Source organism: Musca autumnalis, unplaced genomic scaffold, assembly GCF_047663935.1.
Source record: "Musca autumnalis isolate F117 unplaced genomic scaffold, ASM4766393v1 scaffold_5, whole genome shotgun sequence".
In the NCBI taxonomy this organism is placed as follows: Eukaryota; Metazoa; Arthropoda; class Insecta; order Diptera; family Muscidae; genus Musca; species Musca autumnalis.
Genome location: NW_027412088.1, coordinates 28,960,496 through 29,030,446, shown reverse-complemented (window position 1 = coordinate 29,030,446; position 69,951 = coordinate 28,960,496). Strand labels below are relative to the sequence as shown.

Genomic DNA, 69,951 nt, shown 5'->3' with positions numbered 1-69,951 from the left:
ATCCTTAAGAAAATTGTGCTAGATATGATTAGCTATTGCAATTTATTCCCGAATTTTTGACGAAAATAGCAGTCCTTCTGTAACAATATTCGAGGTCTAATATGAAAATAAATGTTGTAAGCGTTTGGAAATGCAAAGGAACGTAATGCGGGTTTAGGTAAAGTAAACACATTTTTGGTTTTTACTTGGTATATATCGCAAGTTTCGTTTTATATTTGACATAAAACGTATTGAAGTTTTAGAATACGGTTTCGAAAATCATTTTATGCCGAAAACTGTGAGAAATTATGAAGAAAAATTAAACTGTACAAGTTTTCATACTGTCTGCGTATGACTGAAATTCTACGTTTACAATGAACGAGGGTTATGGCTGCCGAATTGCGTAAATAATGGTTTTTACTTCTTGAGAATTACAGTCAACCAAAAAAGTCTACATACACCCTATAAATCTCGGGTTTTAAGGGTAAGGAAGCATTTTTATGAAAATCCAAGTACATAGTTCAATCTCATATCCCTAATAAACAATATTACATACAACAAAAATATATTCCATAATACGAATAACGGTAAATTCTATAAAAATTAAAAAATTAATAGGGAAAAAGTGTACATACACCTAACGAAATATTAAGATTACCCTAAAATTTATGGAATAAGCACTACAAATTTTACATTTTATTGCTTTATCGAATGTCTCTGGTTGTCTATGATATATTTTAGACAAAATAGGAACATATTTGTGGATTAATTGCCGTTATATAATGTCAGACTTCGCGTATAGCTCGTTAAGGCGGACCCTTGCAGATTTCTTTGAGTTTTTCTGTCTGGTAGTTTATGAAACCCCAGGAAATACAGTGGGACTAATTATTTTGAGATCCTAGAGCGCTTTGAAGTTGTTCTTATGGATAATATATGCTCCTGAGCTTCGCTAAATATTTGAATTCCTGAATTTTTCATAAATTTTATAGTTTTCACAACATTCCAAGGGGCAAATTACAAGCAAGAACCTTGGAATTACCTTGTAATACATTTTTGGACCTTAACTCAATCAGAAATGTACAACATTATTCTAAAAACCCGCTCCTAAAGTTTCCAAAGAATCAAAATAAAAGCACCACCAAAGAATGCATGAAATTTGTATGAAATTTACACTGTTAACTAGTATGCCCTCGTATTATGATCGTTAGGGTCACTTGAAGCGCTATAAATGTAGAATACTTTTACATTGCTGATTCAAGGGATGCTCTAGGATTGTACCAGACCTTATTACAAGGTAATTCGAAGGCTTCTGCATGTAATTTGCCCCTTGGAATGTTGTGAAAACTATAAAATTTATGAAAAACTCAGGAATTCACATATTTAGCGAAGCTCAGGAGCATATATTATCCATTAGAACAACTTCAATGCGCTCTAGGATCTCAAAATAATTAGTCCCACTGTATTTCCTGGGGTTTCATAAACTACCCGACTGAAAAACTCAAGAACTCTGCAAGGGTCCGCCTTAACGAGCTATACGCGAAGTCTGACCTTAAATAACGTCAATTAAAGCACAAATATGTTCCTATTTTGTCTAAAATATATCATAGACAACCAGAGACATTCGATAAAGCAATAAAATGTAAAATTTGTATTACTCATTCCATAAATTTTACGGTAATCTTAATATTTCATTGGGTGTATGTACACTTTTTCCCTATTAATTTTTTAATTTTTATAGAATTTACCGTTATTCGTATTATGGAATATATTTTTGTTGTATGTAATATTGTTTATTAGGGATATGAAATAGATCTATGTACTTGGATTTTCATAAAAATTCTTCCTTACCCTTAAAACTCGAGATTTATAGGGTGTATGTAGACTTTTTTGGTTGACTGTATATTTTTTAACAAAGGATCCATAATATTAGACCTCGAATATTATTACAGAAGGACTGCTATTAGCTATTTTCGTCAAAAATTCCGGAATAAATTGCAATAGCTAATCATATCTAGCACAATTTTCTTAAGGATTTTAAATATTCCTCCGACTTTTTATTCATGCAACATTTGTAATAAAATTACCGTTATTTTTAAATATTTCTATAGCAGAGGGATTCAAAAAGAGGACTAAAACAAAAATGTGCGGTATTTTGTTTTGAAAATCCTTAAAAACTCCAAATACAGTTAGGCAAGAAAAGTATTGCAAAAACCAAAATTGTAGAAAATTTCATATCAATTGTTCGTTTATGGTAACAAATTATGTAAAAACTATACTGTTTTTTGTGCAAATCTCTTGCTATAGGTCCTTACAACAATATTCCGTCAAAATATGCAAAGGTTATTTGCGATTTATAACAAATACGATCAAAAATAAGAATTAACTACTACTTGGGGGTGACAATAAAAGTATTGCAACGGGAAAATCAGTACTATAAAACTATAAATTTTTTGCAATTTTTGCGGTCATTATGCATTTTTATGACTTTTGCGGCTAATAATAGACTAACAGTATTGAATGTAATAAAGTTCAGTGATAAAAAATGCGGTCATGGAGGGTCTCCAGACAGGTAAAAAACGCATGGGACCATATTAACAATAAACAATGACGAGTCGGCCACATGCAAGTATGCCAAGAATGAATATTTGACTCAATATGTATTGTAGGATAATGGAACAATGCAAAACAGTCCGATTTTGGCTTTGAGAACATCGAAATACCTCTGGAAAGTTTATGGAAAAAATTGACACCAGTGTAGTATTTTGAAACGACCTACGACAGAGCACTATTTCGTCTCTCAATGGTATTGATATGATTTAATTTTTACTAAGTGGATAGATATTATCCTCTGCTATCATAATAAATCCAATAAAACCCATCAAATATGGAAATTAAACCGCTACTGATGAAGCTGGAATACCGAAAATTTGGGTACTATATTCTTTACCATGGAAAATAGTATGCCAAATTGGTTTCACGGATATAATAATGATTGGGAAGACATCCCCACTGACATCATTAAGAAATATTTAATAGTCATTAGTCTGAAAGTCAGAAAAATCGATCCCGAAAGCTCAAACAAAGTCAACTACCACCATTCCAAAGACCAGATCATGACATGTTAATCTTATTTGTGTAAATTGCTGATGTAATATAACAACACAAAACTCTTAAATACATCGGGCCAACATCCTGATATCAACCCTCATAAAATGTTTAGGTCCAATTTAACAAAAAACTCCAAAAACATTCTCCAACGAAGGATCAAGATATACTAAAAATTGGGGAACCAGTATCCTTAGAGTGGAACATACCGAGCCTTAATTTTTGGTTTAACTAAGCTCATTAATGCTCCAATGAATGAATAAAGTGGATAGACAACTCATTAAAGAACACACCTTTGGTAATTCTCGAAGAAACCATCGATTTGGCAATTTTTGCAATACTTTTATTGTCACCCCCAAATAGTAGTTAATTCTTATTTTTGACCGTATTTTTTATAATTCGCAAATAACCTTTGCATATTTTGACTGAATATTGTTGTAAGGACCTATAGCAAGAGATTTGCACAAAAAACCGTTTAGTTTTTACATAATTTGTTGCCATAAACGAACAATTAATATGAAATTTTCTACAATTTTGGTTTTTGCAATACATTTCTTGCCTAACTGTATATAGTGTTTATAGGTGTACGAATACGAATTTTGTCACCACACAGGCGCCATCTACACCTAAATGACGGAATAAATTAAAAATTTGTTTTGTTATTCTTAAATCTTTCTTCGTTATGGTAATTCATATCAATTATATCATATTTGCACATAAAATATGGAATTAATAACGGTTTTATACATTTTTTAGGGGTGTACAAATATGAACTTTGCATACTGTAAGTGCATATTTTCTGTCTTCTGAAAGTCATTTAGGACTCAGTGACCAAATTCAAGAAAATTATGGGCAGTTTAGCCGAAAATTTTCAGGATATTCCTCTACTTTCCCTTCCAATTCTTGGTTTTGGCTGGCTTATGTGTTTCACGAAATCGATTATTTCTATATTTTCGTGACTTTATCACATTATTTCGGCTACATTCGACTAAATATTCAAAAATAAGCAAAAAAAGTTTTCTCTTTTCTGGGATAACGTTTTTCCTTAGCTCTAAATTTAATTAATTTGCTATAAAATATAATATGTTTGCACAAAGGAACAAAGATTCTGTTTGCAATTATTAAAATATTATAATATTGCAGAAAAAGTTCGATAATGACCTGTTTTTTTGGCAAAATATTTAACAAAGGTTACAAAAACCGAATATTTTTGATGCATAGAAAAAAAGGTTAACAACGTTTTCTTTATTATTCTCGCTTATAGGGTTGTCATGGATCCATGTTACATACACTTTTTAATTGCCACAGGACCAACGTTTTTTTAAGTATTTGGTTTTTTGGATATTGGGCATGGGCTTCTAAAATACTGAGGTGTTATTATTGGTGAAATTTAAAACCTAATATTTTTGACACTCACTGTATGTATTTATATTTGGTTTATTTTTCCGCGGTTTTAAATACATTGAAATATGCCTTACAATCATAGATGGGCAAAATGAAATTGAGAGTATGAGTGAGAGAGAGAATGAAAATGCACTGAAAGATATTAAGTGCAAGCATTTTGTGGTCGCTGCCTTAATGATCTGTAAACATGTACATGATATTGTTTGCTTTGTGCATTTCAAAAATTAAATAAGAAAATAAAATTATTGGTTGAAACACATGCTTATATTGTTTAGAGAAAAATTAAAAAAATATTTAAACTTTTGTATTTTTTTCATCAAAATATCATTTTTCCAAACCATTATGCCTATTTAATTTATGATAATATGCGCAAAAATGTTTTCTTAAAACGTGTAACACAACAAAAAATGTATTATGTTGTTATAATTCTGTTATAATTATAATTCTCTGAAAAATAATTGTAGATTTCGTTGTGTGTACACAAGTAAATCACGCGCGCACCCCATACGTGTGTTCATTCTTCGGCTTCTCAGCAGCAACTGATTCGAAGAGCGTAAGAATGCGTGAGGGTTGACAATCAACGCTGGCGTGTATGAAAGCCCACCATTGCTTACAATATACAGCATGCAAAGTTCATATTCGTACACCCCTAAAAAATTAATAAAATCGTTATTAATTCCATATTTTATGTGCAAATATGAAATAATTGATAGGAATTACCATAACGAAGAAAGATTTAAGAATAACAAAACAAATGTTTAATTTATTCCGTCATTTAGGTATAGATGTCGCCTGTGTGGGTGGCAAAGTTCGTATTCGTACACCTTTAAGCACTACATATTTGGAGTTTTTAAGGATTTTCAAAGCAAAATACCGCAAATTTTTGTTCTCTTTTTCTTTTGGAATGCCTCTGCTATAGAAATATGTAAAAATAACGGTACTTTTATTAAAAAATTTTGCATGAATAAAAAGTCGGACGAATCTTTGATATACTTAAGAAAAAAGTTCTAGATATGATTAACTATTGCAATTTATTCCCGAATTTTGGACGAAAATAGCTAATAGCAGTCCTTCTATAACAATATTCGAGGTCTAATATGAAAATAAATGTTGTCAGCGTTTGGAAATGCAAAGAAACGTAATCAGGGCTAAGGTAAATTCAACACATTTTTGGTTTCTACTTGGTATAAATCGCAAGTTTCGTTTTTTATTTGACACAAAATGTATTGACGTTTCATTCGAAAATCATTTTATTTCAGGACACATCGGAAATTACGAGGAATAATAAATTTTTAAGGAAGAAAATTTGCCCGAAAATAATGCATTCCTTCAAAAGGTTACCCCACGTTCTTTCCTGGACAATTTACTTCATTCTTTTGACATTTTTGTACCCATTTTGGATCCTTTGGTAAAGAAATATAATTTTCAGGAAGTAAAAACCATTATTTTAGCAATTTTGGCAGCCATAACCATCGTTCATAGTAAGCGTAGAATTTCAGTCGTACGCAGACAGCTTGAAAACTTGTACAGTTTCAGTTTTCTTTATAATTTCTCACAGTTTTCGACATAAAATGATTTTCGAAACCGTATTCTAAAACTTCAATGCATTTAATGTCAAATATAAAAGTAAACTTGCGATTTTCACCAAGTAAAAACCAAAAATTTGTTTACTTTACCTAAGCCCGGATTACGTTTCTTTGCATTTCCAAACGCTGACAACATTTATTTTCATATTAGACCTCGAATATTGTTATAGAAGGACTACTATTAGCTATTTTCGTCCAAAATTTGGGAATAAATTGCAATAGTTAATCATATCTAGCACATTTTTCTGAAGTGTTTCAAATATTCGTCCGACTCTTTATTCATGCAAAATTTTTAATAAAATTACCGTTATTTTTACATATTTCTATAGCAGAGGCATACCAAAAGAAAAAGAGAACAAAAATTTGCGGTATTTTGCTTTGAAAATCCTTAAAAACTCCAAATATACAGTGCTTATAGGTGTACGAATACGAACTTTGCCACCCACACAGGCGCCATCTATACCTAAATAACGGAATAAATTAAACATTTGTTTTGTTATTCTCAAATCTTTCTTCGTTATGGTAATTCCTATCAATTATTTCATATTTGCACATAAAATATGGAAATAATAACGATTTTATTCATTTTTTAGGTGTGTACGAATATGAACTTTGCATACTGTATACACAGTCTTACATAAGTATACGTACGCCCCATAAATATCGGGTTTTAGAAAAAGTAATGATATTTATGAAATTCCAAGTACACAGGTTTATTTCGTCTCACTAATAAACAATATTTAATACAACAAAAGTATATTCCATAATATAAATAACGGTAAATTTTACGAAAACCAAAAAATGATACTTACAAAAGTATACATACGCCCCAAGGAAATATGAGTATTATCGTACAATTTATGGAATTAGCAGCAAAATTTATACATTTTATTGTTTCGGCGAATGTGTCTGGGTGTCCGAGATATATTTTAGAGAAAAAAAAAATATTTTTTGGGTGTTAAGTGCCGTTATTTAATGCCAAACTTCTTGTATAGCTCGTCAAAGCGGACCCTTGCTGATTTCTTTCCGTTTTAGGTATTTGAGTATACAAAAGCCACAATATTAGTGTCAGATTATAGATTTTGAAATCCTAGAAAGCTTTTTAGTTGAACTTGTGCATAACACACCTTCCTGGGTGTCGATAAATTCACATTTTTCCTAGGATATCTCAGGAAGTTAATAGATTCCTCGGAATTCTTGGCTCAAATTACATACAGAAGACCTTGAATTGTGTTCTAATATGGTGTTATATAATCCTTGGACACCAATTGAATCAGAAATGTGAAATATTCTGTTAAAAACCTGCTCCCAAAGCATCAAAATATAATCACTACCAAAAAGCATGAAATTTACACTGTGAACAACGTAGTTTTCGTATTATAAACATTACCGTCAATATAGGGTCGGAAAGTATCGGATAATTGTACATTTCTGATTCAATTGGTGTCCAAGGATTATATAACGCCATATTAGAACACAATTCAAGGTCTTCTGTATGTAATTTGAGCCAAGAATTCCGAGGAATCTATTAACTTCCTGAGATATCCCAGGAAAAATGTGAATTTATCGAAACCCAGGAAGGTGTGTTATGCACAAGTTCAACTAAAAAGCTTTCTAGGATTTCAAAATCTATAATCTGACACTAATATTGTGGCTTTTGTATACTCAAATACCTAAAATGGAAAGAAATCAGCAAGGGTCCGCTTTAACGAGCTATACAAGAAGTTTGGCATTAAATAACGGCACTTAACGCCCAAAAATTACTTTTTTTCTCTAAAATATATCTCGGACACCCAGACACATTCGCCAAAACAATAAAATGTATAAATTTTGCTGCTAATTCCATAAATTGTACGATAATACTCATATTTCCTTGGGGCGTATGTATACTTTTGTAAGTATCATTTTTTGGTTTTTGTAAAATTTACCGTTATTTATATTATGGAATATACTTTTGTTGTATTAAATATTGTTTATTAGTGAGACGAAATAAACCTGTGTACTTGGAATTTCATAAATATCATTACTTTTTCTAAAACCCGAAGTTTATGGGGCGTACGTATACTTATGTAAGACTGTGTATTTTTTTAGTTCTTCTTCGAAACTCTCACTTTGACTGCAATTTAAACCGCGATAATGACACTATTTTGAAAAATATCATTCATATTAATAAATTTGACATGTTCTTTTTTCAATGCCAACTGACAAATTGTTATTATTAAAGGTTGCAAAATCGACTTTTTGCCTCAAAAACTGGGCAAATTACCTATAGTGCAATGGTGAACTTTCAGGCAAATGCGTTGCAATATTTCCTAATCAGTATTATTATGAAGGCGAGTCTTCGGAAAATATCACATGGTTAATCGGGATACGGGCAATCAGGAAGTAGTGTGTGCTTTCAATTGCACAAATTCAAAGTTAACCGCCTGTTCATGTATGACGCACGGAAACCTCTACGAAAGGAAAGCAGTCACTCGCTTCCGTCTAAAAATGCGTTCATGTATTTCGCAAACTATCGTGCGACTGCCGTTACGTATCCTATGCGAAATACTACTAATTTGAATGTACATTTGTACAACTATGTTCCATAAATGGGATCCAAATGAGAAATGAAAACAAAATCCACATACAGTTAGTCAACTATATTATTGCAAACGATGAATCGTTAAACATTTAGATTTTTAATTAGGAATTACTACAAGAAATTCCTTCAATAATGTTGGGTTTTTTGTACGTATCTGTTGATTTACCTGTTAATGACAACATCCAGCCAAAAAATGCAGAAATCGGTAGTAAATTACAAAAACAGCGGACAAAAAGTGTAGGTACCTGGTTTTTGTGGTGTCAACTAAATAATTGCAAAATGAATGAATATGCAATAAAATCGTGGGATTTTCACAGCGATTTTTTTCAATTAAGGATTTTTATGATTTTATGGTATGTGGACATGTAAACCCATATTTTTTTATCATAAATTAATTGTTCTGTGTGTAACATAGGCGGTATATTCAGAAAAAGAGAAACTCAGGTAAACGGATTTCGGAAAATATGCTATATTTGGTCTTTTCCAATATAATAATGGTAAATCCGCCAGAGAAATCGCTAAAATCACCTCTCATAAGCTGATAACTATATGCAACATCATAACTGCACGGAGAGAGAAGGCAGGTTCAAACTAAAGACGTCACATTGTAGGCCAAAAGTAGTAAATCCACGAATTGGCAGGAGACTGATTAAAGAAATTGACGAAAGACCCCAAATCAGCACCAGATAATTGCTTTTTCTAATCAAAATAGAATTTGGAGTAAGTGTTTCACATGGAGAAGTCAGAAAAGTGCTACATAACAACAAGCCTTGATCATGAGTGACTAGGTAAAAAATATTGCCCTCCTAGCACAACATATAGAAACTATTCAGACTTGTTACAGACAACTTTTCATGCCATCTTAAGTATTGGGATGACGTTATATTTTCTTATAAGACTAAAATTATGTTGTACTATCACGATGGGCCTGAAAAAGTACTGCGAAACCCCTTTATAGCCATGGAAAACAAGAATTTAATACATACCGCAAAGTTCGGAAAACTGTCTATTATGGTATTGGGTTGTATACCAAGCAGTGACGTTGGTGACATCCAGATTTTGAAGGAAACTATGACAGAGTACGTTTATTTACGTCTTTTAAACATTATTTATCCAAAAAAACGTCAAGAAATTTGGACCTGTTGACCCTGAAAATGCAAAAAAAATGCAATATGAATACTACCAAGACAAAGACCCTACGCATAAATCGTATTTATGTAGGACTTGGTTGTTATACAACTGCACCAAAGTCATTGACACCATAGTCCAAAGCCTAAATATTAACCCAACATCGACAATTCATGGGTACACCTGAAGAAAAAAGTCGGGAATAGGTCGCCCACTAACCTGGGGGACTAAATAATATGCAATAAAGAAGAATAGTTAAAAAATACCATTGGAATATGACATTCCGAAACTTATTTATTAAATTCAGATACGTTTACAAGCTGTTTTTGATGCCAAATGTGGGCACAGGAAATATTAAAATCAACTTTTCGAAAAATACCGTGAAAAACTGAAAAGTTGTGAATTTTGCAATTCTTTAGTTGACAGTGCAAATAATGAGTTGTACTCCTTTTTGTTAAGTTTAAGAAAATGTTTAGTGAAATTTAGCTACTTTTTATTTTATTATATTAATAAACATGTGTAAGAATTGTATTGTTAACAAAAATATTAACAATGATATTTATTTATACCAATAACATGATGTTTTATTTAAAATTTTGTAATAATTTTGGTTTTGCAATAATATAGTTGACTAACTGTATATGTACATACAAATATTGGAATATGTGTGATTTGTTTTGTTTGAAAAATAAAATGTGTCGGTATTTTGAATTATTTTATTTAATTGATTTCTTCAAAATAATGAATGAAAGCGCCATTGAAACGTATCTGTAAAATTTTTATTTTGTTTCAAGAATGTGTTGCATAAATTTGTTTTAAGATTTTCGGTGTTATTAGCGAGTTTACGTTCTACTCGGCAGCTTCAAAGCAAGTGAGTGCTTTTCACATTCTCTTTCTATAAGAGACAGTCCTTTCGAAATACATAAAACCAAATTTAATGGAAAAGTGTACATTTACGTGTTATTTCGTAGGGCTTGTCGGTCGCATAGATTTTCGTTTCGAAGGTGTTTACATGAACAGAAAATGATTTTTTCCACTTCCGAAGCGCAAGAAACCTTTCTGTCGACATATGTACATGAACAGGCTGTACTACACAATTCCTTATTATTTAAAATTTTCGATTCTTTATTCGATTCCATTCTTTCAGAAAGGTTCTTTGGAAGCACCCTTTCATTCATAAAGGGTCTTTGGAAGCACCCTTTCATTCAGAAAGGGTCTTTGGAAGCACCCTTCCATTCACCCCCTTTTTCATAAAAGATGTATGGATGGTGGATGTTTTTATTATTTATTTAATATATAAAGTGAATCACAGTCAAAAGTATTCACTTCACTTTCTTTCATTAAAACTGCGATTTGTAATATTTCTATATTTTTACATTTGTGTCTTAACTTAAATATTATAAAATAAAATTAACAAAATTCAGGTAAGTTTATAGTACGGTTACACTAGAGTTTTTTGTTAACCCACTTCGAGAGGATTTATTTGACGTTTGCGCTATGGAATTGACACTTTAAATCCAAACCCACTGGGTTAATCCGGTGAAGTGTAACCGCGGTATTAGATAAAAAAATAAAAATCGATTTCTACCTCACAGTGAAAAGTATCCACTCTAAAAGTTTTATGAAACCAAAATGATTTCTTAGGAGTTTAGCACTTGGTATGACATCCTTTGTTATCCTTTACAGCTTTTAGCCTTTTTGGCAAAGATTTAGGTAAGTTTTCGGGGCAAGATATCGGAATTTTGTCCCATTCTTTTGCAAGGCATATTTCAGGGTTCCTATACTTTAGATGTTACGATTTTTTATATTTGTCTCCAAAATACTCCATAAATTATCTATTGGATTCAAATTCGGGGATCGGGAGGTATTTAAATCACTTTGAATCACATTCTACTTTCTACACGAATACGTTTAGAATTCGAAAAATTTTCTGATAACACTCTGAACAAATATTCGAAAATCTGAAGAAAAAATAATTTTTTTCGGAGATTTGTTTCCAGATTCTGAAAATCTTCTAGATATTAGGTGTGTACGATAACTTTCCCAGCAAAAATTACTCAGTCAATTCCAGCAACCTCTCTCAGTGAATTTTACTCTCTCAAGCTAGAAAAATTGCAGAAAGTTATCGAACAACAATTTGTAAAAACTTGCAAGAAATGAACTGTTTTGAAAAAGAAAAGAAAAGTTTTGCATCAATTTGATGTTCTTGTTTTCCATGATTTTTTATATTTTTCAGCTTTTGATGTTTAATTTTTTGATATTTCAATGTTTAATTTTGTTTTCGCCAAACAAGAATAAACAAGTAAGAAAAGCGTTAAGTTCGGTCGGGCCGAACTTTTTATACCCTCCACCACAAATTTCAGCCGTTTTGGTGGATTAATGTGGCCACCACCTTCAAAATACCGAAATTCGGAAGGTACCGTTCCATGGGGGCTATATGATGGCGTGGACCTATACCTACAAATTTCTGGGAGAAAGTTTTATACGCCTAAAGAAGACTAAATACCAAATTTCAGCCATATCGGTGTGATAATGAGGCTAAAACGTTCAAAATATCGAAAATCGGGATATATTGTATTATGGGGGCTATATCAACACGTGGACCTATATAAACATTTTATGTTAGAAATGTTTCTTAGCCTCTGGAAACACAAAATACAAAGTTACAACCGATTCTTTGGTCAAATGGGTCTAATACATTCAAAATATATTAAAATGACGCGTACTTTATATGGGGCCTTATATGGGGGCTATACCAAAACGTGGACCTATATAACCCAACTTTGGTAGGAATATTTTGTGGCCTCTGGAGACACAAAATACAAAGTTACAACCGATTCTGTGGTCAAATGGGTCTAATACATTCAAAATATATTAAAATGACGCGTACTTTATATGGGGCCTTATATGGGGGCTATACCAAAACGTGGACCTATATAACCCAACTTTGGTAGGAATATTTTGTGGCCCCTGGAGACACAAAGTACCAAATTACAACCAATTTGGTGGTAAAATGGGCCAAATATCTTAAAAATTCCTTAAAACGACGACGCGTCACGCGTCATTTTGTATGGGGGCTATACGAAAGCGTGGACCTACATAGCCCGCTTTCAATACCAAAAGTCCTACGTAAATATAACACATTTTCCCAAAATTTCATCAACCTACGTCAATCCGTTCGGACGCTAGAGTGATTTCCACAGACGGACAGACGGACAGACGGACGGACATGGCTATATCGATGTAGAATTGCACGCTGATCAAGAATATATATACTTTGTGGGGTCTACAATGATTATTTCGAGTAGTTACAAACGTAGTGACAAACTTAATATACCCCCATCCTATGGTGGAGGGTATAAAAATAAAACAAAACAAATGTTTTCAAATCAGCTGATCAGACTTGCAAATTTTTGCGGGACAAATTTTCCCAGCAAAAATTTGCAAGTTCTCAGTCACAAAACTCTCCAAACTCGCTCTCTTTTGCTGGATAATTTTGTTATCGAACAGCATTCAGCAATAATTTGTACGAATTTGTACAAATTATTGGGTTATCGTACACACCTATTTTATCCGTAAATCGGAAACTATTCTGATGTTTTATTAGATATTCTGAATATTTTCTCCCAAAATTCTCAATATTTATTAGGATACGATTCGAATTTCTCATTGATTAAATTGGAACTTTATTTAAAATATTTGTTGAACTTTTTATTATTACAATGTCGATGAAATAGTATTCGTCGCTGCTGCCCACTGAATTGCACATTTATAAAATCATAAAGCACAGTCCTTGCGAACAAAATTTCCATTTGATTTATCTAAAATAGAAATAACAATATTATAAACTACGTTTTAGAAAATGTGTATACAATCTTACACTTTCATTTATTGTAAAACATGTGCCAATTTCATCACAAAATAACTTGTTCCGTTACGTCTTATTCACTTAACAGCTGCAAAATAACTAAAAAACAAGCAATATCGTGAAGACACAAAAAATCTCTCCCTTGTTCGGCAATTTTGTTCCCGAGAGAGAGAGAGAAACGAATCAAAATTTCCCATTAGAGCATGGTACAATTAGAAAGGTAGATGCCTCAGCCCAGCTGATCGAATCTAAAACGTCAAAAAACTATGAATTCGCCATGGAAAATCAAAACAAAAAACCATATGATTCGGTAAGTAAGAGATAGCATGTCTACACTTTATAGACAAACACAAGCGATAAAATTTGACAGTTTACATTACAAAAAAAGTTGCTTTGTTGTAGCAATTCGCCGATGCATCTACCTTTCTTATTGTACCATGCATTAGAGTATGTGCAGATTACTCGCAACTTTTTCGAAAACAAGCGCACGAAAGTGTGCAGAAATTCTTAAACGAAATCTTGCTGAAGATCACTTCAATTTCTGAGGGGAATTTTGAGAATTCCGTACATTTTCTGAACAAACTTTGGAAAACCTCTTAAAAGAATCTAATATCAGAGCCCTCGGTAAAAATTGTTTACTGGGAAGTTACTTTCAAAGCACTTACATTGTGTGAGTGTATTGGTATTTTTCGAACTGTAACTTGCATGTGCAAACGCGGGCTAATTTGGTAGCCTTTAGTCTGGCCAGTTTTCTTTGGGTATGTTCTCCTTCAAAAACTTTGTTCCCTACTGAAATTTGTACATGTTTCAACCCATTTCTGTTACTTTCTGTGAAAGTAAGATTCTTTAGTTTCTGAAAAAATAACATAAAAACATTAAAATGGTTATATCTTTTATGTTTCAGGTTATTTACTGGCCACTTACAGAATTAAGCAATGCTCCGGGAGCCGTTTGTTGCCAGTTTGGTGGAGGTAAGGGTTCCCCCCATTGCACCCTTATCTTCCCATTCTTTCAATAATTTGAACATGGAGTACGATGCCATTGTAGTTAATGGGATCGTCTCCATGTTCTTTTGCGCCATTTCTTGTAAGAAGAAATCTTTTAAAATTTCATCATATACGAGTTTTATTGCCTCTTCTTCATTTTTAGATTCTTGGGCAATCTCTTTATTTTCGTACATTGTGTACGCCACGACTTTATCACCTTCCTTATGGCTAGTAATGTTCACTCTTATTCCGAGCTCCTCAGCTGCCTGGACCGAATTTTTCGGCTTCAATTGTTTTTTTAAAATTTTTGATGAATATTTCGGCATTTTTTTCTGAAATAACTTTAACACAATTGAAACGCAGAACAATGTCAACCGAACTGAACCGCTGCCGATTTTATAATGAATCGGCAGCGGTTCTGTGTAGTCAATTTATGTGAATTGCTGCTACCAGGACGCCAACCTACGATAAGTTGGCAGCCCTGAAAAAGAAGAACAACGAAATACAACACTTTCTCGGGTATTTTTGATAAGCATTTTTCTGTGTTTAATTTCAAAATATTTTGTCCGCAAAAATCCGAAATTTTATTGAATTTCCCTAAAATAAATCCCCAAACATTTGTTTTATGAAAAACCAAAGAGAATCTAAAAATTTTTACTGCGATAACAATTTTTCCCTTACAATATCGAAAAAATAGTAACAATTAGTAGATTCTTGTAATTCCTAAAAAATCATCATAAATACCATATCCCCAATTTTTAAGCTTAACTCCCCAGCAAATCCCCAGATCCCCAATCCAAAATTTCCATCCCCATTTTGGGAACAAATACCCAACTGAAACAACATGAAATAAACATTTTAAAGTTTGAGAATGTTCTGAAGAATTGTTAAGCAAATTTTTGGAAGATTTTTTCAACAGGTTACTTGGTTTAACTCCCAACAGTTTAGCAGTTACTGACCACAATTCCTGAAATTATGTAAAATTTCCTATATTTTGTCCATTTTTATGCAGTTCTGTGGACTTAAGTTGTACTAACTATGTAAAATTTCCTATATTTTGTCCATTTTTATGCAGTTCTGTGGACTTAAGTTGTACTAACAATATTCCTGGGACCTACTTATGGTTTTCGTTTCGATCGAGTATTTCCTCGTCATAAAAGTTGTCGGCACGAAAAGACAAAACCCAACTAGGGTTTTTGTAGTCTCTATATGTACTTTTCAAAAATTCATACTAGAAGTTGTTTGCAAGTGTCGCACAGTGTTATTCAATATTTTCTTTGACAATTGACTTTCATTATAAAAATTCATGATATTATTGGTTTGTCTTTTTACGTACTGAACTTTACTGAACATTTTTTCTTCAGTAAAGTTTTGAAAATTGTATAATTGAAATGTTGCTAAACATTACTGAAGAAACAATGTTCAGTAAAGTTCAGTACGTAAAAGGACAAACCTTATGTGTTCTTACATCGAATTCCCCACTAGATCCTATGTTCCGGGCCACACTAGAGAAATTTCACTGAAATTTTGACATGAAATTATGCGTCTCTAGATCGAGTTCGTAGAGAAAAATCATTAAATTGCTGTAGTGAGGAATTCGACATAAGAACACCTAATTTCATGAAATTTTTCAATAAAAATCAATCTAGTGTGGACCGGGACTATGGAACTCGATCTAGAGACTCATAATTTCATGTCAAAATTTCAGTAAAATTACTCTGGTGTGGGTCGGGACCTGATATGTTTGAAATCAACAAAAAAAAAAAAAATTAAAAAGATAGCACAATTTGTTTTTCGTGTTGTAAATTTCTACACGCACACACATACATGCTTATTTTTGCCAGACACCTGTATGAAATTTTAATTACATAAAACTTTTTATAAAGGACGTTTTTTATTTATGGCAAACTTCATTTTATTATGGAGTGGATAAATATGTAATACTTTTACTATTCTGCTTTTGGGTAATTTAATTATATTGTTTTTATTGTTCTATTGCTTGTTGACGTGTGTGTATGCATGCGTTTTCAACCGAACGAACGATTAGGAGGTGGTGAATGATAGTGATCCGAATGATTGAAGTAGATAGTGAGGTATGAACTAGATTACTGAACTAGGTCAGTTAAAAGAGCTGAGCTATTGAACTAGATCTTTGGAATTATCTAGATTGTACAACTCTAATTGTATCGCATAAAAGCGACAAACTACGTCAAGTTGGCAGCCCTGAAAAAGAACAACGATTTCATAATGAATCATGGTTCAGTGTAGTCAATTTATGTGAATTGCTACTACCATGTCTGCCAATTTATCTACATGGTATCTAGTTGTCGCATTCTATCGCATGTGTTTGTCTATAAGCGAAAAGGGACAACCTACGTCAAGTTGGCAGCCCTGAAAAAGAAGAAGAATAAAGATACAACACTTTCTCGGGTATTTTTCTTCAATCGTTTCGAAGTGGTAAGTGGTTTTTTCGTTTTTTTTTTTGCAAATTGAAAAGGAAAATAATCTTTTTCATTCTACAGGTGCTGAAGGTTTGGTGTGGTGAGAAATCAGAAGATTTGGAACAACAACTGGGCGAATAAAACAAATACAGGCATGTCACAGATTCCGATCGGAATGGTTGCAATTCCGAAATTTCATTTCGATCGTTTTTGTCTTAGCTTCTTTAGATTCCGATCGATTTTGTGAAGTCAAAAAACGTAATTCTTTATTTTAAATGCGAAATAAAATGTAAATTTGTTAACAAAACAACATTTTAATTATTTCTAAGTGTTTTTATAGTGTTTTAAAGTGGCAGATTTAAACAAAATAAAAATACAATTCCGTTTGCAAAATCAAAAGTGGTTTCATTCCGAAAAATTCTTCGTTTTCTGAAGAAGCTAAATACGGAATCAATTCCACTTTCGATCGGAATTCGTTTCTGTGACATGCCTGATAATAACAAATTTGTAAAGTATGATTTCCACAGGAAAGCGTCAGGTTGGTTTTTTATTTTTTACAACACCCACCACACCACACAACACCAAACACACTCCAAAAACTAAGTGGATATGAGGCAAAGGTCTCTAAAAAATAAATAAATAAAATAAACCGAATTATTGCAGCTTATATTGACTTTGTTATAGATATCTGATTTTAACTATTAACAGCCATTTTGTTCCGATGCCGGTACGATTAAAACTGATTATTAAAACGGATACTCATTGGAATATTGACAACCAAGGTAGAAGCATGATACAATAATGGCCCCGGCACATACGGTCCGTTGAGCGTCGCGTTACAACAACCACATGAAAACTTCAAGAACAAACTTGGCATCACTCACACTTTTTTCATGTGGTTGTTGTTTTCAACGCGCAACGCGACGCACAACGGACCGTATGTGCCGGGGCCATAAGAAAGGTAGCAATGGTGGTAACATAATGTGTCAATTGCATTGAATTTATGTCAAATTTTGACAACTTACAGTCAACCAAAAAAGTCTACATACACCCTATAAATCTCGAGTTTTAAGGGTAAGGAAGCATTTTTATGAAAATCCAAGTACATAGTTCTATTTCATATCCCTAATAAACAATATTACATACAACAAAAATATATTCCAGAATACGAATAACGGTAAATTCTATAAAAATTAAAAAATTAATAGGGAAAAAGTGTACATACACCCAATGAAATATTAAGATTACCGTCAAATTTATGGAATAAGCAATACAAATTTTACGTTTTATTGCTTTATCGAATGTCTCTAGTTGTCTATGATATATTTTAGACAAAATAGGAACATATTTGTGCTTAAATTGACGTTATTTAAGGTCAGACATCGCGTATAGCTCGTTAAGGCGGACCCTTGCAGATATCTTTGAATTTTTCTGTCTGGTAGTTTATGAAACCCCAGGAAATACAGTGGGACTAATTATTTTGAGATCCTAAAGCGCTTCGAAGTTGTTCCTACGGATAATATATGCTCCTGAGCTTCGCTAAATATGCGAATTCCTGAGTTTTTCATAAATTTTATAGTTTTCACGGCATTCCAAGGGCCAAATTACAAGCAAGAACTTTGGAAATAACTTGTAATACATTTTTGGACCTTTACTCAATCAGAAATGCACAACATTATTATACAAACCCGCTCCTAAAGTTTCCAAAGTACCAAAATTAAAGCACCACCAAAGAATGCATGCAATTTGTATGGAATTTACACTGTTAACTAGTATGCTCTCGTATTATGATCGTTAGGGTCACTTGAAGCGCTATAAATGTCGGATACTTTTACATTGCTTATTCAATGGATGCTCGAGGATTGTACCAGACCTTATTACAAGGTAATTCGAAGGCTTCTGCATGTAATTTGCCCCTTGGAATGTTGTGAAAACTATAAAATTTATGAGAAACCTCAGGAATTTGTATATTTAGCGACACTCAGGAGCATATATTATCCACAAGAAAAACTTCATAGCGCTCTTGGATCCCAAAATTGTTAGTCCCACTGTATTTTCTGGGGTTTCATAAACTACTAGACTAAAAAGCTCAAAGAAATCTGCAAGGGTCCGCCTTAACGAGCTATACGCGAAGTCTGACATTAAATAACGGCAATTAATCCACAAATATGTTCCTATTTTGTCTAAAATATATCATAGACAACCAGAGACATTCGATAAAGCAATAAAATGTAAAATTTGTATTGCTTATTCCATAAATTTTACGGTAATCTTAATATTTCATTGGGTGTATGTACACTTTTTCCCTATTATTTTTTAAATTTTTATAGAATTTAGCGTTATTTGTATCAGGGTTTCGGAGTCGAGGTATTTTTGGCTCGACTCCGACTCCGACTCCAGACGAGTTTTTTTCACGACTCCGGCTCCGACTCCGACTCCGGCTCGACTCCGAGAGTAAAATCCCATACCACTAAAAATGAATAAATTTTGCACAAATTGTTAACTTTTTCCTATATTTTGGCCTATACAGGCTAATGTGTTAGTTTTTCCTTACAATTCATTATAAAAGACATTCGTTCGAATACATTTGAACATACCAATATTGTTTCTGCCGGATCTTGCATTGAAAAATAGCAAAGTTAGAACGTTTTTGTCGGTTATCCTTTTTTGCACGAGTATATTCTGGACGGAATTCTTCCGCTTCAGAATATCGTTAAGCTTTCAAAATAAGTGAAAATGAAGGAGCAATACAAATCATAAGGACTACATGCAAAACAATTATAGGCAATTCATGACCAAGTTTTAAACTGGATGTAAGCCAACATTTTAGTGTGCTTAGCCTCAAAAGGAGACTCCAGTTGTAAAGCTCAATAACAGTAATTTTTCTTGATTTTTTTCCGAGAAAACTACGTAACTTTTTGGCAGTTTTGTTTTCTTCATCTGAAAGAGAAAAATATTACGAAGTTTTGAGGCCGTCTACGAAACCCTGCTTTCGCCAACTTTAGCTCGAAAACGAATAAACCAACTGTCATATATTTTTGTGGCCGATTTCGAGAAAAACACAGTTTATGCTGCAAACAAAATAAAATAAATTGTTCCAATCCAACGCTCACACTAAGGCAATATTGTTCCGATCGACTTAAAAATTTGACTACCTATTCTATGATATTTATACATTCTACTTTTTTATGAAATTTATACACATTTTGAACATTGGTGTGGAAATATTTGAGATATAGTGTGTATTCTACCCAGCACGTAGGCAGATGGAAGTTTTCGGGAACTGAAAAATTAGCACACGATGAGATTTCGTGCATGAAAATATTCTACAAAAATGTTGCTAGGAAAATTTTATGTAGGGTCGGTCCACTAGGACAAGAAATCGATATTGCCATTTGTTCACTTCTTTATCACTTTTACCCGATCCTTTCTCATGAAAACTATGATTTTATATTTCATTGAATTTCGTATGTGATTGTGTAGAAAACTCGGATACACATGTACTATATCTGTTCATGGCGGACAGATCCACTTATTTGAATGTCTACATCTAAAGCCCTCATCGAGTATATAGAAAGATGATGAAAATGATGAAACAATGTCTCCAAACTGAGATATAAAGCTATTTTCTCAATGATGGATGGGGGTCAATGACAAAATTCATTATGTCATAAGTCAGAAATTTCGGCTATGGGATCATTTGGGGTTCTCAATTGGGGCTTTCATTCTGAAAAGGAATTTTTCCACCCCTAGATCTTGAATTCCATTTTGTGCCACAGGGTATTCAGTAAGATTTCCCATAGAGACCACACTGTCTTTAATAGAAGACAGGGATGACTTCTCATAAAACACTGGATGAGAATACCATTAGACCTTTGTGAGAAGAGCAGTAAGACTTCTGACGAAAGAGGTTACAGGTCCAATCTTAATTCGATTGTCATAGAGCATTACTTTTGTTTGCAAAAATGTAAAGAATCAATTGGATCAACAAAATAGGGATGAATAGACTACACTTCAGAGGATAATAAATATCCTGTGAATCGTCCCTTAACTTAGTATAATATACCGTTTGCATATATGTTTTCTTATACATTTCTTTTAAAATAAAAAATTATTTTTAAAAAAAATGTTCTTGTTCCAAATTTTATGTTATACTTCTATAACGTGGAAAAAATTTTGCCCGGAGTCGGAGTCGAGTTATTTTTTTCGACTCAGACTCCGACTCCGACTCCAGCAAAATTGCTCGACTCCGACTCGTAGACTCCGACTCCGACTCCGAAACCCTGATTTGTATTATGGAATATATTTTTGTTGTATGTAATATTGTTTATTAGGGATATGAGATAGAACTATGTACTTGGATTTTCATAAAAATGTTTCCTTGCCCTTAAAACCCGAGATTTATAGGGTGTATGTAGACTTTTTTGGTTGACTGTATGTTACCAAAAACGGCAGTTGTATCCTACCTCCTTATTGTATCATGGGTAGAAGTGACAATCAACTGTATTCTTACTTTTTTGTAAATTTAGTTTTCAAAATGTAATAGGGTTTACTCATGAAATTTGAAACTTCGAAATTTGCTACCATAAAATACTTCTTTTCATCCTAAACATGTAATAAAAATGCCCTACGACAGTTCTGAATGGTTTACATTTATATTTTGATTCAAATTTGTTCTATTTTATAGGATTTTCAAAAAGTATTTATTTTTTACTGAGAAAATTTTTGAAACGACCCTACTATGTTTTGAATTGTCGACTCCACTGGCACTAGATTTTTCATGCCAGCAAAATTTTGAGCTGGCTGCCAATGATATGTCGAAAATGAAAAAAGAGTTGCCGAGACTATTTTTTAATCCATGTACTTTTTTGTTTCTTTTAAGAATGCAAAGATTTAATGCATATTTTCAAAAAGATTAGGAAACACAAATAATACATCTCGGTAGCTGCAATATATTAGTGGTAAATAAAGACATAATTTTGATGTTTTTCATAAAAATATATGTATGTTGACAAATAATTTCCCCTCTGGGATTATACAATATTGAAAAGGCGGCAATACCAGATTCATTATGTTTATGATTGAAAACAATCTTTATAAAACGGAATAAAATAAGACGTAATAATACATATATGTTGTGAATTGTGTTTTAAATCTGAAATATAATGCACTTTTGTGTGTTAATGTGGCTTAAAATAATTTTGAAATTGAACTTGCACTGGCATGTGTAAACCAAACCCGTTCGTTGGTATTGATATGGTTACGAAGTTTTTCGGCAAATCACACACACGCGACCCGAACGCAAAGTAAGAGAGCAAATGTTTTGATTTTTTTACTTCAGTTTTGTACTGAATGTCATACAAGCAGGTTGATGTCGCTTTATTTGTTTTCTTTTTGGGTACACTGAAAAGATTTTGCAGTTGTACAGAAAATATGTGGAGGGAAGAATTTGAAAATTATTTTTTGTTTTGTATTAAAATTTTTAATGACGCAGAATGCCTCGTCTGCAATGCAACAATAAAAAATGTATATCCATCTTACCTTAGGCGTCATTATAATACGCATACAAAATATCATTTAATGACGGGAAATGTGCGAAAAAAATAATATGTGTGGATAATTTTCACTGTGAGGTAGAAATCGATGTTGTTTAACAATTTTTATTTTTTTATCTAAATATACCCGAATTTCGTTAATTTTATTTTATTATATTTAAGTTAAGACCCTAATGTACAAATATAAAAAGAACGAAATCGCTATCATTAATCAACTCTTAGCAATCGCAGTTTTAATAAAAGAAACTGAAGTGGATACTTTTGACTGTGATTCACTGCATATTATTTTTAATTTTAGTCATACAAAGCGAACGCGCCAACAATATATTTTTTCTATTTGAAAATTTTGCCTTTTTAGGCGAAGATCATTTTTAGTATTAATTTTTTTTTTAATTTATTAATCGAGCTTTTTTATGATCTATAATGCAAATGAAAAAGGAAAGCCAACGATTCGAACCCACACACCCACCACTATGTTTGGCTCTGAACGCTAACACGCCGTGACAACTTTTTTCCTGTGTTTTTCATTTCATACTCAATATGAAAATCATCACCCTGTTCTGTTCTGTCAGTGTAATTTTACCCACACATAAACAATTTAAGCGCTCGATCTTCTTGGTCGGCTATGGTGTAAACCAGTCATGCACACGTCTTTACGAAAAAGTTGACTTCAACTCTCTTTCCTATACAAAACCCCAAAAAGCATTCTCTTCTTGTGCACCATTGGTGTAAACACACAAGAAAACTGCATGCCAGCCCAGCTAACATTTTTTCCGAATTCGGACAGAATTTCTGAAAAAATATCCGATTCTGATGCCGAATTCGTACCGAATTCGGTACGAAAGTTGTATGGACGTGGTCACCGAATTCGGAAAGAATTTTCTAAGGAAATTCTTAAAAAATATTAGAGTTTCGCGACGAATTCGGTCCGTATTCGGAAGTAAATTCTTGGAAAATTCGGAGAAAAATTTAGATTTTCTTAAGAAAATCCGTCCGAATTCGGAAGGAAATTCTGGAAAAATTCGGAGAAAAGTTCAGATTTTCTGAAAAAAATCGGAAACAATTCTGACGCTGACGCCTTTGATATTGACACAACACGTGTACTGTACTGAACAACCCCCCACTCAGAGACAATTTTCTTTTAATGTACTATTTATGGAAGATTATAATTTCAAACTTTCTAATGATTTTGCCTGTTGTTATCATTTTATGATTTTATTTATCAACACTAGCTTGAATTATTATATGTTGCATTTATATTTAAAAAATTGTAAATTTGTATATGCGAATTTTATGACCAAAATTACTGGTCATAAAATTCTTCGACATCAACTGAAAAAAAAATTCCCTTAGAAAATCCATTAGAAATCGGAACGAATTCGGAATGACGATTCTTAAGATTCTTTAGAAAATGTGCAGAGATTCTTAAAATAAACTTATAGAAAATCGGTCCAATTTCTAGGAAAATATTAGAGAAATCGGCCACATTTCTAACAAAAATTCAGAAAATCTCAGAAAAAATCTGATATCAGAGCCCTCGGAAAAAATTGTTAGCTGGGAGTCGAACACTTTTTCGGCATTTTCGAGTATAATACATGTACTCAATTGGCACCAATTTACTGGCATGTGTAACGGAAGTGTTATTCAATATTTTCTTTGGCAATTAATTTTCAATAACAACAATGTTGTTTTTCTAAATTTGTTAGTTGTTGTAATTCATGCATATACCTTATATGAAACATACCTTGTTGACAATAAACCAATTTAAACTCAAATGTGACGGTATTCACTTTTGTTTATTTATTAAATAAAAAAAAAACACTGTAAAAACAAATAAAAGTAAAACAACGTTTATGTTTTCTATGGCGACAAATGGGAAAGAAAAGAAATTAACATTGCTGTTATCTATTCCAGTAAATTCCCTGTAGGAAGTGTGGGGTCATGTGTTGACATGTCGCCACTTTGTCTACTAATATGGTGACAAAGTCAACACTTTGTCACCAGGTTGTCAACTATTGATACCTTTACCTTAATAAGAAGAAGCATTGTGTATATTGACAGATGATAGCCCAACGAAGCATCTTTTTTTTAATTTTCTTAATTGTTTGGCGTAAAATAAAATGTGTGGTTGGTGAAAAAAGTGTTTTTGTAAAAATCAATAAAATATCGTGAAAACTTAAAGCATATAATTTCAATAACAAGTATGAGCAAAAGAAAATATAAAAGATATGTATGTGAAAAATAAACAATTCTATAGCAAAGCACGAATTCTGAGGCGACTAACAACATTTGTGGTGAAATTTCGACAATTAGACATTATGTGGAACCTTTAGAGAAAATTGTGGAGCCTGATGTATACAGTCAGGGACAAAAGTTTACATACACCCCCTAAATCCCGGGTATTAGGGTTAGTAGTGATTTTTATGAAATTCCAAGTATGAAGTTTTATTTCGTCTCACTAATGAACAATATTTAATAGAACAAAAGTATATTCCATAATGCAAATAACGGTAAATTTTACAAAAACCTAAAAGTGATGGGGACAAAAGTTTACATACACCCCAAGGAAATATGCGTATTGCCGTGCAATTTATGGAATTAACAGGGTCCTAGGGTCTCAAAATTTGTAATTTGACACTAATTTTGTGGTTTTTTAAAGTGCATTACCTAAAAAAGCAAAGAATTAAGCAAGGGGTCAGCTTTAACAAGCTATACAAGAAGTTTGACCTTAAATAACGGCATTTGACCCCCAAAAATTATTTTCTTTTCTCTAAAATATATCTCAAACACCCAGAGGCATTCGCCAAAACAATAAAATGTATAAGTTTTGCTGTTAATTCCATTAATTGCACGGCAATACTCATATTTCCTTGGGGTGTATGTAAACTTTTGTCCCCATCATTTTTAGGTTTTTGTAAAATTTACCGTTATTTGTTTTATGGAATATACTTTTGTTCTATTAAATATTGTTTATTATTGAGAAGAAATAAAACTGCATACTCGGAATTTCATAAAAATCACTACTAACCCTAATACCCGGGATTTAGGGGGTGTATGTAAACTTTTGTCCCTGACTGTATATTGTCCCGTCTCGCTGGAAATGCTGAATGCAAGTAAACATAATAATGAATTACAATGTTGAATTATTTGGCAAAAATCGATTGTGAGATTTTGCCAATGTTATACAGCTGTAATAGGCAAGCAAATTTAGGGACAATTTTTTTATTTATGTTTATTTATACATGTTTATTCTTTCCAATTCCTAGATGTTATATCAACATTCAGCGAATCGCCTGATAAAACGTTAAGTGCAACAGAAGAAGAACTATTTTAAGCAGACAAGTCATTGGCGCGACTTGGCCAAGAAAATAAAACGAAAATGTTTTTTTCTTATTTATATGTTAAAATGTTTAAGCAGCCTTGAAAACATTGTCTTTTTTTTACTAATTTTTACTTATGTGGAATCTTTGGCTTAGCCATTTAAAAAGATAAAAATACTGCAATTTGTACATTTTTAGCATTTTTAATATTATTTGTTTTATTCTTTAATAAAATATAGTATTTAAACAAATGTGTAGCTTCATCTTCTTATTAAACGTACTATATAGCTGTTTTATCTATGAAACGTTCCAAATAAGCTAAACAAATTAGTATTGAAAATCTGGTACTATTGACTCACTACCTCCAACGTCTATACTGACTCACTACCTCCATTGTCTATACTGACTCACTACCTCCAATGTCTATACTGACTTACTACCTCCAATGTCTATACTGACTTACTACCTCCAATGTCTATACTGACATACTACCTCCAATGTCTATACTGACTCACTACCTCCAATGTCAACACATGGTTCCTCAGGAACTACTGACTTACTATTGACATACTAGTTCCATTGTCAGTACTGACTTTCGAATGACACGTTCATACAAAATGTCTATAGGAAATTACATTAGTTGTCTACAGTTTGTCAGTAGTACTGTTGACAATGTCAGTAGTAAGTCAGTATAGATTCACTATTGACATTTCCTACAGGGAAATTAAAAAAAAATTACTACTAAAAATGATATTCGCCTAAAAAGGCAAAATTTTCAAATAGAAAAAATATATTGCTGGCGCGTTCGCTTTGTATGACTAAAATTAAAAATAATATACAGTGAATCACAGTCAAAAGTATCCACTTCAGTTTCTGTTATTAAAACTGCGATTGCTAAGAGTGAATTAATGATAGCGATTTCGTTCTTTTTTATATTTTTACATTAAGGTCTTAACTTAAATATAATAAAATAAAATTAACGAAATTCGGATAAATTTAGATAAAACTTCCGTTTCGAATGTATCAACAATGGCTTTTCCAGTTACATTTCCATAAAATGATTTCAACTTTAAAATTTCTTCAAATGCATTGAACAAATTGTCTACGGTTCTAATATAAATTAGCATTTGACTTGTGTCCCTTATATCAGTGCTTTCATCAAAGCAAACAGACACATATACCGCATTTCGAATCCTCTCCCTTGTTTCATGTTCTATGAATTTCCCTATTGACTCGGTGCGGCGGACTATTGTGGACCGAGATAAAGGCACCTCTTTGAAAATGTCTTCCATTTTTCTATCAGTATCTCCAAAAAACTGACATAAAAACTTTAAAAAACCCCCCATCTTCAAAAGGTCTACATTTCTTGGACAATTCCAAAGCAATTTTATATGAGGCCTTGATTGTGGCATTATCATAATTGCCTTTGTCTTTTATAATATTAAGACACCTATTATTTTTATTTGTTAAATTATCTTTAAGCTGGCATATTATTTTTTCGCACATTTCCTGTCATTAAATGATATTTTGTATGCGTATTATAATGACGCCTAAGGTAAGATGGATATACATTTTTTATTGTTGCATTGCAGACGAGGCATTCTGCGTCATTAAAAATATTAATACAAACAAAAAATCATTTTCAAATTCTTCCCTCCACATATTTGCTGTACAACTGCAAAATCTTTTCAGTGTACCAAAAAAAAAAAAAAAACAAATAAAGCGGCATCAACCTGCTTGCATGAAATTCAGCACAAGACTGAAGTAAAAAAATCAAAACATTTGCTCTCTTACTTTGCGTTCGGGTCGCGTGTGTGCTATTTGCCGAAAAACTTCGTAACCAAATCAATACCCACGAACGGGTTTGATCTAGAGACGCATAATTTCATGTCAAAATTTCAGTGAAATTACTCTAGTGTGGCCCGGGACTAATATAACATACAGGTGAGAATAAGTCTGTCTGGTTACTTTCCCAGCAAGAATTGTCCAGCAAGAACTTTCTCAGAGAGTAAGGGGTTTTTATTCTCTTTTGCTAGAAAATTTTAAAAAGTAAACAGACACCTTCCCAGCAAAAACCAGCAAGCAATCAGCTGACTTGCCAAAACAGAACAATTTGTCCGCCAACAAAGGAAGCAAACACGTTGTATTTTATTAAAAATAAAAAAGAAAATGAAACAAAAAAGTATTTTTCCACTTTACAAATTTGTTCTCCATAAAACAATACAATTAGACTATGTTATTTCCACAATAAAATTGTTTTTAATTTTCACAAACATAAATCAACAAAAAACTAAAAACAGCAGATTGATTGTTTTCAGGAAGAAGAAGAGCTTGCAAGTGCTTGCTAGAAGAAATTTGTCCAGCAAGAATTTGCAAGCTCTCAGTGAAAGAACTGTCAAAATGTCTCTCTCGAATCGCTCTCTTTTGCTGGTTTTTTGAGTTAACAGACGACTTCCAGCAACAATTGGTACAAATTGTTACAAATTTTAGGGTAACCAGACACAGCTAATATTACAGGTGATCATAAAAGAAATGTAGGCTATAGGACATATTCACACGTACATACACAGTCTTACATAAGTATACGTACGCCCCATAAATCTCGGGTTTTAGAAAAAGTAATGATATTTATGAAATTCCAAGTACACAGGTTTATTTCGTCTCACTAATAAACAATATTTAATACAACAAAAGTATATTCTATAATATAAATAACGGTAAATTTTACAAAAACCAAAAAATGATACTTACAAAAGTATACATACGCCCCAAGGAAATATGAGTATTATCGTACAATTTATGGAATTAGCAGCAAAATTTATACATTTTATTGTTTTGGCCAATGTGTCTGGGTGTCCGAGATATATTTTAGAAAAAAAAAATAATTTTTTGGTGTTAAGTGCCGTTATTTAATGCCAAACTTCTTGTATAAGCTCGTTAAAGCGGACCCTTGCTGATTTCTTTCCGTTTTAGGTATTTGAGTATACCAAAGCCACAATATTAGTGTCAGATTATAGATTTTGAGATCCTAGAAAGCTTTTTAGTTGACCTTGTGCATAACACACCTTCCTGGGTGTCGATAAATTCACATTTTTCCTAGGATATCTCAGGAAGTTAATAGTTTCCTCGGAATTCTTGGCTCAAATTACATACAGAAGACCTTGAATTGTGTTTTAATATGGTGTTATATAATCCTTGGACACCAATTGAATCAGAAATGTGAAATATTCTGTTAAAAACCTTCTCCCAAAGCATCAAAATATAATCACTACCAAAAAGCATGAAATTTACACTGTGAACAACGTAGTTTTCGTATTATAACCATTACCGTAAATATAGGGTCGGAAAGTATCGGATAATTGTACATTTCTGATTCAATTGGTGTCCAAGGATTATATAACGCCATATTAAAACACAATTCAAGGTCTTCTGTATGTAATTTGAACCAAGAATTCCGAGGAAACTATTAACTTCCTGAGATATCCTAGGAAAAATGTGAATTTATCGACACCCAGGAAGGTGTGTTATGCACAAGGTCAACTAAAAAGCTTTCTAGGATCTCAAAATCTATAATCTGACACTAATATTGTGGCTTTGGTATACTCAAATACCTAAAACGGAAAGAAATCAGCAAGGGTTCGCTTTAACGAGCTTATACAAGAAGTTTGGCATTAAATAACGGCACTTAACACCCAAAAAATATTTTTTTTTCTCTAAAATATATCTCGGACACCCAGACACATTGGCCAAAACAATAAAATGTATAAATTTTGCTGCTAATTCCATAAATTGTACGATAATACTCATATTTCCTTGGGGCGTATCATGGCACAATTACCCAGGTAGTGGCATCGTAAAATTTTGAATATGTTATGTCAAAACTTTCTTTATGTTGTTGGGGAAATTACAACAAACATAATTTTTTTATAAAGGGATTTGACTTTTCATATTCAATCAGCTGGTGTGATACCACTACCTGGTAGTTCTGCCATGGGGCGTATGTATACTTTTGTAAGTATCATTTTTTGGTATTTGTAAAATTTACCGTTATTTATATTATGGAATATACTTTTGTTGTATTAAATATTGTTTATTAGTGAGACGAAATAAACCTGTGTACTTGGAATTTCATAAATATCATTACTTTTTCTAAAACCCGAGATTTATGGGGCGTACGTATACTTATGTAAGACTGTGTACATCCAATAGCATTTAAAAAGTTTAAATCCAATGTCAACGATGCTGCGAATTGATTGTTTTTAAAGATTATGCTAAATGATGGCTGGTTTAGATTAGGTTATCCTAGCATATTTTACATTCAATAAAAGAAGAAGAAGCAATATGAGGCTGAAAAGAATACTTAAAACATAAGCAACTGCAATTATATTTTATTTTAAATTTTAATTTAAATTTTAATGTACATTTTAATTTAACGGAAAACAAGATATAGGGGCACACGACATAACCAAATGACAAAATGACATTTGTTTCTAACTAATTTTATCATCGTATTATTACATATATATCATTTTATATTGTTACGAATGTAACTGATAGGTTTAAGTTAATTTAGTTTAATTTAAAAATTTGAATTGTAACGTAACGTTTTATTACGCAGTTTTTTTTATTTAAGCAACAACAACTACCATGTAGAACTCTCTTCATCATTCTAGTCGTTACATTACCTTTTGTTAATGTTCTTTTGTTTGTTTTGCCAAAATCATGTAATTATCGTTTAGTTTGTTACTTCTTTTCTTGCATTTATTTGTTGTTGTAGTTGTGTTTTAAGCGTTCAACTGAACAGATCGGTAAAAGAAGTGCTGCGTGCTAACTAGATACAAGCTGTGTGCTAGTAATTAAAGTCGGTTCCGAATAAGTGTAATAAAGTAAATAAAGCATTGTAGAAACGTAATCTAAAACGAACCCTGTTTTATTTGGTACAAATCGTACTGGGGAATAAAACAACGTCTACACGGAGATTAGTTAAATCTAATTCCGTAACAATATTATATATAACTTTATTTTATATGTCATAAAAATTAAAAATAGTTTGTGCGGGACCTTTTTATACCCTACACCACTATGTGGAAAGGGTATTATAAGTTTGTTTTGGGAAAAATTCATGTAACACCGCGAAATATTCGTCGGAGACCCCCAATGTGGTATACCAATCTTCATATCTCGACGAGATAAAGCGATTTAGCGATATTTGTCCGTCTATTAAAAATTGTAAACAAGCTTAAGGCCGCAATTATGGACCGATTGTAACGAATTTTTTAAGCAGGTTGGGTTCGGGCCAGAATGGATGGAAATGATTAGTTTTTGGTGATGATCGTGAAATTTTCAGGGGATGAAATGGACCAAAAACTAAATTTTAACCAATTTTGTAGCCGCTCTGTAGGTCAAAATAATAACCCGCAAAATTTTAAACAAAGTTTGAGTTTATGATGAACAAGAAGCGTACAAACCAACGTGAAGATCAGAAAATACTTAGCGGGTTAAAAGGACTGACACTTTTGTGTGAAATTGGTAAAAAATTGTAATAACGTAGCGGTTAAACAACGGAAGTAGTAGTACTACATAAGTGGGTTTCATTACATTTTAGTTTGTGTGAACTAAGCTTTCCTTTCCTGCTACAAAAATGTCTTTGTCATGCTAGATAACTTTTTGGTTTTGGTCATAAGTATTATACATTACATCTCTGATATTTGATAATTAAATTTTCACAATCATTGAAAAGAAGTTCCGTGGAGAGCGATTGTCCAGGGATAGTGGTATAGGGTATCCCATGGTCGGCTCCGTCCGACTATAGACTTTTCTTACTTGTTTATAATAAAATTGAATAAGTCTATTTTAGGTATTAATAGGCAAAAGTTCATTCATTCTCACGACAGGAAATTATTTTTGAGAAAAAATTTCAAAAAGACATAACCCTAATAAAAATAAATACAATTTTCTAAAACAAATAAAAATGGCAAAAGAAAGTAATCGGACACGTAAAATATGTTGACAAAAAATTTAATAACATAGATTTTTTGTTCTAATTATGTGGTCTTTTAATTGATAAAAAGTGCCTTCCTGACCAGACATTGATTGTAGCACTTTGTTGCATTTGGCCAAGCTTCCACCAAAAATCTGTTTCTACTTCATGGCCCATTTTTCAACATAAAACTTCAAAGTTAAGTAAACGAAGCTTTGAATGTACCTGATCAACGTTTTGGTGCGACATGTAACCCCAAATCGGCTGTATCATTTTCCACTAATAAGATCACCTAAAATTCAAGGCTATGAATCTCATTAAGTTATAATTTATCTCATTTCATCTGTACATTATTTTGCAAGGGATTTCATTTTCCGCATTTGCCTTCACCTTCGATGAAGAGGTGGTGGTGATGATGATATTGCAACCAACTCGGCTTTTTTGTTGTACCTATTCTAGTCTTTTGTATGTCAGTTTGGCTAGAATTCCCCTTAGCCACAACATATTCTTATGTAGGTTATGATGGATGATTTCATTAGTTTGAAACTTTTGGATAGCGGCCAAACTTTTAAGGTTTCTATTCTGACAGCAATTGGAAGGCACACAATTCTTACAGCAACTTCCACTTATGTTGTTGACACCACCACTGATGTTCTCAATGCAACCCACCTGATGGGGAAACAATAGATTTGTTTGAGATCGCGGTAGCGCAGGCGTTGTCCAAACTTTTAATTCTCATACGTTGAAAATCCATATTAGTTAGGCGACGTAAGATATTCAAGAAATAAAGTCTTTTTTGTTTCAAGAAACAATTTTTTTTAAAGAAGAATGTACAAGATCATAGTCCTAAATTACATTAGGCAAGTCAAACTTAGTCCCGGGCCACAGTAGAATAATTTCATTGAAATTTTAACATGAAATTATGAGTCTCTAGATTGACTTCCATGGTAGAGTAAAATCATGAAATTGCTGTAATGGGGAATTCGATGTAAGAACACCTAATTTCATGCATTTTTATAATGAAATTTACTCTAGTGTAGACCGGGACTTATATAACAACAAAAGTGTAGCAATCACAAATAAATCATTGAGGTGTTTTCTAAAGCCTTGTGGATAGGATTAAAGCAATTTAAAAATTTATGTTTTTTTTTTTCGTTTTGTTTCAAAATATCAAAAGAAACAAAAATTTTTAGTACATGTCGAAATCGTAATTGGTGATGGGAAGACAACATCCAAAGCCAATTAGTATATGAAGCAAGAATAGTTCAGCTTAGGTAACACTTCCGTTACACATGCCAGTAAATTGGTGCCAATTGAGTACATGTATTATACTCGAAAATGCCGAAAAAGTGTTCGACTGGCATGCAGTTTTCTTGTGTGTTTACACATGCAAGTGCAAGTTCAATTCCAAAATTATTATATAACACACAAAATTGCATTATATTTCAGATTTAAAACACAATTCACAACATATATTATTACGTCTTATTTTATTTCGTTTTAAAAAGATTGTTTTCAGTCATAAACATAATGAATCTGGTATTGCCGCCTTTTCAATATTGTATAATCCCAGAGGGGAAATTATTTATCAACCTATATTTGCATGAAAAACATCAAAATTATGTCTTTACTAACCACTAATATATTGTTACGAATGTAACTGATAGGTTTAAGTTAGTTTAGTTTAATTTCCGTTAATTTAAAAATTTGAATTGTAACGTAAAGTTTTTATTACGCAGTTACTTTATTTAAGCAACAACAACTACCATGTAGAACTCTCTTCATCATTCTAGTCGTTACATTACCTTTTGTTAATGTTCTTTTGTTTGTTTTGTTTTGCAACAATAATGTAATTATCGTTTAGTTCCTACTTCTTGTATTTCGTGTAGTTGTTTGTTGTTGTAGTTACGTCATTACTGTGCTTGTATGTATGTGAGTATGGATGTTCGCTTAGTGCGAATGTGCGTCTGTGTGTTCGCTGCACAGATTCGAGTTGTTGCCATATTTCTAGATATTTCTAGACCAAGGAGATTTTGGGTATAAATAGAGTTACGAATGGCAACATTGGGTGAGTTGTGTTTTAAGCGTTGAACTGAACAGATCGGTAAAAGAGTAGCTGCGTGCTAACTAGAGATTTGCTGTGTGCTTAATAATTAAAGTCGGTTCTGAATAAGTGTAATAAAGTAAATAAAGCATTGTAGAAACGTAATCTAAAACGAACCCTGTTTTATTTGGTACAAATCGTATCGGGGAATAAAACAACGTCTACACGGAGATTAGTTAAATCTAATTCCGTAACAATATTGCAGCTGCCAAGACGTATTATTTGTGTTTCCTAATCTTTTTGAAAATATGCATTAAATCTTTGCATTCTTAAAAGAAACAAAAATGTACATGGATTAAAAAATAGTCTCGGCAACTCTTTTTTCATTGGCAGCCAGCTCAAAATTTTGCTGGCATGAAAAATCTAGTGCCAGTGGAGTCGACAATTCAAAAAATGTAATTGTGGTAGTAAAATATTGTGTATGTATTGAATTTTTCGAACTGTCACTGGCATGTGTAAAGGTTGGGTTAAATGGAGAGCGAATTCGAGGAAAAACAAAGATTTCAAATGTCAAAATCATGACCCAATTAGTCATCCACCAAAATCAGATGGTTTCGATTTGAGCTGTCAAAATTCGTATTTGTCATTTGAATTCGAGTGTGAGCATGGTACAAATACACAGGTAGCCGCATCGGCAATTGTTGGTAACATAAGGTGTCAAAATTTGACATAAATTCAATGCACTTGACACATTATGTTACCATCAGCTGGCATGATAATGCTACCTGTATTATTGTACCATGAGTGTGAGGTATAGAAGTGTCAAACTGTACAGAAACAGGTAGATGTATCTCGAAAACAGAAAACAAATAAACCCAATGTTATACATGTAAAAAGTCAGCATTTGTTGTGTTTTGTATGAGAATTTAATTTACAATAACTTATTTTAGCATTTCAAGTTCGATCAGCTGATATTTTCTTTTTCGTCAAACAAAAATAACTACGGGAACAACTTTTTCTCGGAAATGTTTTGTATGTATCTACCTGAATTGACAGGAAAAGAAATTCGCCTCAAAAATTTGTTCGCCTCTGTTTATAAATTTTGACATTTAAAATCGTTGTTTTTCTTTGAATTCGCCCGGATTGGGGTGATATTGCAGAGAATTCCAACGGAAGATCATTGAAATCCTGGTTGCAGTCCAATATTTTAGATGTGGTTAGAGTGTGTGATGCCTCACCATCATATCCTAATGGGCCATCTTATTTGGATCATTTCCTTATCAGCTCCAAGTTAATTGACCATACCACATCAAATTTTTCAATATCGTCTCTACCATCATTTTCTGATCATTTTCCGCTGAAGTTGTCAATACAAATAGATTGTTCCGAGTTAATTTTGAATGCTCCTCAATCATATACTTCCTACAAGAACACAAACTGGGAGAATTTTAGCAGAGATTTTGGATACGCTTGCCAACATATGTTACCTTTGTCAGAAACTAATCTCAATAACGATGATATCGATGGATTAATTGATTCCTTCAACAGCTGTTTCAACTCTGTTCATGATGATCATTCACAGAAAATCACCATCAGCAATGGCCTGTTTCCTCTCTCAGAAAGATCAAAGCGGTTGTATAAGGTAAAATATCAATGGCAGAAAGAGCTAAAAAAGATATTTCATCGAACGGGAAATAGAATGAGCAGTGAGTATCGTATATTGTCCAAACAAATTCAGCTTCTAAAAGTTATTATAAAAGAATCCATTAATATTGAGCAAGCTAATATATTCAATAATCGTCTACAAAATATCAAACCTGGTCCAACAGCGTTTAAAGAGATTTATAAGTTCAGCGGTAAAAAGAAGTCCCCATTCTGCCAGCAATTGCAAGTCAATAATAGCACTATTACCAACAGCTCCGAAATTGCAAATCATTTCCACCAATGCTATTCCTCTTTTTTCGAGAAACGATTCCAGAATTTCCACAGGATATTCTGCAATCTAGAATTTCATCAATTCTCACATCCACAACTCCAAGTATCTATTCATTTGACAGTCAATTCAACTCAATCTTAAATCCCGATGATTACCATTTCACCAATCCTGAAAAAATTAAGGAAATTGTTCAAAGAATCAATAATAAAAAATCAAGTGGCGTTGATGGAATCTCAAATTTCGTTATACGCAAATTTCCTGAAACCGCTTTGCGAATTATAACATGTATTTGCAACAATTCCATCAACAATGGTTACTTTCCCAAAATATGGAAGCTAGCGAAAATTGTTCCAATCCAGAAGAAACCCAATAGTGAGTCTGTTGCTGACTATCGTCCGATATCCCTTCTATCAAATCTTGGAAAAATTCTGGAACATGTCCTGAAGGAGAAAATAGAAAATGAGTTTATAACCAACCCAATATCCAACTTTCAATTTGGTTTTCAACAAAGACATTCAACACAACACGCTCTTCTAAAGTTTCATAACGATATTACAGCAAATTTGAGAAATCAAATTTGTACTGTAGCCATATCGTTAGATATAGAAAAGGCATTTGACTCTGTGTGCCACAAAGGAATTGTATACAAATTGATTGACTTGGGTGTGGATCCATTTTTAATCAAGATAATACATAGTTACCTGTCTGATCGCAAATTCTTCGTTCAAATTAAGAACGACAAATCAATTCAGGGAGCGGTTAGCAGCGGAGTTCCCCAAGGAAGCGTTCTAGCACCTTTCCTATTCAACATTTTTTTGAACGACTTTCCTCACTCCACAATGCACTCAAAAGCAATTCTTTATGCCGATGATTGCCTTATTTACGCGCACAGTGGTTCGCCAGAGCTGGCGCTGCATCACGCAGAGGAACATTTACATGTAATACACCAATATTACAAAAAGTGGGGTATACGGATTAATGCAGCTAAATCCCAGGCTATTTGCATAAGGAACGCATCGGGGAAATGTCCAAAACATGTGGTACCACAAAGTAAGATGCTGCAAACTGCATTAGACGGTGTTCAAATTCCGTTTAATTCATCCATAAAATATCTCGGAGTTACGTTTAATAATCTACTTAAATTTAACTCACACGTGAGAACAACAATAGAAAGAGCAAAGAAAGTAGTTGGCTCGTTTTCATACTTATTCAACAGCAAATACTTGCCGCAGAAGACTAAAATACTTCTATACAAGGTTGCCATCCGCTCAGTGCTGTTGTACGGATTCCCAATTTGGTTTTCCATTTCACCGTCCGTTATGAAAGAGTTGGAGATCTTTGAGCGGAAAATTCTACGAAGGAGTATAAACAAGAAATTTGAAAATCCCACGAAAATGTTTTCTAATACTTACATTTACGACACTGCAGGAATAGAACCACTGTCTCTATACGCCCTCAACCTCCAAAAGCGATTCGTCGAAAAGCTCCCAACTCATGATAACATATTCATGAATGAAATTTATGACAGAGATAAAGATATCTCGTGGTCATCAACCCAGTACCTGTCCATAATTGGCATCCTCAACGAAATAATTGACGCCGTTCCAGGCAATACAACACCACAGTTTTATACCAAAACCAGCCCAGGCACCCATAGGGGATGATATTTTATTCTAGAATAAGTTTAACAATTTTACACTTATATTATTTTCTCTACAGCAGAGAATTCGTTTCAACTGTGATATTTTAACCACTTACACTTCTTTTATAACATCCAAATTATGTTTATTTGGAATAATCGCTTTCCTGTGATAAATATTTAAATTCTTATATACTTTACTATTTTATCTAGTCATAATTGACCATTCATTGTTTGTTTACATTTGTAAATGCTCTGTTTGACAACTCAAAACAGACACACTCGAATTGTTTTTGTTATTTAGTTTTAAGAAATTATTTATTTTGGCAGACGTCAAATGCTCTGTCAGCAACTGTTCAGGCCGGGAGCAAGCCTTTCTCACTTTATCGTTTATGTTTACACATATATATCTTCAAATTTTTTACTTGCAAGTAGCATCTCACATCACAAACGTGTTAGAATAAGACAATCATAGTTCTAAATTAAGCTAATCATTCCCTGTACATTTCATGTGTCATCGAAAAGAAAATAAGTCTCAATAAATTGATTACTACTACTACTACTTTGAATTCGCTTGATGGATGACCTGTAATTGGGCCATGGGGGGGTTATAATAATATAATTGTTCCAACAGACAAGAGAGACTTCTGTTTTTTAATTCCTTAACGAATTTATTTTTTCCAGTCCGCCATTTCAACGTAAAAATTCGTTACGTTACAATACGATGTCTACTAATCAGCCGTTGAAAATTCTAATCTGGCAATTCTCCTATTACCTAGCGACATTTTTGTTTTGATTACCAGTGTTTATCGTTCATTAATATTTACTCTTCTTTCGTAATTTGCATTTTGTTGTTGAAAAGGGAATGAATAGCAAGGATATAGGAAAGATGGGCAAAAAGGAAAAATCTGGTAAGAAGAAGAAGCATACAGCGCCTTGTAAACAAAACGAGCGAATTGCAATCATTTGACCTTTCTCATTTCCGCAGAGCACCATCACAAGGAGCATCGAGATAAATCTCGTAAAAAACACAAACATCATAAATCCTCCTCTTCGAAGCACAACAAATTGGAAAAACTGGAGTCAACAACAATAAAAACCACTCCAAAGCCGCCACAACCAATTCCAGAGGCTCAAGTCGTCGAAGAAGATATAATTGTGGATGAAAACTTCTCACATGAAATGCAGATAAACAACGACAACACATCGTCCATTGTCTATGATGAGGAGAATGTGGACATAGAAGTGGAGGAGGTAACATTGGATTGTAGCATGGATGAAACGAAACTGGAGGAGGAATGTGGTGGTCAAGTCATAGAAAAAGTGGAGAAGGTTAAGAAAGCCAGCAAAAAGCAAGATAATGCACAGACTCCCACAAATAAACCAACGAGCGCCTCCACATCCAGTGTTGCGGTGGCTGGTGGTAATTCCAAAAAATCAAAGAAACGACGTGACAGTGGTACTTCCAGTGAAGAGGAACGATGGCTTACGGCCATCGAGTCGGGTAAATTGGAAGAAGTTGAAGATGTGGAGCTGCGTAAAATAAAAGATCCCAAATTGATGACGGCTCGTCAAAGGGCAATGTATGATCGTAACAATGATGTTGAATCGGCACCAGGTTTTACAGAAACCCTCATTGCCCTACCAACTGGCTATAAGGAGAAAGAGAAACCTCAAACTGCTGAAGAAATACAAAAAGCAGCTTTGAAGACACTAAAACGTAAGCAACAGGCAGATGAAAAACGTGAAAAAGATAAAAAGAAAACAATGGAACGTTTACTCAAGAAACAGGAGAGTAAAAATCGTTCATCTGCCAAACCAAAGAATGCCAAAGAGGCCACACCGGTGATAAGTTATAAAAATACAGCAGAAGGTGGTTTCATCCATCTACCAGTGGGAGTAGAATTTCCACTTAAGCCACAAGCACCCAAAGAACCGCCACCACGACAGTTATGTGGTATACCAGGTTGCGGTCAGCCGAAAGTATACAATTGTTCAAAAACAAATTTACCACTATGTAGCTTTGCCTGTTATCGTAAGAATGTACAATCGCTTAAGGAAATTATGTGTTAAGATATGCCGTAAGAATTTTGTTTTTCGAATTGAAGAGCGAATAATCAATAATGTTATGAATTCCTCCTAATATGCAATAAATTAATTATAAGACAACTATCAACTTTTTGGAATCTACAAATGTTCAAATGTGTCCCAGCATAGTTAAAGAAAGGTAAGTCTTGAATTTTATTTTGACCTATGCTAAAGATAAATGAAATAAAAAGAAAAAAAATCAATTGATAATCTATAGTATATTTGAAACAAGTGTCGTTCAAGGACATCTCCCATATTGGATTGAAGTCTTCTACCATAAGTAGCCTTGAGATATTAGTCTTGACTTTCAGATTTTCACCATAGATAGTCGTAGATATTCTGATTACAACGATATACAGTTTTCCTGATGGAAGTTCATATTTCTGTAGATAGTGACCCTAAATCTCTAAAAACATCTAACATTCTTCGACAAACATCTCAGAATGGACAAAGTAGACTTCTCTCATATCAATGAATGCACCCCCATATACATTAGCTGCGTTCCTTTACTTACCTGAGGTTACCATTTTTACCATTTGTTACCATTTTTAACCTGCAAAGCGTTCGTTAACCCCAAAAAGTGGTAAAACTGGCAGCAATTTTTAAGAGAGTGAGAGAGGTGAGATCGCACATATGCCTTTTTCTTCTACCACAGGCTACCAGACAAATTTCTTCAGGTAAAAAATGGTAGAATTGATTTTTCAACATTTGTTTGACGATAATTTCACAATGAAAAAAATGATCGAAAAACAGAAGAAAAAGTCGAACGCTGACAACTAAAATTAAAAACTAAAATAAAAGAAGAAAATTGATTTTTTACGTTTCCTTTTGACGTTGCTACCAGACTTTTCTGGTAAAAATGTTCATGAGAGAGCAATTTTGACACTTTTCTCTTTTACCACTTTCACCATTAAAAAAGTAAAGGAACAAAGCTATTAGCTCAATGAATGGGACCGAGTCCGAACGGTGTATATTAAGAGAAGTTTTACATGGCTGTAATACTCAGCAAATGTCGCCAACATTACACCGAGGGGTATTTTTCCACAGTAGAAAATTTGAATTTGCCTGGCTGAAAATCGAAACCGGGGATTCAGCGTGCAAGGCGGGTGTGCAGTTTTTAAAATTAAAATAATAAAATGTATACACGAAGTCCATCAAAACTAGATATTCACATATATATAGCACACACCCATCTATAGAAGATTCCTTTAGGAGTTCGACTATTTATAGAAGATCCCTTTAGAGGGTCTTCAATTTATAAAAGACTTCTTTAGGAGGTCTTCCATCTATAGAAGATCTCTTTAGAAGGCCTTCTATCTACATATATAAGATCCCTTAAGGAAGCTTTCTATCTATAAAAGACCGCTGTAGGAGGTCTGCTATCTACAGAAGACCCCCTTTAGATGGTCCCCAGTCTATAGAAGATCCCATTTAGGAGGTCCCCATCTACAGAAGACCCTTTTAGGTCTTCTATTTATAGAAAACAACTTTAAAAGGTTTTCTATCTGTAGAAGACACTTTATGAAGTCTTCTATCTATAGAAGACAATTTTAGGAGGTCTTCTATTCATAAAATATACCTCTAGAAAGTCCCCTGTCTATAGAATACACGTTTAGGGTGTACTCCTTTTATAGAAGACACCTTTAGGAGGTCTTCTATCTATAGAAATCACTTCTAGGAGGTCTTTTATCTATAGAAGAATACTTTAGGAGTTATTTTATCTGTAGAAGACACCGTTAGGAGGTTTTCTATTTAAAGAAGACACCTTTAGAATATAATATATTTATAGAAGACACCTTTATGAGAAGATACTTTTAGGAGGTCTTCTATCTATAGAAGACCCCTTTAGGAGGTATTTTATCTATAGAAGACCCCCTTAGGAGGTCTTCTATATATAGCAGACCCCTTTAGAAGGTCTTCTATCTATAGAAGACCCCTTTAAGAGGTCTTCTATATATAGAAGACCCTTTAGGAGGTCTTTTTTATAAAAGACACCTTCAGTTGGTCTTCTATTTATTGAATACACCTTTTGGGTGTCTTCTACTTACAGAAGACACCTTTAGGAGGTGTTCTATCTATAGAAGATCTCTTTAGGACGTCTTTTTTTTAAAGACACCTTCAGTTGGTCTTCTATTTATTGAATACACCTTTTGGGTGTCTTCTATTTATAGAAGACACCTATAGGAGGTGTTCTATCTATAGAAGACTCCTTTAGGAGGTCTTCTATATATAGCAGACCCCTTTAAAAGGTCTTCTATCTTCAGAAAACCCCCTTAGGAAGTCTTCTATATATAGCAGACCCCTTTAGAAGGTCTTCCATCTATACAAGACCCCCTTAGGAAATGTTCTATATATAGCACAACCCTTTAAAAGGTCTTCTATCTATAGAAGACCCCTTTAGGAGGTCTTCTGTCTATAGAAGACACTTTTAGGAGGTCTTTTTTATAAAAGACACCTTCAGTTGGTCTTCTATTTATTGAATACACCTTTTGGGTGTCTTCTATTTACAGAAGACACTTCTGGATGTGTTCTATATATAGAAGATCCCTTTAGGAGGTATTTTTTTATACCCTCAGCCTTTAGGCTATGAAGGGTATATACACTTTCATACGGGCAAAATGTGCCTCATCGAAATAATGGTTTTAGACCCCAAGTATGTTTGGACGAAATGTGTTTCAGACAATTTGGAGTCGATTGAGCAATGTCCGTCCGTCTGTCCGTCTGTCTGTCTGGCTGGAGCGCACGATAACTCTCGAAGGGATGAACCGATTCGGTTCTAATTTTGGCTTTCGTAATATTTTGTCCAAACTTAGTTTAAGTTCGAAGATGAGCTATATCGGTCCACTCCTTCCGGTACCTCCCCCACAAAAGTTCGAAAATGTTCGGAAAATTTGTACGCACGATAACTCTTGAAGGGTGTAACCGATTTGATCCATACTTTGCCCATCGTGGAGCGTGTACCAGACTTAGATCAGGTTTTAATATGGACTCAATCGGTCCACTCCGTCGGGTACCTCCCACACAAAATTTTGGAAAAGTTCAGTTTAGGAACATCTCTCGAATCGCTTTGATTTTTGCTTTAGCAACTTGTATTCACTGCCCTCCATACGACGGTGTAAGTTTCATCAGGGGCAAGTCCATACTTCCTGAGAAAATAGCCTGAAAGTTGCAAAAAACCCCTATGACACCGTGTGAGGAGGTTGGAGGGCAAAATAACTCTCGAACAGGTCTGCCGATTCGGTCCAAAGTTTGGCCTTAGTAATATTTTGTCCAAACATAGTTTAAGTTCGAAGATAAGCCATATCGGTCCACTCCTTCAGGTACCTCCTCCACAAAAGTTCAAAAATGTTCGGAAAAATTGTGCGTACGATAACCCTTGAAGAGAGTGGCCACATAAAATGCAACAATCTGGCAGCATCATAGCAGTGTTGCATGCATCAGTAGTTTTTAAGTTATTATCTCTCTCTACTCATTGTCAGTACACAGTCAGTTAGAGTTGGGCAATCTAGTTCCCGGAGCGGATCGATCTTTCTAGTTCCTTTTCCAAAAGGAACTAGTTCCTTAATATAGTTCCAAATAGTTCCGAGAGCGATATAGTTCAATGAATATTTTTCTTTCATCGTTCTTTCTGTTTCCTTCGTTCCAAATAGTTCCGAGAGCGATATAGTTCCATGAATCTTTCTCTTTCACCGTTCTTTCTGTGTCCTTCGTTTAAAAATAGTTCCGAGAGCGAAATATATCGTACCTTTTGTTTTCATTGTTTGTGGGAATTGACATAATAATAAATGAATTGCAGCGATGTTAGGTGTATGTAATTTATGTTTATTTGCCAATGTAAAATAAGAAAAATTAACGCAACGAAAAAAGATCGACGTGGGTGAGGTGATACATTAAAGGAATGAGGTGAACAAAAGGAACTATGTGAACTAAAGGAACTATATAAAAGAAAGAGCTGGATATAGTTCCAATAGTTCCTCATTCGGAATAGTTCCTTGGAACTAGTTCGTTCCGGAACTACACAACTCTACAGTCAGTTAGTTACTTTGCAACCACCAATTAATAGACATCTCATCTGTACATATTTCATTGTTCTTCATAATTAATACTTTATTTCAACTCATAAAACAACTTAAAGTTTTATTCAATAAATGAATTGATTGTTATGTTTAAACATCGTCTTTCATTCAATCGACCACCTCCGTAAGAACATAACAACCTGCTTTCGAATCACTTTGATTTTTGTTGAAGCAACTTGCATTGCTGCCTCAATTGCGATGGTAAAAGTTGTTTCAGGGGCAAGTTCATACTTCTTGAGCAAACATCCCTGAAGGTCTAAAAAACCCCTATGGTACCATATGTAGTGGATATAAATCCATTCTTTTTAGTATCTCCTCCGCAAAACTTTTGATCTCTAATCCTAATCAACATTTTTGTCAGTTCAAACGCACAAAATTTTTAAAACTCCCTAAATACATGCGTTTTTTGGAAAAAAAAATTGTTTCAATATACACAGGCTGAGGGTATATCTCTGTCGGCAAAGCCGACTGATACTTTTTTACTTGTCTATTTTATAAAAGCTTTTATATTTCAGAATTTCCATGATACTTATTTTGTGAATTTTGCATAGGCATCTGCACGTAAAATGTGTTACTTGATGGCAACCCCGATAAACAGATGACAAACAAAAAATAAGAAAAAAATGTAATCAAATTTGCCCAAAAATAATTGTGATAATATGAAGAAACGGATGTACATATACGCGTGTGCTTCTATGGAAATAAATAAAATTGCATTCCCTTCCAGTTTTCGTGTGTTTTGTGTCATTTATTACTCAAATTATTTAATTTTCATTCAAAACCATGGGTCTTTTCCATTCGTTATTATTTGACGTATTCGATCGTCTGATTTTGTTACGAAAACCAAAAAAGTTATGCCGGGCATACACTATGGGCATGCACGACAGCATTTGTAATAGTATTAGTAAATTTTGAAGTTTTTGTCAATGTATTTGGGAGTAGTTTTGGCAGGATTGAAATCAAAATAGTTTTGATTTTGTAAATGAACCCCTTTCAATCCGATGAATTTTGTTTATTTTCCAAGTAACCAACAAATAATTTTTGAAAACAACAAATATTATTTGTGAGGAAATTAAAAATTTGGAAAACTTCAACACAAAATCGAGTTCTGGAGGAAAATTCAGCATTTTTTGCAATATGGATTGAAGGAATGCCACACACTATTCAATCACACACGTACACAAGGGTTCATTTGGCAGTGCAGTTTGGCAGTATAGTGTATGCCCCGCATTACAAAAATAAAAAGCTCTCATTTATTTGTCACACGAATACAAACGTCAACCGCTATGACAACCAAATTGAGTCTTCGTTCATGAAATCGACGAACGAATGGGCAAAAACTGTTTACAAAAACAAGCTGTTAGTCTTCGCTGGGGGTATAAAACATTCCCTTAGAGTTTTGTCGGTATAGGTCCACGCCTTCATATAGTCCCCATAGAACGGTACCTCCCGATTTTTGGTATTTTGAAGGTTGTGGCCTTAATATTCCTCCGAAATAGCTAAAATTTGGTATTTAGTCTTCGCTGGGGGTATAAAACTTTCCTTTGGGATTTTGTCGGTATAGGACCACGCCTTCATATAGCCCCCATAGAACGGTACCTCCCGATTTCCGGTATTTTGAAGGTTGTAGTCTCAACATTCCTCCGAAATGGCTAAAGTTTGGTACTTAGTCTTCGCTGGGGGTATAAAACTTTTCCCCAGAAATTTGTCGGTATATGTCCAGTCCTTCATATAGCCCCCATAGAACGCTACCTCCCGATTTTCGGTATTTTGAAGGTTGTGGCCTTAACATTCCTCCGAAATAGTTAAAATTAGGTATTTAGTCTTCGCTTGGGGTATAAAGCTTTCCTTTGGAATTTTGTCGGTATAGGACCACGCCTTCATATAGTCCCCATAGAACGGTACCTCCCGATTTCCGGTATTTTGAAGGTTGTAGTCTCAACATTCCTCCGAAATGGCTAAAGTTTGGTACTTAGTCTTCGCTGGGGGTATAAAACTTTTCCCCAGAAATTTTCGGTATAGGTCCACACTTTCATGTAGCCCCCATATAACGGTACCTTCGGATTTTTAGGTTTTTGGCCTTAATATTCCACTGAAAAAGCTGAATCTTGATATTTAGTCCTCGTTGGGGGTACTCAACTTTCACTTCTAAACTTGTCTATATAGGTCCACGCTTTCTTATAGCCCCCATGAAAACCCACCAAAATGGTTGAAATTTGGTATTTACTGTTTGTTGGGGGTATACAACATTCCCCGAGAAATTTCAATGTATTTCGGTATTTTGAAGGTTGTGGCTGAAAATTGTTATTTAGTCTTTGCTGGCGCTATTCAACTTTCCCCCAGAAATTTCTCGGTGCAGGTCCACGCTTTAATATACCCCCAAAGAGCGGTACCTACCGAGTTTCGGTATTTTGAAGGTCTTGACCTCAATATTCTACCGAAATGGCTGAAATTTGGTATTAGTCTTCGTTGTGGGTATAAAACTTTATCGGTGCAGGTCCACGTTTTAATATAGCTCCCATAGAACGGTACCTCACGATTTTCGGTATTTTGAAGTTTGTGGCCGCAACAACCCACTGAAATGGCTAAAATTTGGTATTTAAGTTGGAGGTAAAAACCTGTCCAATTGAAATTGGTCGGTATATATAAACGTTTCGATATGCCCCCATAGAAAGGTACCTCCTGATTTTCGTGATTCTAAAGGTTGTGATGTCAATATCCCATCGCAATGACTAATTTTTTATTTAGTCTTCCATGCGGTTAAAAAATATTACAGAAGACAATTATCAGTATAGATCCACGTCTTCCTATATCCCCCATAGAAGTGCACCTCTTGATTTTCGGAATTTTGAAGGTTTTAGGCACATTATCTTACCGAAATTTGGTATTTAGTCTTCTTTCCGCCAGAAATTTGTCGGTATAGATCGACGTTTTCAGTATTTTGAAGGCTGACCACATTATTTTACCGAACTTGCTATGTACATAGACAAGATGCAAAGGGCAGCCTCGATCCTGATAACTGGAGCTTTTAGAAGTACACCACAAACAGCTCTAAATGCGATGTTGAACCTCTTGCCCATGAGACTCAGCATCAAAGGTCAAACAGCACGTAGTGCCCTAAGGCTACATGAATTGAATCGTTGGGAGCTGGGACCAAAACTTAGCTTAAATCTGCAGGGGAAATAAACTGAAACTGAAATTCACCAATCCAAAGATTTGAAGATTTTGGGGTCGTTATCCCTAGTAGAGATGACTGGGTCCGTAGTAACCCTCCTCTGGACGGTCTGGCTTTCTACACAGACGGTTCCAAGATGGAAGAAGGTACCGGAGCTGGCGTCTACTGCGAAAAGCTTTGTCTCGAATACTCATATAGGTTGAACAGCAACTGTAGTGTTTTCCAAGCAGAAATCTTCGCGATGAAAATGGCTGCAGAGTTGATAAAAAGTCTGGATGCAGAAACCTTTGAACCGGTGACTATCTTCGTTGATAGTCAGCCGGCTCTTAAAGCCATCAAATCCTCCAACATCAAGTCTGAGGCCGTTCTTGAGTGTAGAACTGCTTTGGCGAAGCTCACAAACGCTGTCCGACTCTGCTGGGTACCGGGACACTGTGACATTGTGGGAAACGAGAAGGCAGATGAACTGGCAAGACATGGATCCCAATCAACAAGTCTAGCAATCACTGATTCAATCAAACCACCCATATGTCACCTTTTTCAGAGAGTGGAGACGTTCTTTGAAGAACGAGCCAAGGAACTATGGCCTAATGAATCAAGGTGCAACGTGTCAAGGAACATTTGGCCGACTCTATCAACAAACAGAACAACTTCGCTCTTAAATTTGAGCCAATCAGAAATCAGGGTATTGATGGGAGTCATTACCGGTCATTGCAACACCCGAGCTTTTATCGGCAAATGGCAGGATGATGGCGTGGATTATTGCAGGATCTGTGAAGATGAGGAGGAAACGGAGACTATTGAGCATATTTTATGTCGTTGCCCGATGATAACTCAAAAGCGATATAGATTAACAGGAGTATGCTTTCCTCCAAAGTTAACCTTCTACTCAAACATGGAACCAACAATCATAAACAACATCATCAAAAATTTGAATTGGCTGGGACGGCGCGACTCATAAGCGTAACTACTTATCTGACAGTTTTCTACCATCACCAAATAAACTATCCTCCTTTCTTTATTACATTTTCATCTTTAATAATCCATTTATTATCACTTTCCCAACTCTTTTACTTTTCTCAGGTACCTTCTCAGGTACTTCTGAACCTCTTTTTCTGATTTATGGATGATCACAATGGACCGAAAGGTCTCCGAGTGGCGTAGTCAATATACATTGACTACACATCCCCAAACTTAACCTAACTTAACCTACCGAACTTGCTGAAATTTGGTATTAAGCCGTCTTCATAAACGAAAGGAAAATAATTGTTCCATTTTACTTCAATACAACTTGTGGTGGAGGGTATAACAAGTTCGGGGCCCGGCCGAACTTAACGCCGTTCTTATCTGTTATTTTTAAAATTAGGTATTTATTCTCCAGTTATTGTTTTTGTACAGCCCATGGTTTAATAAGAAAGGTTAGCCAAAGCTTTATGTCAATTTAATTTTTTTCATTCGAGTATGCCTAAAACTTCAAAACAATATAAACAAACTGTATATTTGTGTGTGGTGTTTGAATAATATGCCAAACAATTTAAAAAACAATCGAATTCAATGATTTTTAAAATTGTTTTTAGACCATTTGTATGGGAGGAATTGGTGAGATTTGCATGGAAACAATCAGTTTATCATATTCACAACTCGATTATGTGAAGAAAACTTAACTCTTCATTCATTTTTCGCGTTTTTTATAAAATGCTCAAAAAATGCATTGTAAACAAACCCACTTGTTGCTTTTATTTTGAAGTTTTAGGAATTCAAGGAAAACAAGGGTTCTATAGATTTTTTTCATTTAAATCTACCTCTTTACTTATACCATGGTACAGCCGAATGATTCTTTTTTACTTATTTTATTGGAAATACGTTTCTTCTTATTTATTGATTCATTAAATAATTATTAATTAATTCCTGTTGCTCCGATTCCACTCGCTGCAAATATTGATATTCACTTTTTAAGCGTTCCAATTCCATGTTCTTCTCATGGATTTTGCTCTAGAAAAACAAAGAAAATATTTTTTCAATAAAATAATGCATACCATTTACCGAAACACCATACCTGATATAACTGCTGCTCCGCTTGCCTTTGTTTGGCCATTGTCTTTAAACGATTCTGTGTACCAATAGCACGCAGTTTTTCCTTTTCTACATCTTTGGCATAGTTTTTGAGAATTTTATCAAATTCTACGGCCAATTTTTTAAATTCATCCAGTTTATTTGCATACTCCAGGCATTCTTCACGCAACTCGTTGGTTTCGTTGGCAATGCGAGGGTCTTGGACCCGCAAACGATAGATGTCATCGATGAAGAGACCCGCTTTTTGTAGTTCTTCGGACATTTTTTTCTTCTGTTCGGAAGTTTGCTATTGTTTTGGTTTTTATGTGTTCTTTTTCGTTCGGCTGTCGTATTGCAGGGTTGTTAGGCGTTCCCATGGTTACCGATCCGTCCTATTTGCCACTTTGTAGTTTCTTATAAATATTTTTGAGGGCGGCTATTTCGGTTTCGGGGTCGAATTAGCCATGTCCGTTCGTTCGTAGCTTAATCATTTTCGTTTGCAAGTCCATACTTACTGACAGAACAACTCAAATGCTCAAAAATTCCTACGTTGACCAAATAAAGCATGATACAATAAGAAGGTAGCATTATCAGCCCAGCTGAAGCCCAGCTGATGGTAACATAATGTGTCAATTGCATTGAATTTATGTCAAATTTTGACATCTTATGTTACCAAAAACGGCAGTTGCTGCTGGAACGATATCGTTAGGTAGAAATGAAAAACTTTTCCTCCGATAAAATAACATAGAACAAGTATTCTTTATTTGGCAAATTCTTTGAAAAACAGCAATACACAGCAAGAAAATGTCAGTAAAATTAAGTCATAAAAAAAACATAATCAGAGTTCAATTTTAAGTCTTCACGGGTGGAAATTTCTCGCTTTGCTATTTCGTCCTTTTATGTGGCAACAGAAAAATCCCCAGACGAAAGCAACCTTATTCGCTATTTCTTGTTCATTTACAATAGGGCGATATGTGAATGAGAATTTTCCCAAACGTGAAAATTTAAAATTTAATTAATAATTTTTTACAATTTAAAAAAATGAACGTTTATAAAAAAATAACATTTTTTTATTATTTTAATTAGTATACATTGTTGTTGTTATATTTAAAATTATAAAAACAAAATAAAAATTAACTAAAAATTTGAAGAAAGCTTTTTAAGACCTAAGTAAAAAGAAACTCCATCCCGGCTGCCATTAATAAATATTCAAAGAAAGAACCAGCCACTTGTGTTGCAGCCACAAAACAATAACACTCGTCTATCCTTCGGCTTCTAATTACTGCCAATAAACAATAACAATCATCCATTCATCCATTGTACTCCAGCTTCCAATTACCACAATTTAATGGGCGGCTTAAAATCGGCACATTTCGGAAAACCAGCGGGTACTGGTGGCAGATCTTTCCTAGTTCCAACTTGAAATATTAAATTCATGCCAATAACAATGTGATACTGGAAATGACAATGGAATAACCAAAATCCTGGATTATCAGCACGAAACCGTATTATGGTATAACCATTATTTGGCACCGGAACCGTATCTCTTAGCGAAGGCTTCAAGAATTTCCTCACCAACATACCGCGCCGATCTAAATCCATGGCCAGTTTTAAACTCATACGTTGAGTCACTTCGTCCAGTGATCGACCCATACCAATGACATAAAATGGCATACCATGCAAGTGAAATGGATGACTGATATTGATCTGCTGCACCTCATCGATCAGGACAATTTCCACAATTGAATTCAACGGTAAATCAATTTTGTGCACACATTCACAATTCTCGCCACAATCCACAGGTCGATTATCGCCATTGCAAAATAAATGCGGTGGTATATCATCGTATTGTGAAAGCGGTGGTGATGGTGGTGATATATAGGAGACTTCATCAATTAGTGATACCAAGTGATCAGCATCAGAAGCAACTGCAGGTGGGGGATGAATGAAGGGGAACGGGGGTTTTTTGGGAGAGAAAGAAAAAAACAAAACAAAAAAATATTATTAGTTAATTATAATAACAAGGTATTTGGTATCTTTTCAGGGTCCATTGCATTTGATTGATGGTTGTGTCAGGTTTGGGAAATTAATTGGTTATGTCTGGAGTAATATTGTCAAAAAAAAAGTCAGCTGAATAGGTTAGATGTTTTTTAACGAAGATGTAACTAACTAACTAAGCAGCGGCCCTGACTCATCTTGGCCCCTATTTCATCTCAAGTGGACACTGACCTCCCCGAGCTGCCTTTAACATCCGTTAAAGTTAGTAAGCTAACATATGCCGCGCGTTCACCCATAAGAAGGTTAAAAACTTGGGTTGGGCGTTGGCCTAGTATCCCATCCCTCCAAAAAGCAACATACTATGAAAAAACAAAGGATAAGAAAAACAAACCTCTCTAAAGTTGACAACTTGCAAACGTTTTAAAGACCATGATCTGTAAATCAGCACCGGGAATGTTCGCACTCTTTATAGAGAAAGTGCAGTTTACGCATTGGCATACTGCTATACAAGAAATACGATTGATTGGGAAAAGCGTCACAACAACACCTAAATGTGACGCACTGTATTATAGTTGTTATGACATAAGACGTGAGATTGGCGGCGGATTTGTAGTTGGTCGGAGGTTAAAACATCTAGTCTTCAGCTTCACCACAGTGAATGAAAAAACTTGCTGCAATACGGATAAAAGCAAATTCAATATCAACTTTATTTGCTCTCATGAAGACAAGGACGAACAGGCCAAAGATAAATTTTACGAGCGCTTACAATAAACATATGGCTGTTGTCCTGTCCATGACATTCCAATTATTCGAGGTGATTTTAATGCCAAAAGTGGAAAGGAGAATATCTTTGGCCCAACAGTCGGGCAATTTAGTCTCTACGGTGAAACATCTAACAATGGAATGAGGCTGATAGACTTCGCAACGCCAAAAACATATTGGTTAGCAGTATCAGATTTAAGCATCTCCACATTCATAAGAGCACCTGGCTGTCTCCAGACCAAAAAACAAGAACTCAAATTGATCACCTTGTGATATGTGCAAGACATTCATTAAGCGTGTTGGATTTTCGATCGTTCCGAGGAGCAAACATCGACTTCCAGCAGAGGCGACGGGATTAGCAAATGAGCGTGATGAGCTTCGTCGTGCCAACCCCACTGACCCCAGAGTCAGGGAGCTGACACTGGAAGTTAACAGGCTTGTCGGCGAGCATAAGCGGAACAAATAGTTAAATCATCTGAAGAACTGCAACATTGGAGCCGGTATAGGTGAATTGTGGACAACGGTCACTCTCGAACCCTGGAAGGAAGATAGGACCTCAGTCACGTTTGGCGACGTTACGTTGACTGAGCCGAAGAGGTGCGCAAGTAATTTAATCGACAGTTTGATAAAGATAGAGCGAAGAGAAGAGTATTACGTCGCATCAGATCTCTTCCTGCCGAGGATGAACCACCACAATTTACTATGGTTGATGTGCGTTGGGCCTGATGGAATCTCCATGGTAATGCTGAAGCAGCTGGATGAGCAGGGAGTGGAGTACCTCACTAAAGTTCTCAACTTGTTGCTAGCCACCCTCGTTGTTTCCGAAGTCTGGAAAATGGGCAGTGTGGTCCCACTACGGAAGCCAGGCAAGGATGCCAGCAAAAGTGAATCGTACAGACCGATTTCGCTTTTGTCGCCCGTAGCAAAAACTCTTAAGGCCTTACTCCTCCCCAGTATCAGAAATAGCTATCAAGTTGCCGATCATCAGCATGGATTCCGTAAACAGCACAGCACGACAACAGCGCTGCACGACATTACCACATATATCTGTTAAGGACTCAACCAGAGACGACCGTGCGATAGAACAGTGCTGATGGTGCTTGACTTATCAAAAGCCTTTGATAGAGTCAGGCACTCCACGCTGTTTGAGGACATTGAGCAGACAACCCTCCGGCCATGCTTGAAACGTTGGATAGTCAACTATATGTGTGGACTCCAGTCGTACGTGGAATTCAGGAATAAGAAGACCAAACACCGTAGAGTGAAACAGGGAGTCTCCTAAGGTGGGGGGATTGCACGATCCTGGCGTTGGGTACCTATCCTTATGACATCTGTGAGAGACTGAACTTCTATTTAACCGATCTTATCACCATTTTCCACGAAAGGAATATGCAGATATCCGCCACTAAATCGACGGCCACTCTGCTCACCACATGGACGGCGCAGTATAGAAGAGAGTTGAATGTCATGGTCGATGGTAGCAGAATTCCGACCACAAACAACCCCAAAATTCTAGGCGTCACATTCGACACCACTTTCACGTCGTCCTCGCATGCCACAGCTATCTGCGATAAACTGAAATGTAGGAACAAGGTCCTCAAGTCCCTAGCCGGCAGCACTTGGGGTGCAGATAAAAAACCCTTGTTGACCACATATAAAGCGATAGATCGGTCTGTGGTAAGCTATGCGGCGCCAGTTTGGTCCCCGAATTTATGTGACACGCAGCGGGATAAGATTCAAATTTGTCAGAACGCCGCACTGAGAACAGCAAAAGGGTGCCTCCACAAATCTACAGTGGACCATCTACATGAGGAGGCAAAGATTCTTCCAGTACGGCAACATAATGAGATGCTATCGGTTCAGTACTTCCTCAGGTGTTACCGTGAGAGCCATCCCAATCACCATCTGCTGGCCACCAATACACCCAGGCATAACCGGAAGGGTATTCACGCTCTAGAGACGGAGGTCCAACAATATAGGAGAGAACCTCTAGATCAACAGGCATATCAGGCAGGTTTGAACAGCATTCACACGGACACAGTTGCCAAGGCCATAAGCAATTATTGTGTGAATGAAGTCATCGGAGTACATCCCCATCTATCGCAGCTGAAGCGCGTCAGCTGTCACGACAAACCAGAGTAGTTTTTGGCTCAATTACGCTCGGGATATTACAGTCGCCTAAATTCCTATTGGGCGGGAATCGATCGCACCGTGCAAGACATCTGCCCAGTATGCGGCGTGGGCCCGCACGATACTAAGCACCTATTCAACTGCCCCGTCAAACCTACTCATCTAACTCCAGTGGATCTGTGGTTACATCCCATCGAAGTAGCCACTTTCCTGGCACTGGATACAGACCCAGAGCCAGATTGAACAGGAGAACGAAAATACAAACATAATAACAAAACACTGTTACAACAACAACAACTCGGATCAACAACCCGATAACTTATCAGCACAGTGGCAACATATTGCCCACTACATGCAACTAGTGGCAAAATCCATGCTTGGATACCAGAGACCTCCGCCAAGGAACCCATAGTATGACCAGAAGTATCGTGCTGCTACCGAAGAATAAATGCGGTATATAGGGCTACTTTACAATCAGTAGCAACGCGTAGCGTATGAGGGTAGAGATATCGGAAGAAAATGAGAAAGGGAAAAACCTATTTTTCCCAGAAAAAATATGGAAATGGAAAAATGGATGAAAGTAAAAAAAATCGAGATTAACTGGAGCCAGAATGTAGTTCGAAAATTCTACCAGAGTTAAACTGATGGCTTTGGTACAGGCACATCCTCCTATAGAGACCAGCAAGGTAATATGGTAACATATGCAGATGGTGTGTTCCGGATATGGAAAGAACATTTTTCCAATACTAGCGAAGACGATGAAGATACCAAGGATCCAATCTTAGAAGATTGTATTAAATGTATACCGCCCGAGATGAGGTAAAGAATGCAATAAACCGGCTAAAGAATAACAAGGCAGCGGGGGACGATGTCTTACCACACGAGCAGTTCAAAACCGCAGGCGACACATTGATAAAGTATATTCATCAGCTAATTAGCACCATCTGGCAGGATGAACGAGTACCCGACGATTGGAACCTGAGCATCCTGTGTCCCGTCCACAAGAAAGGAGATGAAACTGTGTGCTCTAATTATAGAGACATAAGTCTGCCCCCTATAGCGTATAAAATAGTGTCAGGGAAATTGTGCGAACGACTAAAGCCTATGGTCAACGAAATAATTGGACCATATAAATGCAGATTTAGACCAGTGTCGTTCTTTGGTATTGATGCGGTTACGAAGTTTTTCGGCAATTCACACACACACGACCCGAACGCAAAGAAAGAGCGCACAAAAGAGGGCAAATGTTTTGATTTGTTTTTGTTTTGCAGCTTGCGTGCATACAACCTTACTAACACACTATCAAAAGTTACCAATATTCAGAAAAAAAATCACAATTTTGTGTGTTCTCTTCTTGGTCGACACTGATTTAGACCTGCGAAATATACCATTGGACAGATATTTACCCTTCAGCAAATCCTAGAAATGGCCCAAGAAATGCAGATCGACACTTACCATATTTTTTCGATTATAGAGCAGCCATCGACAGCCCTTACGTTCAAAGGTATTCCAAGCCATCGGGTATGTGATGGAAAACGATTCGACTCGTTTTGCCATAAATCGAAATCGTATATCTCTAGTTTTGGTGAATATTTAAATGAATTTGAAAATGGATTTTAAAAATATTATTAAAATAAGGCGCTTTTGCGAAGCAAAACCATAAATATCATCAACGGCACTCCGATTATATACCATTTCGATTCTGCAAATCGAGTCGATTCGGTTTTCATCACATACCCGCATGTCTGGTTTTGGTATCCCCGCAAAGCTCATTCGCCTTTGTAGGGCGACATTAATTCATAGTTGGTCCTCAGTTAAAATAGAGAAGGACCTCTCCTAAGAGCTTAGTACCAAAAGCGGTTTCAGGCAAGGAGACGGCCTGTCGTGTGACCTGTTCAATATCCTGCTGGAAAAGGTTATTCGATATGCAAATGTCAAAAGAAATGGCACAATCAACAGCCACATGTTACATGCTTATGCTGATGTCATTGACATCATGGGACGACCAGTAAAGGAAGTAATTGATACCTTTAAGAACGTCGAATGAGAATCAGCAAAAGTGGGTCTGGCGGTAAAAGGCGAAAAGACAAAGTTGATGGTGTCGACGCGCAATGCGGTCATAAAGCTCGGACCAACTGTGGAAGTTGGTACCTACAATTTTTGAGCTAGTTAAAGACTTCGTCTACCTCGGCACCGCCATAAACAAAACAAACAACATCAGTTGTGAAATAAGAAGAAGAATTGTATTGGCCAACAGATGCTACTATGGTTTAAGTAAGCCATTTAAAAGCAATGCCACATCTCATCAAACAAAAACAACACTATACAAAACGCTGATACTACCCGTGCTAATGTATGGCAAGCAGATAAGGCAGTGCAAACACACCATCTGAGAGGAAAATTCTTCGAAAGATCTACGGGCCGATTTGCGTTGACGGTGAATATTGTCGTCGTATGAACCACGAGCTATATCAGCTATACAAAGACATGAATATAGTTAAACGTATCGAGATGCAACGATTGCGTTGGCTAGGCCATATCATGAGAATGAGCGATGATGAACCCGCTAAAAAGGCGTATAAATACATGCCACTTGGCGGTGCACGCAGAATCGGCTGGCCTAAGCTTCGATGGAGCATACAAGTGGATGAAGAAATGAAAAGGCGCGGTATTCCAAAAAGTCAAGCGAAAGACAGAGAAGAATGGAGATCTTTTTTTAGTTCGGTCTATGGAACAAATGTTCTGTAATAGGCCAAGTAAGTAAGTAAAGAAAAGCGGAGAGTAAAAAAACTCGAGATGAACTGGAGACAGCATGTGTACAGACACATCCTCCTGTAGAGAACATCAAGGTAATTTGGCAACTGTTACAGATAGTTGTTGTTGTTGTAGCAGCATTTAAACCTACGTAGAAGCATAAGTTTAATGCTGGGTCGGCAGCCGCTGGCCAAAACACTATGGTTCCTGGTTAATCCGGTACGAAAGAACCCGCTGCCGTTGGATTGGTTACAGATAGTGTGCTCAGGATATGGAAAGATCATTTTTCCAATACTAGCGAAGACGACAAAGATACTACGGATCCAATCTTAGAAGATTGCATTGAATGTATACCGCCCGGCTAAGATGAGGTAAAGACATAAAAATCGGCTGAAGAATAATAGGGCAGCAGGAGCCGATGACTTACCAGCCGAGCAGTTCAAAACCGAAGTCGACACGTTGCTATGGTGTATGCATCAGCTAGTTAGCACAACCTAACACTATGATCGAGTACCCGACGATTAAAACCTGAGCATCCTGTGTCCCGTCCACAAGAAAGGAGATAAGACTGTGTGCTCTAATTATAGCGACATACTTCTGTTCCCTATAGCGTATAAAATAGTGTCAGGGAAATTGGGCGAACAATTAAAGCCTACGATCTATAATTGGACACTATCAGTGTGGTTTTAGACCGGGCAAATCCAGCATTGACCAGATATTTACGCGTCGGCAAATCCTAGAAAAAAACCCAAGAGATGCAGATCGACACTTTGCACATTTTTGTCGACTATAAAGCAGCCTTCGACAGCCCAATACGTTCAAAGGTGTTCCAAGCCATGTCTGATTTTGCAAAGCTCATTCGGCTTTGTAGAGTGGCATTAACTGATACTCGGTCCTCGGTTAAAATAGGAAAGAACCTCTGCGAAGAGTTTTTTTATTATGTTTTCAACATTCTGCTGGAGAAGGTCATACGAGACCCGAAGGTCGAAAGAAGTGGAACAATATACACGAACAGCCATATGTTACTAGCTTATGCCGACGACATCGATATCATGGGTCGATCGGTAAAGGAAGTAACTGACACCTTTGCAAAAGTCGAAAGGGAATCTGTTAAAATGGGTCTGGCGGTAAACGGCGAGAAGACCAAGTAGATGGTGTCGACGCGCAATGCGTCCATAGAGATCGATCGGGCCAACTGTTGACGTTGGTTCCTATAATTTTGAGGTAGTAAAGGAATTCGTCTACCTCGACACCGCCGTAAACACAACCAACAACATCAGTTGTGAAATACGAAGAAGAATAGTGTTGGCCAACAGATGCTACTTCGGTCTGAGTAAGCAGTTTATTAGGAATAAAGCCACATCTCTAGAGTTGTGTCGTTCATGAACGAACCGGCTCAAAGGAACGATTCCGTGAAAAGAACGAACGGATCCGTATCCAGCTCATTCTTTTATATCGGTCATTTAGATCCCCGATGACCGAGTCATTGCTGCTTACAAAATTAGCAGCATTGGCTTGGCAGCCAAACTCTAAACAAACGCTGCGTTAGCGCAAGCAGCACACATTTCCACACAAAACACACAATGATTCAGAGAGCTACTCTCGCTCAGTAACTCACCTCATTCAGTAACACATCTCGATCATATCTTTCTTTTGCATCATTCGTTCATCTGGTTCTTTCATATCAAAACCACCACCACTACGTTCAGAAACAAAAACACCCCCATTCCCTGCCAGCAATTGGAAGTGAGTTTTATCTAATTTTATAAATGAGAATATTTTTGGTGTCTAATTTTCTGTAAAAATGCGACATTTGTCTAATATACAACAACAATTACATTGTTATCCCATTTGCATCGTATTCAGTCAAAATTTAGATAAAAATACGATAGGCAAATAACAACAATAACATATGTATCTAAAAATAAATGTAAGCTATCTCATTTATATCCCAATGAAGGACGGAAATTAGATAGACATATCTATTTTCCATCCTTTATTTGGATAGAAATTAGACAGCTTACATTTATTTTTAGAATTGTTGTAAGTTGAACAAATAAGACATTTGTGCACAGACGATTATATGAGACGGTGGTGCAATGGTAGGCATGCTCGCTTTGCAATCTGAATGTCCGGGGTTCGATTACCAGGTCAGGCGACATCACATTTTTCAAATGAAAAAATTAATATGAGCGACAAAAATTCTAAAAACATAACTCTTGCATAAAATATAATAAAATATAATGAATTATAAATAAAAAACCAAAAAGCCAAAAATAAATCAAACAAAGGATTAACGACCAATGGGTCAACAACAATAACACATAAAATAAAAAAAAATTAAATCAAATCAAATAAAAAAGAAAGAAAAAATAATTTTTTTCTTTTTATTTATTATTATTTTTATCAATGTTTTAGCTTATATTAATGCTTTATAGCTTATAATAATTTTGTCATTCAAAAAAAAAAAAAAATGTCGACTGGCCTGGGAATCGAACCCGGGCATTCAGATTGCAAAGCAAGCATGCTTACCATTGCACCACCCATATTATCGTTTTAATAACTTTCTGCAGTGTCCAATGAGACACTCAAAAAAGTATCTAATGAGTGGAACAGTTCCTCCCGAGAGCATGATCTTATTGGATAAGAATGCGACTATCGCATTCGTTTGTGCAATCTAATTGAAGTGACTCATTTGACAAGAAACAGATAGCAAATGTTTGCAGGGTTAGCACACAAACAAGCAAGTAACACAAATGTTCGTGAACGAACATTTTCAAAAGAACGATTCGGAGTCATATGCAGCAGAGAACGAACGACTTCAAAAGAAAATAATACAGTCAAATGTATTGTTGAACGAAAAAGAGCCAAAGAACGAAGTGAACAACCCGGATCTTTTTGGTGAACGGAATGAAAAAGATCGATCCGCTCAATGAACGAGATTGCCCAACACTACACATCTCGTCAAACAAAAACAACGCTTTACAAAACACTGATACTACCCGTGCTCCGAGGCCTGGGTACTTGCGCAAGCAGACAAGGCAGTGCTTGGTGTGTTTGAGAGAAAAATTCTTCGAAAGATCTACGGACCAATCTGCGTTGACGGTGAATATCGACGTCGCATGAACCACGAGCTATATCTGCTATACAACGACATCAATATTGTTAAGCGTATCGAGATGCAGCGATTGCGTTGGCTAGGCCATATCATAAGAATGGGCGATGATCAATCCGCTAAAATGGCGTATAAATACGAACCGCTTGGTGGTGCACGTAGAATTGGCAGGCCAAAGAATAGATGGCGCAAACAAGTGGATGATGAGAGAAGGCGCGGTATTCCAAAGTGCGAAGCAACAAATTGGGAGAAATGGAGATCTTTTCTTAGTTCGGCCTATGGAACAAATGTTCTGTTATGGGCCAGCTAAGTAAGTAAGTAAGTAAGTCGACGCGCGTCCATAGAGCTCGGACCAACAGGGAAGTTGGTTCCTATAATTTTGTGGTGGTAAAAGACTTTGTCTATCTCGGCACCGCCATAAACACAGCATCACAACATCAGTTGTGAAATAAGAGAACAATTGTATTGGCCAACATGTGCAGTTTAAAAATAAAGCCACATCTCTTCAAACAAAAATAACATTTTAGAAATCGCTGATTCTACCCATGCTAATGTATGGTTCCGAAGCAGGTAAGGCTGTGCTTGGTGTGTTTGAGAGAAAAATTCTTCGAAAGTTTTAAGGGCCAATATGCGTTGATGGTGAATACCGTTGTCGTATTAACCACGATCTGTATCAGCTATAAAACGACATCAGTATAGATAAACATATCGCTCATTTACTCAAAGAGTGACATAACTCAAAAAATGCGTTTTCTGAGTTAGCAACTTCTATTCTTCACGAGTTCTACTTTATCTTGTGTCAAATTTCCATGTCGATATCTCTAAAACTCAACGTGTTACAGCTTGTTTACTAGGAGCTTGGCAAAAATCAACAAAAAGTTTTCGGAGTTTATGAAGCACTAAACCACTTCAAATCATGCTTGATCTTGGCCAGAAATTTAGCACTGATATCTGGCTATCTCTTCACAAAAGATGGTCCAAGTAGCTATTTTATTTTTTTCTGTAGTAGTCTTTTTAAGTTGGGAAGTCAAATTTCAATCGGCAACTTAAAACGCGTTTTTCTCGAAACTAGATTTTTTGAAATGTGTCACTCTTTGAGTAAATGAGCGATATCGAGATTGCAACGATGATTGGCTAGGCCATATCATAAGAATGAGCGATGATGAACCCACTAAAAAGGCGTATAAATACGAGCCGCATTGTGGTACACGTAGAACTAGAAGGCCAAGGCTTCAACGGAGTAAACAAGTGGAAGCACGGTATTCCAAATTTGATAAATAAAGCGTTACATAGAGAGGAATGGAGATCTTTTCATAGTTTGGCCTATGAGACAAATGATCTGTAGAGGCAGCATTCGATCGATTTTTATTTGCTTTTCAATTTAATTTTATTCTTACCAAGGCATATTTATTGAAGGTAGAAGTGACAATCAGCTGTATTTTTACTCTTTTTGTAAATTGTTTTTTCATAATGTAATAGGATCTACTCATGAAATTTGAAACTTCGAAATTAGCTACCATAAAATACTTCTTTTCATTCTAAACGTGTAATAAAAAGGTCCTACGACAGTTCTGAATGCTTTATATTTACATTTTGATTCACATTTTAAGAACGACCCTATTATTCAATATTTTCTTTGACATTAAATTTTCAATAACAACAATATTGTGTTTATTGTTGTAATTCATGAATCTACCTTATATAAATGTGCCTTAATTCTAACCTATTCTGATGATCCAAAACAGGTCTAAAACCCTTCGTTGATATGGTTTAAAAAATGTTCCTGCAAGTGATGGCTGTTTGACTTAAATTTAATATATTCCAAGATAGTGTGCTATTCTAATTCAGGTCGCAATAAAATATAAAGTTTTTATATTTCTTTTAAATATTATTGCGTAGAATATTTAAAATATTTTATCAATTTAAGGAAAGTTTTTCATTTAACTCGTTTTGTCCACATCTGTCCGCTATTGTTTTATACGATTTTTAGTCAAGGATAACATGTGCTGTAGGATAAAAAATATATAATTATTATATATGTGTGTGTGTTAGTAACAAAAATGTACACTTTTCCTTTACCATTTCGTTTAGAAACTTTTAAAATACAAGAATTACTTACCTCGTTTACAAAAATAGCTCATTAAAATTTTTGTATTATAGAAGGAGAAGAAGTAGGTATGTAAATAAATATTTGACAAAAGACATTTTTAACACAATTTGATACATAAATGTATGTATTGTATTTATATATAAATATTTTTATTATTATTATCATTACAAGATTAAATAAAATAAAAAACATATATTTAAAATAAAAAAATTAACAAAAAATAATAATAAAAAAAAAAACAAACAAATAAACTTAAATGTTATTGACAGTAGGAAATATCACTACACATAAAGATTTGACACAATAGAGTTACAAAAAGAATTAATTGGAAATAAAACAATTTTTTTAATTTAGTTTAATTTTTTACAATGTTGTTGTTTAAATCAATTTGAACATAATTTACATGGGCGCTGTTACAAAGAAAAGAATGTTGATAATAAGGAAAAAAAATGAAATGAAATAACATTATGTTAGTCACATATATTGGCTGCAGTATGTTCACAAAAAAATGATACACAATTTGGCATATGATACCAGCAATGCTGATTGTTGATGATCGGTTAATTAGAAAATGAATTTGATTTTTTTTAATTTATTTTTTTATGGTTGCAAACAAAATGAATTATAAATATTTTTCAATGAAATTTATCTATGGTTCATGTGACGTAGGGGACGGAAGATACCAAGGAACGGTCCTGACCGGTTTTAACATGGCAAAGCCCAGGATTTATCTTGGTCCCTCGTTCATCTCAAGTGGATAGTGACCTCCCCGTGGTGTCACCTGGGGAACTGCCATTAACACCCGTTAAAGTTAGTAAGCTAACATGTGCTGCCCGTTCACCCATAAGAACGTTAAAAACTTGGGTTTGGGCGTCGGGTTAGTAACCCTCCCCTAGAAAAAACAGCCTACTATGAAAAAACGAAAGAAAAGAAAAACAAACCCCTCTAAAGTTGACGAACCCCGCAAACGTTTTAAGGACCATGATCTGCGAATCTGCACCTGGAATGTTCGCACTCATTATAGAGAAGGTGCAATCTTCGCATTGCCAGACGTACTTGAAAAGTACAAGGCCGATATTACTGCCATACAGGAAATACGATGTATTGGGAAAGGCGTCACAACAACATCTAAAGGTGACGCACTGTATTATAGCTGCCATGACACAAAGCATGAGTTTGGTTGCGGATTTGTAGTTGGTCGGAGTTTAAAACATCTAGTCTCCAGCTTCACCCCAGTAAATGAAAGACTAGCTGCAATTCGATTAAAAGCAAAATTCTTCAACATCAGCTTTATTTGCGCTCATGCTCCCACTGAAGACAAGGACGAACAGACCAAAGTTATATTTTATGAGCGCTTAGAAGAAACATATGACCGTTGCCCTGCCCATGACATTAAAATTATTCTAGGCGATTTTAATGTCAAAATTGGAAAGGAGAATATCTTTGGACAAACAGTCGGGAAATTCAGTCTACAAAGTGAAACATCAGACAATGGAATGAGGCTGATAGACTTTGCAGCTGCAAAAAACATGGTAGTTAGCAGTACCAGATTTAAAGCAACGCGTAGCGCACGAGAGAGATGTCGGGAGAAAAGGAGAGAAGAGAAACGTCTTTTCCGCAAGAAAAAGAGAGAAATGGAAAAGCGGGAGTGTGAAAAAATCGAGATGTACAGGAGCCAGAATGAAGCCCGAAAATTCTACCAAAGAGTGAAACACCAAACAGATGGTTTTAGTACTGGCACATTCTCCTGTAGAGACCAGCAAGGTAATCTGGTAACAGATACAGATAGCGTGCTCAGGATATGGAAGGAACATTTTTCCAATTCTGCTGGAATCCAATAGTAACGAAGACGATTATACCATAGATCCATAGGTATTGAATGTATACCTCCCAGCCAAGATGAGGTAAAGACAGCAATAAACCGGCTGAAGAATAATAAGGCATCAGGAGCCGATGGCTTACCAGCCGAGCTGTTCAAAACCGGAGGCGACACGCTGATAAGGTGTATTCATCAGCTAGTTAGCACCATCTGGCAGGAAGAACGAGTACCCGACGATTGGAACCTGAGTATCCTGTGCCCCGTCCACAAGAAAGGAGATAAGACTGTATGCTCTAACTATAGGGGCATAAGTCTACTCCCTATTGCCTACAAGATCATGTCAGGGATATTGTGCAAACGACTAAAGCCTATGGTCAACGAGATAATTGGGCCATACCAATGCGGCTTTAGACCTGGCAACTCCACCATTGACCAGATATTTACCCTGCGGCAAATCCTGGAGAAGACCCAAGAGATGCAGATCGACACCTACCACCTCTTTGTCGATTATAGAGCAGCCTTCGACAGTCCGCTGCGCTCAAAGGTATTCCAAGCCATGTCTGAATTTGGTATTCCCGCAAAGCTCATCCGGCTTTGTAAAATGACTTTAACTGACACGAGGTCCTCAGTTAAAATAGGAAAGAACCTCTCCGAAGAGTTTGGTACCAAAAGAGGTTTCAGACAAGGAGACAGCCTTTCGTGTGACCTCTTCAACATCCTGCTAGAAAAGGTTATACGAGAGGCAAACGTCAAAAGAAGTGGCACAATCTACACCAATAGTCACATGTTACTTGCTTATGCTGATGATATAGACATCATGGGTCGATCAGTAAAAGAAGTAACTGATACCTTTATAAAGGTCGAAGGAGAATCTGCTAAAGTGGGTCTGGCGGTAAACGGTGAGAAGACCAAGTTGATGGTGTCGACGCGCAATGCGTCCATTGAGCTCGGACCGACTGTGGAAGTTGGTTCCTATAATATTGAGGTAGTTAAAGACTTCGTCTACCTCGACACTGCCATAAACACAACAAACAACATCAGTTGTGAAATAAGAAGAATTGTATTGACCAACAGATGCTACTATGGTTTAAGTAAGCAATTTAAAAACAAAGCCACATCTCGTCAAACAAAAATAACGCTACAAAACGCTGATACTGCCCGTTCTAATGTATGGCTCCGAAGCATGGGTACTTGCACAAGCAGATAAGGCAGTGCTTGGTGTGTTTGAGAGGAAAATTCTTCGAAAGATCTACGGGCCGATTTGCGTTGACGGTGAATATCGACGTCGTATGAACCACGAGCTATATCAGCTATACAAAGACATGAATATAGTTAAACGTATCGAGATGCAACGATTACGTTGGCTAGGCCATATCATAAGAATGAACGATGATGAACCCGCTAAAAGGCGTATGAATACATGCCACATGGCGGTGCACGCAGAATCGGGAGGCCTAAGCTTCGATGGAGCATACAAGTGGAGGAAGAAATGAAAAGGCGCGGCCAAAAAGCGAAGCGGCAAACAGAGAGAATTGGAAATCTTTTCTTAGTTCGGTCTATGGAACAAATGTTCTGTAATGGGCCAGCTAAGTAAGTAACATGTATCTTAAAGCGCTTGCACAAAATGTTGTATAAAATTGAGGAATTATCTACTCGATAAATTAAATATCTACACGATTCGATTTGTTCTGTAGTAAATAAAAATCTGTAAAACACTGGTATAATACAGGGTAGTTAAAGACAGGGACGATCAGCAGGGACGATTCCCTCTTGCAAAAGGTCAGAAATTCTAAATTTATAGATAGATAGGTTTGAGAGGCCCAATTGAGTTAAGATAGAGGTTAATACCTACAGTAGCTTATGTGTAAGTGACGTACGTGGCTCCTGTCGTCAGCGAGCATATTGCAAGAAGCAATCAACTGCGTAATCATCTAGGGAGAATACAAAGGGAATGTACGATAACAGCCATATCTGCATATAAAACAACTTCAACACCGGGCTGTGCTGGCCGGAACTCCACAGATTCACCTAACCCTACACGAAAGTGGTTATATATACGATCAATGATCCACATGTATAACCTTGAATAGGCGAACTCGGCATCCATTTAACTCAAGTTTTCAGCATTCATGGAAATTTCGCTAGTCATTCGTTCAGATTCCATTGGAAAGACAATGTAGTATGCGAACTATGCCGCCATGGCGAATACATTGTGGAACACACACTTCTTTAGTCCAAATTTTCGGAGAACGGAAGAGTGCAGTATGAAATATCTATGCTGGAGACAAAGGGAGTATGGAGGAAATAAGTTACATTTTTACGAGCAATTTCTGAGGAAACAAGTAAGAAAGTGTCAGTCGGCAAAGCCGACTGATATATACCCTCAGCCAATGTGAAGCGAAACTTTTACCTCCGGACAGATCGAATGTATTTAAGGTCTCTTCGAAATTTTGTGGCCCCTTTTTTAGTGACATTTTTTAAATATTGGGGAGAAGTACCGAAAGTTGTGGACCGGTATTGCCCATGAAACTAAGTTTGGATATAATATGACGAAGACCAAATGTTGGACCAAATCGGTTGAACAGTTTGAGAGTTATCGTGCTCTCCGACCAATACATAGAAATATGGACTTGCCCCTGAAAAACGTTTACCATCGTAATGGAGGTAGCGAATGCAAATCGCTTCAACAAAAATCAAAGTGATTCGAGAGCAGGTCTTAAAGTGAACTTATCCGAAATTTTGTGTGATAGGTACGAGAAGGAGTAGACAAATATAGTCCATATTCGAACCTGATCTTTATCTGGTAGATATATTAGGATGTGCAAAGTATGGTCACTCCTTTCAAGTTCCTAAAACAAAAATCAAAGCGATTCGCGAGCTGGTACTAAACTGAACTTATTCCAAATTTTGTGTGGGTTGTGTGGGAGGTATCCGAAGGAGTGGACCTATTGAGTCTAAATTGGAACCTCATCTAAGTCTGGTAGACATTTCACGATTTGAAAAGTATTGACCAAATCGGTCACTTCCTTCAAGAGTTACCGTACGTACATAGGCCCCAGTAGGCCTATTCTGTAACTTTTATCGATTGAAAAGTTGTTAAAATTTCTTTTGTTTTTGTAACAACTACAAAAGAAAAAAAATGAAATTGTTGTAAAATAAACAATGAGTAAAGTTGTTAAAAAGTTACTGAATAGGGGGGCTGTAGTGGGATTCTCTAATACATTTTTTGAGTTACCGACGCACAGTGGTTCAGAATCGTTTTTTCCTGGTCAAAATTCTGTAACTTTTGAACGGATAGGGATATATTCATAATTCTTTTTTTGTTACACAGATAACACAATCAGCTTTCAGACGAGTTATAAGCGGTCAAGTTCGGTCTGGTAGTTGTAGAGAAATTCAAGGTCAAAGTTAAACTTTTGAGTTTTTTAACTATTTTTCATCAAAATATGAGCGTTTTTGTGGTTTTTATATCTTCTTATGTATTAAAGGTGGTCAAACACCAACAAATAAACAAAATAATTACCAAAAAACTAAAAAAAAAAAATTCGAAAAAATGTCGAAAAAATTTTTTTTCAAAAAATTGTAAAAAAAAATTCACAAAAAAAATTTAATTTTTTTTAAAAATTAAAAAAATTCTCCTTGGGTTTTAATAAAACTTATATAACTCGTATAAAAACTCATATACTCAAAAAAGTTGTAATTTGTGTCAAAAAACTGTAATTCATATGGAAACAGTATAGAAAAACACACATTTTTACCCATGTAATTTCAATAAATTGAAAAGAGTGTTAAACGGACGGAACGGGACGGGTACAAAAGTATATATGGGCTGGAAGAGGAGACTTTTGGGCATCTTTCTGTGAAAACAGAACTTTGTTCCATGTTGTTCCACAAAAGTTCTAGTCCACTAAATTTGGAATTTCATAAAATTTAGTACCCGAGGAAAAATAAAATAGATCATGTTGTGTAAACGCTACGGTAATTTACTGAAACGATTTTTAAAGGCCACAATCCTACCTACCTTATAAAAAAACAATGAACACAATAACTGTTATAGTTTCAGAGAAATAGCTTCGTCTTTCTCCAGAAATTTGCAAAAATGACGTATTTCCCAAAAATGGGGAAAATGCTCGTCTTTAGGGGCACGCCACGCCCACACCTTCCAATATTTGGGCCTAATTTTTTGGTTTCCGTAGTTTCAATATGTTTACTATCGAATCCCATATAGAAATTAAATATCTTTGACAAAACAAAATTTTTATTTTTGGCCAGGAAAATCGATCCCTGAACCATTGTGCGACGTATGTCGGTAAAATAACAATGCTTATAATTTCGGTTATTAACAAAATTTTTCGGTAAGTTAGCAACCAAAATAAAGTTGTCTCTAAGTCATACCTATAAAAGTCCATACTTCCTGAGAAAATAGCCGGAAAGGTACAAAAAAAGCCTATGACACCGTGTGTAGCGGTTGGAGGTCAAGATAACTCTTGAACGGAACTGCCGATTCGGTCCAATATGTAGCCCGTAATATTTTGCCCCAACTTAGTTTAAGTTCGAAAATAAACCATTCCTTCAGGTACCTCCCACATAAAAGTTCAAATATGTTCGGAAAAATTGTGCTCACCATAACTCTTGAAGGGTTTGACCGATTTGGTCCATACTTTACACATCCATCCCTATATATCTACCAGGTATAGATCAGGTTCGAATATGGGCTATATTTACCCACTCCTTCGGGTACCTCCCACACAAAATTTTGGATAAATTCACTTTAAGACCTGCTCTCGAATCACTTTGATTTTTGTTGAAGCAACTTGCTTTCGCTGCCTCAATTGCTACAGTAAAAGTTTTTGCACGGGCAAGTCCATACTTCTTGAGAAAACAGCCCGAAAAGTGTAAAAAAACCCTATGGCACCACATGTAGTGGCTGGAGAGTTCGAACCGAAAACTGGGTTCGTCCACACTTTGGATATTGTAATATTTCTTCGAATATGAGATGAAATTCGAAGGTGGTGCTTATAGGTCCACTCCTTCCGGTACCTCCTCCACAAAAGTTCGAAAATATTCTCTAAAATGTTCCCCGCGATTTATCATAGACGTAGCAACCGTTTTGGTCCAAACTTTGAATCTCTAAATATTGTCGAAACTTAGTTTATGTTCAAATTTGGGCCCTATCTGTCCAAACCTTGTGGTACCACCCACAAAAATGTTCAACACTTTTGTGTGGTTAAGGGTCTGTTCGAGGATCCTTTAGACATTTTTACCGAAGGTTTTCCTAGTGGCCCTGTTTACAGCGATATTTTCGTTGGCTAGTCTGATAATAAAAGCCCCATCTATCGATATCCCTGCAAATTTTTGAGCTTTAATCCTATCCATACTTTTGTCGGTCCATACGTCCAAAATTTTGAAAACCTCACTAAATACATAAGTTTTTTTTTTGGAAAAAAGTATTTTAATCCACACAAGCTGAGGGTATATCTCTGTCGAAGCCGACTGATCTTTTTTACTTGTTGTCCTGGAGATTGTATGTCAATAATAAGTACGTGTACCAAAATTGATGCATCTACGATAACTCTTTCTATTTTTGGCCACTGTTAATATGAACTCGCGACATAGTGTGTCGCCAACTGAAAAATAAATTCACCAATCGCTTTGAAAAATCGTCACGTTTGGCGAGAAATCGCTATATCTGACAGCCATGTAGTGGGATTTTCTAAATCATTTTTTGAGTTACCGACAAAAACCGGCAAAATTAAACCGCAAAATTATGAATGAAAAGTGAAAATAAAAGTCGACAGCACTCTTGCTATCGGTAGAACTTTATACGTGGCTAACTTGCCGACAAACATCGTTAATTACCGAAATTATATGCATTTTAATTTTAGCGATTTTTGTCGGTAACTCAAAAAATTAGTTAGAGAATCCCACTACTGATGGGTGTGTGTGTAAGAAGAGATGTACCCAGCAAACCAATCATTTGGATTTCTATTCTTTAGAAGTTGTCTTTTAACGGTATAAAATGTATTTTGGATATCATCAAAGGCAAACAAGATATAACAAAATATACCTTCCATGAACTTTTTTTCGCAATACCCTGAAAAAACACAAAACTGCTTGCATCCTCAATCATAGCTTTGATACAAATGCCAGCCTTGCCGGGATATGATAGATATTCCATAAACTCACAATTATCCTTTTAACGGGATTTCTGTAGCATTTTTAATTTTCAAGAAAATCTGCGGTGGCAAAGCCGCCCCATGTTAGCATATACTATGTATTAATTTTGAAATAAAAGCATTTTGTTTGTAACCACATCA

The 69,951-nt window shown here is 35.3% G+C and overlaps 3 protein-coding genes and 2 long non-coding RNA genes across 6 annotated transcripts; 1 reads left to right on the top strand and 4 right to left on the bottom strand.

Annotated features, from left to right (window-relative positions):
* Nucleotides 1-12,809: 12,809 nt before the first annotated feature.
* Nucleotides 12,810-15,019, bottom strand: LOC141405925 (uncharacterized). Its single transcript, XR_012413283.1, has 4 exons — nucleotides 14,579-15,019; nucleotides 14,320-14,507; nucleotides 13,667-13,753; nucleotides 12,810-13,607 (listed from the first exon to the last, which is right to left on the bottom strand). It is a non-coding gene; the product is annotated as an uncharacterized lncRNA (long non-coding RNA).
* Nucleotides 15,020-34,883: 19,864 nt separating this feature from the next.
* Nucleotides 34,884-38,112, bottom strand: LOC141405926 (uncharacterized). 2 transcript variants are annotated; one of them, XR_012413284.1, is made up of 5 exons: nucleotides 37,675-38,034; nucleotides 37,329-37,589; nucleotides 35,798-37,268; nucleotides 35,468-35,721; nucleotides 34,884-35,402 (listed from the first exon to the last, which is right to left on the bottom strand). It is a non-coding gene; the product is annotated as an uncharacterized lncRNA (long non-coding RNA). The 2 variants fall into 2 exon arrangements; XR_012413285.1 differs by having other exon boundaries at nucleotides 34,884-35,417; nucleotides 35,798-38,112.
* A 205-nt stretch (nucleotides 38,113-38,317) lies between these two features.
* Nucleotides 38,318-39,724, top strand: LOC141405924 (uncharacterized). The gene is made up of 2 exons (XM_073990816.1): nucleotides 38,318-38,466; nucleotides 38,544-39,724. The coding sequence occupies exons 1-2, from the start codon at nucleotides 38,421-38,423 to the stop codon at nucleotides 39,626-39,628; spliced, it is 1,131 nt and encodes a 376-aa protein (XP_073846917.1). The 5' UTR covers nucleotides 38,318-38,420; the 3' UTR covers nucleotides 39,629-39,724.
* An 8,990-nt stretch (nucleotides 39,725-48,714) lies between these two features.
* Nucleotides 48,715-49,377, bottom strand: IFT20 (intraflagellar transport 20). Its single transcript, XM_073957012.1, has 2 exons — nucleotides 48,951-49,377; nucleotides 48,715-48,886 (listed from the first exon to the last, which is right to left on the bottom strand). Exons 1-2 carry the CDS (start codon nucleotides 49,227-49,229, stop codon nucleotides 48,770-48,772), a joined length of 396 nt encoding a protein of 131 aa, XP_073813113.1. The 5' UTR covers nucleotides 49,230-49,377; the 3' UTR covers nucleotides 48,715-48,769.
* Nucleotides 49,378-50,281: 904 nt separating this feature from the next.
* On the bottom strand, nucleotides 50,282-50,938 carry LOC141387388 (uncharacterized). Its single transcript, XM_073957010.1, has one exon. The coding sequence runs from the start codon at nucleotides 50,618-50,620 to the stop codon at nucleotides 50,282-50,284; it is 339 nt and encodes a 112-aa protein (XP_073813111.1). The 5' UTR covers nucleotides 50,621-50,938.
* Between the last annotated feature and the right edge of the window lie 19,013 nt (nucleotides 50,939-69,951).

What these genes read in the sequence shown, in the direction of transcription:
- LOC141405924 (XM_073990816.1), top strand. Translation starts at nt 38,421, where the DNA reads ATGAATAGCAAGGATATAGGAAAGATGGGCAAAAAGGAAAAATCTG. An exon ending in GGGCAAAAAGGAAAAATCTG is followed by an intron (nt 38,467 to 38,543) that starts GTAAGAAGAAGA and finishes TCATTTCCGCAG; the next exon opens with AGCACCATCACAAGGAGCAT.
- LOC141387388 (XM_073957010.1), bottom strand. Translation starts at nt 50,620, where the DNA reads ATGCCATTTTATGTCATTGGTATGGGTCGATCACTGGACGAAGTGACT.
- IFT20 (XM_073957012.1), bottom strand. Translation starts at nt 49,229, where the DNA reads ATGTCCGAAGAACTACAAAAAGCGGGTCTCTTCATCGATGACATCTAT. An exon ending in CGGAGCAGCAGTTATATCAG is followed by an intron (nt 48,887 to 48,950) that starts GTATGGTGTTTC and finishes TTGTTTTTCTAG; the next exon opens with AGCAAAATCCATGAGAAGAA.